This window comes from Helianthus annuus, chromosome 15 (genome assembly GCF_002127325.2).
Source record: "Helianthus annuus cultivar XRQ/B chromosome 15, HanXRQr2.0-SUNRISE, whole genome shotgun sequence".
Taxonomy (NCBI): domain Eukaryota; kingdom Viridiplantae; phylum Streptophyta; class Magnoliopsida; order Asterales; family Asteraceae; genus Helianthus; species Helianthus annuus.
This window is the reverse complement of record NC_035447.2, coordinates 49,616,493-49,678,877: the sequence shown is the minus strand read 5'-3', so window position 1 is coordinate 49,678,877 and position 62,385 is coordinate 49,616,493. Positions and strand designations below refer to the sequence as shown.

General features: G+C 35.7%; 1 protein-coding gene across 1 annotated transcript; it reads right to left on the bottom strand.

Moving 5' to 3' along the window:
• Positions 1 to 4,169: 4,169 nt before the first annotated feature.
• LOC110911588 lies at positions 4,170 to 13,567 on the bottom strand. The gene is made up of 9 exons (XM_022156207.2): positions 13,474 to 13,567; positions 13,321 to 13,386; positions 8,304 to 10,561; positions 7,717 to 8,202; positions 7,571 to 7,597; positions 6,869 to 7,423; positions 5,964 to 6,641; positions 4,901 to 5,608; positions 4,170 to 4,696 (listed from the first exon to the last, which is right to left on the bottom strand). Exons 1-9 carry the CDS (start codon positions 13,496 to 13,498, stop codon positions 4,682 to 4,684), a joined length of 4,818 nt encoding a protein of 1,605 aa, XP_022011899.2. The 5' UTR covers positions 13,499 to 13,567; the 3' UTR covers positions 4,170 to 4,681.
• Between the last annotated feature and the right edge of the window lie 48,818 nt (positions 13,568 to 62,385).

The window sequence follows — 62,385 nt, the reverse complement described above, 5'->3', positions numbered from 1 at the left end:
TGATCTATGAAGCTTATCTCTATTTCACTCCCCGCCCCTAACGCCATCCAATTCGACTGTTAAATCCTGGTTACATGCCCCTCACATGAGGGGCATTTTAGTCTTTTCCCATCAAACTTATTAATTTCCCTATTTAATTTTCACTCACCTTCTCTCTCTACTACACTCCCCTACATATAACTTCAATTTAGGGTTTCTTCACAGATTGCCATTCATCTGATTCAAACAATGCCGAAAAACAAATCATTCCACTTCTGTTACTCCACCGTCAAAATCCCCCAATTCCTCCCTATACACCGCCACTCCATCTCTTCAGCAATCAACAATTCCAAACACTCACTCACTCAATTCAGATCCTCCATCAACACTCACCACTCATCAACAAACTAATTACACCTAAATTATCACACACTTTTCACACTCTTCACTCTAGAAAACAAGTGTCGCTGCTATGCTCAGCTTCATTGGCGTTGACGAAGGCTGATGAGGAGGGCGGCGAGTTGACTCAGTCGAGTAAGAGTCACTCAGTGAGTCGGAATGATGATGAGTGTGTGCTGATTAGTGAGGTGTTGGTGAGGAATAAGGACAGTGAGGAGCTTGAACGGAAGGATCTAGAAGAAGAAGCGATTGCGGCATTGAAATGATGTCGTCCGAATTCAGCTTTGACTGTGCGTGAAGTGCAGGAAGATCCGAAGATGTGCATCGGATTATTGGAAGCTGTTATTGCATCGCCGTACAGTGCAAGAACAAAGTCAAAGGTTGGAGTTTAACCGAAATTGTTGAACGAGAAGGATGAAGTCAAAGGTTGGAGTTTAACCGAAATTGTTGAACGAGAAGGATGAATTGGAGGTTGCGATTAGGGTTTGAATCATTGTTTGAAGATGTGCATTGACGGTGGAGACTGCGAGGTTTCAGATCTGTGGGAAGGTTTCATGGGTTGAAGACTTCCGGTCAAAAATGTGAGGGTGGTTCCGGTGTCGGTGGTCGGAGCGGTGGTGGTGAGGCGTTTGGGTGGTTGCCGGAGTGGTGGTAGTGAGGGAGAGAGAGGGGGATTAACATCAGGTCACAGGTCACAGTGGTGAGGTATTAGGGCACAATGGATTTAGAGAGAGAACGTTGAGGATAGTGTTCAGAGAGACAAAGAAATTATATGGGATGGGAAAAGACTAAAATGCCCCTCATGTGAAGGGCATGTGACCAGGATTTAACAGTTGAATTGGATGGCGTTAGGGACAGGGAGTGAAATAGAGATAACCTTCATAGATCAGGGAGTAAAATGGCTATTTTGAAAGGTTTGGGGCAAAATCGTTAAAGTGACTAAACCACAGGGAGCAAAATGGAAGTTTACTCTTTTTTTAAATCACCTAAAACAAACATATGGTATAACACCCCATTCATACAAAAGATACTAATTTATAGTATATAAATATAATTAATTAATTAATTAACTTAATTTATACTATATAATAAAAGAAACTATAAGAGGAACACATGACATTCTATGGAATGATCTCAATTATTTTTTTCCGTCTAAAAAATAAATATTGTGACTATTAATTAATTTAAAGTTATCCATAAGTTAGTTACACAAATTTTTAGAGATAAAACGACCCATTGTATTATTTTAATCACATAATTTTTATCTTTTTATCTTTTACCCTTTTGTTTTTTATATTTATCTATAATATATATATATATATATATATATATATATATGGTAGGGTTCTAGAGTAAACAACCTTACAAGAGTGAACTGTGTGAACTCATCTGGATCCTTGATTTCCTTTTTAGTTGTTAAGGGTAGGATTGTAATTTTATAAAAAAAATAGATTTAAATCATTATCTTAATAATTGAAATCAGTTACATATTTCCTATTTTAATTTCTTATCCATAGTATTTTTCCTATTTTAAATTCATTATCCATAATATCTTTTATTTCAATTTTATTTTTCAGATTTCATCACCAGAATTCAAATTTTGATTTTTAAGGTCCATGTAACCTTCATATTTCAATGGTATACACATGTGTACTTGGATATAAATAGAACAGTACGTATGTGTACTCAGCATCGTACATATGTGTATAGTAATTCACAAGTGTACATCAAACATTCAATACAAAAAAAATCAGAGATATCACAAAAACAGACGATATACACATGTGTACATCGCATTAAAAACAGGGCAAAATCAGAATACACATGTGTACATCGCATTTAAACAGAGCAAGGATAATGAATTTAAAATAGAAAAGATATTATGGATAAGGAATTAAAATGGGAAATATGTAACTGATTTCAATTATTAAGATAACGGTTTAAATCTAATTTTTTTATAAAATTACTTTCCTATTTAATTTATGAGAGAGAACATGATTTATGCAATCAATTTAAGATGAAAATTACACATATACCCTTTTTGTATTTAAATAAATGAAAAAAATTAGCCGCATAATTACCATCATGCCACTTATCTAAATCTTAAAATCATAAAAATCAAGGGCCAAGATGAGTTCACACAGTTCACAACTGAGGGGATGTTCACTCTTATATATATATATTCAATATGTAAAATAGTGGGTGAAGTTTGTATCTTTTTTCTCTTCATATATTTGTATTTTTCGGTTGAATTTGTTTTTAGGGGATGTTTAATTGTTTTTTTTTTTTTTCTTGATTTTATGTATTTTTAATAAGGAATAATGTATTTTAATAATCCAAACTATTAGCCGTTGGCCGGCAATGGTCTCAACTTAAAAAATAACCAGTGGTGGTCCCAACTTTTCACATATTGTAAACTAATGTACCTTTGCTAACAGAAGTTTAATTTCTTTTTCTCCCCTTATCCTTTTCCGTTTAATAAAGATTCATTGGTTTAAAATATATGAAAAGTTGATACCACCACTGGTTAATTTTTAAGTTAGGACCATTACTGGCTAAAACTAATAATTAGGATTATTAAAATTCATTATTCCTTTTAGTAAATATAAGTGAATAATAACCTATAACAAAATAATTTATGTTAATACTATAACAATCTATATACTGTAATATTTTATAATAAAGGGTTGAGTACATTTAAGAAGTTTAAATAATTGTAAAACTTTCAGAACCCAATGGCATTGATTGAAAAAAGAACTATCGTTTGGTTTGAAAATTTTATTTAACAATTTAACATAATAATAAATAAAAAAAACCAAATAAAATGTTCTAATAAGTAAATAGTACATCAAAGTTTATTTTTTTAAATACATATCTTGACGACTGTACGTGTTAATTGATTATATTATATTTAACCCGTGCAATATACATGTCTTAAATATATAATTGTTTTCTTATTTACTTAATATATAAAATTATACGTATTCAAAATTATATAGTATGCATTTAATTTACAACATTTATGTACAAATAATTATATGGTAGTTATAATTAAATTTTCATGGGGGTAAGTTCAACATATGTTCATTTTATTATCACATGTGACATCTTTTATATAATGGAAGTCACGTGTTAGCTTTGTAAGCCATCTAAAATTTGATTTTACCGTCTCTTTCGGATATTAAATATTCGATGTCACATGTTAACTTATAATGAACAATAGATTTCAAGAATTATATGACATATTATTAAAAATTAATATTTTTAAATAAAAATTATTTAACTTGTGTAACACACAAATCTGTAATCTAGTAATATATGAAGTAATTTATTGATTTAGAGAATCAACAACAATAAAAAAGAGCACACGCGGAGTCCTCAACTGAGGGTTAACGATCGGCAAACGGGGAGGTGCCGTCAGCCGTTTGTGTTGTTTAGTTGTGAAGGGGATGAAAAAAATATATCCCATTTATTCCGTCTCGATTGCACAGATATACTATAATCGAACTTCTACAAGTAATTTATATTAAAAAAAATGTCTACATGATGTGGATTGCTAACTGAATTGAACTAATTTGAAGTGCTTTCTTTTCTTTTTATTTGGGTCATGGACCCTTTGACTTTTGTAGTCAAACAGTAGGGAATATTGGAATACTTGGTGATTTATGACCTGATAACATATGTTCTATTGAATTTCTAATTTCCATGCTCATTGGTGATCATCAATTCATCATGGATATTGCAAATCTGAGGGTGATAAAGAGAATAATAAGTTGGATAGCCAGTACACATTATCTTCCAAAAAAAGGGATTATAATGTCTTTGTCAGATGGTCAACTTGTGAAATATGAATTGATAAGTATTTCTTTGACATTTGACGTACAATTATGTAAAACCCAATACCATGTACAAGACACGGGAAGTTGTTGGTGCTAAAGTTCTAACAAATTATTGGGAGGAATTTTGTGTTTAAACAATACCTTGTTTGACGTCAAAAGTCAAAGTGTAGCAGTTCCACCTCTTCATAATATTTATTAGGTTCCTTGTTTAGTCTATTTAGTCCCTTCCATCCTAGAAACATAAAGATATTCAACTAATAAAAGTTGAACATAAGTCAATTTGTTGTTTACTTTCATACAGGACTGCTACATTTATGTTAATTCTGATCCAAAACATTACTAATAATCTGTGCACAACTATATATCCAGTGTAACAGACATTAGAATACATCTAGACAGTTATAATGTTACTTATAAAAAAACGTACCTTATAGAACCTTGCAGAGAAAACATATGATCTTGTTCTAGAATTCACACCCCTGCAGAATGTTAATGAAAAGAAAATATTCATCAACTTTGGCTTATTATTGAATTTGAGGTAAAATTCTTTGAACTTTTCCTAGCTGCCTACATTAATTTTGTTCTGAAGTTGCTAAAATTGAAATTTTGTGCATTCAAGAAGATAAATATTAATGTGCCTATTTTAAGACTCGTTAAAGAAAGGAATAAATGTACATAGGTACCTCCTCTTGTTTGGTCTTTATAAAGGAGTTGATGTTTGTCTTTACACAACAAATCATATAATTTGTATGTATTACTTTTAGCTCAGGGGTAGACACGTGTCCCTTGGTGAAATATGTAATTGATGGACATCTATTGATTTCTAAAGTATCCAGAGCTGGCAATGAGAAAGCGGCCTTCCCTAGGCAAAATCCCTTGAGACTTTGAAGGCCAACTAGTTTTAAGGAGTTTAGACGAGGTAACATGACATCACATTCTTCTTCTTCTTTCTTGACAATCACTTCTATATTTCTACAAAAACTGATTTGTAGGTCTTGTAGTTGCACTAGACTACCAACCATGGAACATGTAAAAACATGTTTTAACTTTTCACACCTTATTATGTGTACAGTTGTTAGGTTTGGAAACTGCAGGACCATCCATTTGTTGCTCTTCCATAAATACTTGACATTCTTTAGCATCTCTAACTTCACTTGTGTTAGGTTTGGAATTTGGACAACAGTTTGTGATGCATTGAAACCACCATTGTTTGTCTTTTCCGATGCTACTACTTCAAATACCTCATTTACCAAATGACATTCAACTAAATTAATATGTTCAAGCTTTTGTAATTGTTGCAACGCATGTGATGGAATAATCTTTTTAACATCCCTGTTATTTATAGATAACTCTACCAAACTATGAAAATCGAAAGAAGTTGGGATTGTCGTCTGCAAAAAAAAAAAAGAAAAAAAAGAAAGATAAGGCATTTCTTTGAGGTTATATCCATACAATAATGAGGCTGGAACATAAGAATATGATTGTTTTAGAAAATTTATTACTATGGAAAGACAATTTTCTATGAAAGATGAGAGTCAATGAACACATTATAGCTAATAATTTGTACACATATTTAGCAGCTTGTTTCAACCCATTTTTCTTTTCAAAAACAAATTATTCAATTTAGATTTTTTACTATACCAGCATACTATGTTCATGAAAACCTAAACTTTGTTATAAAATGGATCTAATAACAAATGTTCATATAGTAGATGATGCATAGTAGTTTAGTAAAAGAAAGTGCACCTGACGAATAGTTCCATGAAGGTTTAGGTCACATTCAAGACTATATTTGCCAAAACTTGTATGTATGTATTTGAGCTTTGGAGTTGTTGACTGACCATATGTAAACATCATCAATTGAGGGCAATGATTGATATATAAATCATTCAATGAGGGCCATTGGAACTCATTCACCCCCGAGAAGAAACCCTTGAGGTTTGGTAGATGACCAAGTTCAAGTGTCTCCAGACGAGGGAACACTACAACTTTTGATGACGTTTCATTTTCTTCTTTTACAATCACTTGCATTGCCTTGCATCCACTTACCATTAATTGTTTCAGTTGCTTGAGGCTTTCAAGAGTAGCGAATGGGAATAGATGTGGCAGACAATGACAATCACTAATAGACACACTTGTTAAGTTGGAGAGTTGAGGGACAACTACAATAGTAACATTTCTTAGTGGTGGACTTGCTAATGTAGGACCAACAACACTACATGTACCTCCATCAACATGATTGATTGATTCACTTTCAAATACCTCCATCATTGTTTCACAAGACATTATTTCCAGTTCCTGAAGCTTGTTCATTTGTCCTACTGCATACCATGGAATTAGAATTAACAATGCAGCACACCTTATTATGGATATCTTTGTGGGGTATTGGCACAATGACCAACAAGCACCGTTTACTTGACCACTCTGCAATCAATCACAAATCAATAATTAATATCTTTGTGGATTGATTTGCACTGTTTTACCAATCCATGACCTTTTTACGTTGTATATCATATTTGTATATTGTTAATTATTACTAAACTTTATGAGTTATATGTTTCATTTGAGAAAAGTATATATATTAAGGTTATATATGGTGTATGGTGTAAGTGGTATTAGATGGTCATTTTAAAATAATCATAATATCATACCTGGGTTTGACCATCAACACTCTTTAGAGATGGCAGAGATGCAAGCTGGAGAGTCTCTAAATGAGGAAAGAATGTGGTGTCTTGATAAGAAGATGTGGATGTAGTATTTTCATCATCTCTGCTAGAAATAACTTCTTCAATACCATAGCAATCATTTATACTGACAATCTTTAAGTTGGATAAATATTTTGCCATAAGAGGTGAAAACAAGTACTCTAACTTGTGACAAGAATGCAAAAATATGTCTGTGAGGCTTTGGAATGGAAATTGTAAAGGTTGATGTTGAGGAATTAAGAATTTATTCCAATTGCACTTCCACACATGACTTGTCTCCTTCAAATTGTATAGATCTATACTTTGAAGGTAGGGGAGTAGTAGTGGCGGTTGAATTGTTGCTAATTGCCTACTACTTTGACTATCCATATCAAACAACACCCCCGACACTCTTTCATCACTACATAATCGAAGACGTTGAAGGTGATGACAGGTGGGCAGAAGATAAGAGAGGTATGTAACATTCGAAATATCGTCATCCACCTCTGATATTACATTAATCTGCATGTAACATTAATGTAATTAACACATCAAATATAATATAACATTATCAAGAAAAAAATGGAAACGGTGGTTAAAGCTCCCAATTTAAACATGTTCAACTGAATGATTTGTAAAGCACAAATGATAACAAATTTTACATAATACCATGGGTGTGGAATTGGGAAGGCCAACCTGAAAACAAATATATATAACACAAAATTTTAGTTACGTGAAATAACTTGAAAGTAACAAAAGAAACAAATAGTAATACATTATTTAGTAACATTTGACAGTCAGATGAGATGAAATACCCCTTCAACGATGTAGTCGGTAAGTGCACTGAGATCAAAATTGGCTGTGACAGGTGTGAATGTACTTTCAAACCTCTTGCAACCACTTATATTAATGCTTTGTACAGCTTGAAAGCCATTGATGAGGATGTTAGAGTTATTTACACCTCTTATCCTCCACAACTCTTTAAGCATCACTAACCCTTCGACTCTAATGCTTCTTAATCTGCTAATGTATCCCTCCATTTCACTAACATTTTCAAAGTCGATGTTGAATATTACTTCAATGGAACAACCACAATTTGAAACCTCAAACTCTTCTAAATTGTTTAGCATTGGCAATGGATTGTTTGGAAAAATATTGATAAGGCTATCACACATGTACACGTTGATCATTCTCAACATGTTTACATTATTTTTCTCAGCAGTAGACATTTGAGACGGCCATATCTGCTTCAAGTTCTCCATATAAAAAATATCTAATTTCTCCAACTTAGGTATCACAACCTACACAATAATTAAGCCCTATAAGATTCGTAAACTACATATGACTTGCAATTACAAGCGATTTATAGCTTTAGATATAAAGATAACCATAATGTATGTACCTTTTTGTTCAATAAGGATTGTATAGCACATGGATTACCGTTGTCTGGATAAATGCTCGTGAAGTTAGGAAGAGTACCAAGTTTCAACTCTACCATTTCTGGTAACTCAATCATCGTAACGGATAAACTTACCATGTTTGGCAGTTCCTCTAAATACATATATTTTAAATACGGGAAGATAATCACCCCAACTCCACAATCCTCACCAACCAGTGTTCTCAAAACAGGGCAATTGGAAATTTCAAGTTGCTCCAATTTCTTCAAACCACTTACCATGGCAACCGTAAAGAGGTATGTCAACTCTTTACACCCAAAAACATGAAGGATCCGTAAATTGGAAAATGAGTGATGCATTGAAACATTCTCAAGATGATGCATATCATCTACTTGAAGATGAAGTTCCTCTGTTTCCTCAAATAGGTCACTAATACTGCATTCTAGAAGCTTGTTGCACTCACCAACAAACTGAATTGTGTTTCTGAATGAATATTTTCCGTCATATCTCAATAATGACAGTTGACAACCAATAGATATTCTGAACCTTTCAAGGTTTTCAAAAGACACTTTTTTCGGTTGGGCCTTATTCTCATAGAACTCCAACTCTAATGAAAATAGCCTCCGTGAAAGTATCTCCAACTCGTCGCAATTGGCATCTGTGAATTTTATTGGACTACCTGTATGAGCTCTCATATACAGTTCTTCAAGGCTATCCAAGTTTTGAAAGACACCATCGTCAATACGTAGGTCAACACATCCAGTCAAATCAAGTAACTTCAGTTTTTTCAACTTTCCTATCATCGATGGTAACCTTCTTATTCGACAATCTACAAAGCTCAATGTTTCCAAGTTGCTTAGATGTCCAAGAAAAGATATATCATCAATCAATGAGCATGAACGAAGACATAAGGTTCGAAGTTTGGTTGAGTTTTCGAACATTACCGGAAGCAATGGAATACCCATTTTCTCATAACACACAACCTCAAGATTTTCTATTTTTTTATAAATATCTTGCGGAAACTTAAGGAGGTTATATTCATCCATTACAATCAAGAGTGAGAGATTTGGGTAATTGAAGTCGAATGGAAATTTATTAATACCTTTGCTCTTTAACAAAATTCTATCATAGGATTCGTTAGCATCTTCTATAAGCCATTGGTCTAACATATTATCATGGTAGATTATTGAAGCTTGTTTCACTTTTGTAAAATTACTTAAAGCATAAACACGCACCAGATCATGCATCTTTACGCATCCCATGCATTTACTTTGTGTCAACAAGTTCACATGTATGAGGTTGTTAACACAAACGATTGTTCGCCTTCTAGCTTCTGCTAAAGTATACACGTTAGTAAACAACTTCAGTCCCCATGCGTACCTCATCAAGTCCTCAATAGGAATATCAAAGTCATCCGGAAATAAGCCACTTAGAAGAAAAATAGATTTATCATCTTCATTTTCAAGATTGTTGTAGCTCATTCCAAAAACTTTATGCACGATGTCTTTAAGGACATTTTGTTGTAAACTAGAAAGTGTTTCTTTCCATGCCTCATTTTTCTTACCAATAAGACTTTTGGCAACGGTATTCAAGGCAATGGGCAAGCCCCCACATTTATTCACAATATCTTCTCCTATCTTATGGAGCTCAGGATCATCATGATCAGACATAGATATTCCCACAATTCCAAAAAATAAAGCTTTTGCTTCTGCTACATCTAAGACGCGCAATTTGAAAACTGAGTCAGTTTTAACACCCATCTGAGTGCAAACATATTCAGACCGTGACGTGAATAACAACTTGAACCCAGTTGGAAAAGGCCTTAGTCCAACATCATTGAGGTCGACCTCACTCCAAATATCATCCATTATTACTAAAGTTTTCTTTCCCTGTTTTGACATCCCCTCAAATATTTTTCGAAGACGATCAGCCCTTGCATCTATAGCTTCTTCTTTTATATCCTCAAGATTAATGCATTTTGCCGTAGCTCGTTGAAGAGCAACTAGGTCAGTGTTTTCACCAAGAACCACCTTCACAACTTTATCAAAAAAATTTGAAGCCTCCACTTCCTTCTTTAGTTGTTCCATCATTGTGGTCTTGCCGATACCACCCATCCCACATAGAGCTATCATCTTTCGAGACTCATTATTTGGTTGTAGGGATTTTAAAGCCGCCTCGTATATCAAATCTCTAGACTTGAAAATGTTTTGGGTACCATCAGGGGTACAGATGGATGACCTTGTAATAGTATCCATTTTTTTAGCTGCAAAATTAATACAAACAATAAAAAATAATTAATAAGATGGTGAAGAAATCGTAATTACCAAAGAGATACTCACGTAGTCATTAATTTACAAAACTATTTACGTAGTATCTTAAAAACACACACATACACACACCCTTGTTTCACCAAACATATCCAAATAGAAGGGTTGTTACACTTGCCAAGATCAATTCAGGCAATATTTCGAGATTCTAACATGTAATGAAAAGGAGAATAGATGCTTTCTTCGCTTATGATCTTCTTTTCTGTATAATTATGAGTTGTGAAGAGAATACATGCTTTCTTCGCTTACAATAACCTATTCCTATTTCTAATCTACTTCATTGTAGGAGTGTTCATCGAATCGAATATCGAATTTTCGAATTATTCGAATCGAATTGTTCGAATAATTTTTATTTTTCCTTGAATTCGTATTCGATTCGATTAAAACCTTTCGAATTCGATTCAAATTCGTATTCGAATAAAAAACCTAATTCATATTCGATTCGTATTCGATTAAAATTTCGAATTCGTATCGAATTCGAATAAATTCGATTTAATTAAGATTCTTTAAAACATGTAAAAAACAATCAAAATGAAACATAAATTTTAAAGCAGCCATAAAGCACGATATCACATTAAAAAGTTTCAAATAAAGTACCACAAGTCTAAAATTCAAAACGAGAAGTCGGGAATAATCACTCCACATTACAAGTTAATATGTGTATGGTTAGAAATCTATTGATAGATTTGTTACCTATGTTTTACTTATGGGTCATGTAGTGGGTTTGGTAATGGGTAATTTTAATACTTGGAAAAATTTTTGAAAATAATTTATAGTATATAGCATAAAAAAAGTTATATATGTATTATATATAAAAATAATAAATAAAAATGTATAATTTTTATTCGAATTTCGAATCGAATCGAATTTGAAATTATAAATTCGTATTCAATTCGTATTCGATTCGTATTCGATTTACTTGACTCGAATTGAATCGAATTCGAATTCGAATTCTTATAATTGTAACGAATTCTTGATAATCGAATCGAATTTAAACGAATTTCGAATTTTTCGAATTCGAAACGGATCCTGAACACCCCTACTTCATTGTTTCTCGTGTACTCGAACATTCAATCTCATAGGACACTATTTTATATAGCATGATACTCTTAGACCAAAGACCCTTTGATCATAAGAATTAGATGCATCCTAGTAGTATTTTTTTTATCTTTTTATGTGTGTTTTTTTCTTAACTAGACCCAAGCCAAAATAAACATAGAGCTGCCCATGGTTGGTGCTTCAGACTATCTTGGACACGAATGAGCAACCTAGACAAGTTTAAAATACACCCATATTTATCAGATTTCAAATATTTGGGGGTTGATTCACATAAAAATAATATTTTTAAAAGGTAGTAGATGTTTAATGTATGTAAAACATATGCGCCCCAAGTATGAGTTTTATGAGCCTTCGAGGATGATTTTTAAGTGAAAAGTAAAGAATATGAGTTTTAATATGTTAACTAAGACCATTTCTCAAAGGCTAAGGAAATTATCCGTGGGATTGTGTTGGTGTCTTGTTGGTGCTTATGGAAAGCTAGGAATTTGAAAATCTTCTCTAACGATAGAGGCGATGTTGCTGATATCGTTGGGGAGGTGAAAGCTCTTAGTTTCTTTTGGCTTAAAAGTAGGTCCAAACAATGTAACTTAGTTTGGAGTGAGTGGTGTAAGTCCCCTTTGTACATGTTGTAATCGGGTTTGGGTATGGTCCTGCACTTTTTTTGTCAAGCCGGCCGGTTTTTAATGAAGTTTACCTTTAAAAAAAAACTAAGACCATTTCTTACAATAAGGAACTTTAAAAACACTTTAAAAACTAAGACCATTTACAATAAGGAACTTTAAAAACACTTAAAAACGTGCCACATCAGCTGCCAAATCATTCAAACACCATTTTATAAAACACCAAAAACATGTCCAATAACAAAATCTAAAAACACTTAAAACCATTATCACCTCATCACCATTTTATATAGAGAGAGAGAAAGAAAGAGAAAGGGATAAAAGGGTTTTTTATTATAATAATCATTGGGTTCCACCACTTGAGCATTCTTTCTAGTCCTTAGGGAAATACAAGTTGCAAAATTAAAAGAAAGGACACCCTTCACATGAAGCAAGGGAAAATGATGAGGTGACAAAAACTAGTAAATATACCCCCCAAAAACATGTTATTGTGCTATTGATATATTGTGATCTTTGTATTAATTTTTGAAAAGTGTGTTTAAACTTTTTCTTAAAAATTATTTTATAAAAATAAGGATTACTCACTAATTTTTGTTGATCTAAAATTATTTTCTAACATAATACTGATACACAAGTTTAAGGATTTGAAGTTGAAGACACATAGGATGTGCCTTAGTAATAAAACAAATTGTTGTTCATAAATTATATCTTATGGATTTTTGTTTGAATATTTCTATGATTATTTGTGATAATTTAGAAAGGGTGTGCTTTAAATATTAAAACTATTATTAGTTGTCATGAGCTATGGACCAAGTGATTTGGTTGAGCTTTCTATGCAAGATTAATCATATGTTTGTGATTTGAATGGGAGAACGGGATATGATTTGGGTGTGTGGCAGATACACAATTTTTTTGTGGGATGGGCCCGGCATGGGTTGGCTTAAAATAGATCACAAGAAAAAAACGATGATAAAAAAACATAGTGCATGAAATAATTAAACATAATAACGACATACCTCGATTACTAGATGGAATTTCACTTGAACATGGTTCTTTTCTTTTTAAGAAATTGTTTAGAGTTCCTACATAAAGAAACGTATATAAATTAACAAAAAAACTACCCTTAAGTCTCTGAATATATAAGACCATAAAAGCGTATAAAAAGGCACCTTGTTTCAGGTTATGCGAAGACATCACCAAAATAGGTTAAGCAACTTCGATCGTCGACTTAGTTCAACAACTTTTTGTCTAGGAAATATAAAAACCCTGGAACATAAATTTAATTTTTTTAAAAACTCTAAAAAACAAAGAGGCAATCACAAAATATAAAAACACACGTTTAGATTCAAGGAGATGAGAGCAAATCTTGGTCAATCACAAAGTTCAATCATTCAATTAGAAAAACCTTTGTTTGTCGTGTGTTCATCTACTTGTCGATCACAATTCATAAGATAGTTTTTATTTATTTTGTTTTTGCTTTGTTCATCTGATCTAGGGATCGGGTATTTTCCGTAATTGGTTATGAGTAATTGGGTGTAAATTGTTAAATGGGAGGTGGGCTAAGGCATCTAAAATATGGGTATTAAATTATTGCTTATTGGGCATCTCATCAATAGGACCATTTTATATATATTTTATATAATATTGTTTTCGAATAAAGTGATTTTAAATTTACAATAATAAATAGTCTTTTTTATATTTTTTATTTTTAAATATTATATATATATATATATATATATATATTGTTTTCGAAGTGATTTTAAATTTACGATAATATATAGTTTTTTATATTATATTTAATTTTACCTTTTAATATTTTTTTCTTTTTTAAATATATACTTCCTTATAATTTATTTTCTGTTTTTTTAATAATTTTTGTCTTTTATTAAATCATTCATATATATTTTTATGTTTTTAAATAATTTTGTCTTTTATTAAATCATATTTTCTTTATAAATTAATTTAATATTTTTTAATAGCTTACATTAGTTAAGTTTTTTTCTCGCGATATTCTATTATAAGTTTTGTTAAAAATGAAGTTGTATTCAAAATAGAGTATTTAGTTGGTTTGGTTTTATGGTACAATGATAAACTGAACCAATTCTAATAGTTTGATTTTCTAAACAACATGCTTCATTTTCAAATAACGTTTGTTTTACATTATCATTTGCAATGTTTCGCCGCAACGCGCGACGACGACAAAGCTAGTTCATATTAAAAAGACTTAAGATACTCTCGCATAAGGATGATCACGGTACCTGTTTGGTATCGAAAGGACTGATACTGAAAAACGAGAAAAATAGGTACCGATACCGGTACTGAATATATCGGTTCGGTACCGTACCGGTATCGAAAGACGAGAAAAATGGGAACCGCTACCGGTACCGAATATATCCGGTACGATTCGATACCGGTACACGATACTAAATGTTCATCCATACACTAGCAAAACAAAAATACATTGTGGTTTGGGCTGGACAGTGGGCCTGTGCCAACCCTCCCATACAATTGAATCTGCCTCGGGGTAGTGGTGCACAAATCGGGTTTTCTGAATACCCGGTTCCGGGTATGGAACCGGGTTCGGGTACGATCGGGTTCTACAAAATCGGGTATTGACAATACCCGGGTCGGGTCCGGGTTTTATATAAAAATGTAGACCCCATATACCCGGGTTCGGGTTGGGTTTTCTAATACCCGGGTATTATAATATCATATTTTTGGGTTCGGGTAGGGTCGGGTATGGATCAGGTTGGGTTCGGGTATGCCTCGGGTATTCATTTTTTTTGGATAAATCATAGAAATATAAAATGCAAAACATTTTTATTTCATAAAACATAGAAATACATGACACCTAAATAATCATTGAACGGGATCGAATAAGATGATGAACATATATAGCTTCGAATAACTTGATCGTCTTCGTTTATTATTCGTCATCAAAGACCCCTTTTATAGGGTATAGAGATACAATGTAAACCAAACAAATGATCATAATACACTTTCTAACGGCTACAGGGGCGGACCTAGTGTAGGTCCAGGCGTAGCCCGGGCTACGGCTCAACTTTTTTCCGGTAGTGTAAAAAAAAATTCGATTTTTTTACATATGACACCCCTGAACAACTACGAGGACACCCCTCAAATTTTTTTTACAAACCAATAATAAACCCACTTGGTGATGATGAATACAAACCAATAATAAGCCCAATAAGAAACTAAATAATAAGCATAAATAACTAAATAATAGCACATTAGATAAACCCAAATAACTAAATAATAGCCCAAGATTGAATCAAATGGGCGGCAGTTTAATCAGGGATATCAAACGTCGATAGAGTCAGACATCGCTGATGATCATCTTCGAACACAGAGGCAGAGACAGAATAGAATAAAGTATCAACAGATCAGCTTTGGTCGCTGATTGTTTTATTATTTTCATTGGCAGCAGCAGCAGCAGCAGCAGAAATACAGGTTTGATTGTTATTTGTTTGATAATTGTTTGATTGTTATTTGATTGATAATTGTTTGAACCGGTTGTTAGTTTGATACTTTGATTGTTCGAAAATAACATATGAATAGTCAGAATAGACAATGTTCGAAATTGTTTGATTGATAATTGTTCAAATAGGTTGTTAGTTTGATTGTTATTTATTTAATAATTGTTTGATTAGGCAATCATATCGCACAGAAGATCATCTTCGAAGTTCGAACGGAACTGGCAGCAACACATCGAGTCATCGAACAGAGTCGCAGACGAATAGACGATCATATCGAACAGAAGATTGGCTGATTATTGGTTAGTATGATTAGTTTTATTAGTTTTATTCTTGTTACTTGTTGTTATTGGTTGATTATTGGTTGTTAATTGATTGTTTGAATTCTTTGAAGTGATGACGAAACCAAAATCCAAAAAAACAAGCTTTAATTGATCACTGCTGATTGCTGAAATAGTTTAGAACAATAATCATCGAACAGGCTAATTGGCTGAAGTCGCTGCTGTTGTGCTGATTGTGAGTTGTGAGTATTCTTTATTTCTTTTCTTCTTAAGTTTTTGAATTGTTTAATTTCGATCTAAAAATTAAAAATAAACCTAGCCCAATCTAAAACCGAAAAACTTATTGACAATATTAATTCATAAACCCTAGCCAAATGTGATATGCTCAATATTGATTCGTTAACCTAAATACTAATAACTTAAAAAAACTAGTTTATAAAATTTAATTCAGTAAGGCCTAAGGGCCTTTTTTTGGCTCGCCCAGGGCACTTGAATTTTCAGGATCGGCCCTGCCCCGTAATGTAGGTAAAAAAATTTCCGTTCTATAAATGTACCGTAAAAAATTGGGACACCCCTAAATATTTCTTCTAGTTCCGCCACTGAACGGCCGTTACCAAGGTACAAAACTCGAAAACACACAAAAAAACGAAAAAACCTGAACAGGGTATTGGGAAACCCGGACCGGGTATTGAAAAAACTCGGTTCCGGGTGCAGGTTGAAACCGGCTACTCGTAAAACCCGGGTTGAAAACGGGTATAAAAAAACCCGGTTTCGGGTTCGGGTTTTATAACATAAATGCATACCCAACCCCTACCCTATGGGTAGGGTCGGGTTAAGGCTCGGGTTCGGTTATAAAAAACCCGGGCTTTATAATACCTGGTTCCGGGTTTTATTTTCGGGTCTGAGTCCGGGTTCAGGTTTTTTGTGCCCCACTATCTCCGGGTGAGGGATTATATTATATGACCTTAGTTTTTATGTATGTTAAAGTTGGTATGTTTGCCATGACTACGGAAGGGTAAAGTGGTTAATATTTTTGGGTTAATCACAAAGGTTGTGAAAAGAGAGTTATATATACATTTTTAATATTATTAAAAAAGTGATTTATAAAGTGTGTTCTAGAATGGTAAAAGAATTACGAGTTTTCCATTATGAGATTAGTAAGGGTTTTTAGACACGGTTTGGTTCAAGTGGTAATTAAATGTGTGCCTATAGGCAATGTTGCAGAAATCGGTCTAGGCGGCCGATTAATCGGCGCCTAGACGCTAGGCGGTGAGTTACTGACTAATTTTTAGCTAGTCGGTCCAATTAGGCGGATATGGTCAAAATCAGTCTTAGGCGGTCAAAATTGGTCCCAGGCGGTCAAAATCGGACTAATCGGTCCATGTTTTACAGCCCATTAAACACAAAATTTGACCCATTTTTGAATCTGGCCCATTGTTTTACAGCCCAAATATTACTTATAAACCTATTTTAACATTTAATTTTAGGTATTTTAACATTTAACCCCCTCTATCTTTCACTAATTTACATATGGTTCCTAAACTTTTAAATTTATTAATAAAAAGTATAAAGTTATCTCCTAAACTTGTAAATTTATTAATAAAAAGTATAAAGTTATCTATATATATAAAAAAAATTGTAAAATTATACTTAAAAAGTCCAATCCGATTAATCCCTATTAATCCCGATTAACCCCTAGGTGGTACCTCACCGCCCGACTAGCGCCTAGCGCCTTCTACAACATTGCCTATAGGGATGGTAATGGGTCAGGTATGACTAATTCTATATTCATATTCGGTGTAAAATCTTGTCATATACCGGCCCATTACCCGTCAGGTATTTAACGAGTATTTACCCGTCGGGTATACGGCATACCGACGAGTATCGGGTATACCCGTTGGATTTTCTGTATATATATTTTTTACTTTTCTTTATTGTTTTATGTTTTAAAAATCTATATAATATATTCAGCTGTGATAAATAACATATATATCAACATCACCATAATAATAATTGATATATTTAAAAATATTATAATATTAATCTCAAAAAATAATTTTGTATATCATAGCATATAAATATGAACAATTTCATCAAAATATATAGTTAAAATGAAAAGTTTTTTTTTCAAATAATAAAACTACAATAATATAAAGAATTACTAAACTATAGTTAAAGGAAAATAAATATAAGACTTAAAAGTTTTCGGGTATATATTTCGAGTAAACGATATATAATTCAGGTAATCGGATCGGGTATCATCTAATCTTATATCCGTCTCATACCCGTGATTTTTATTTTCATATTTATACCTAGCTCAATACTCGTCGAATATCGAGTACTCATCATAAATGCTTCGGGTTTTGAACATACCCGTTAGACTTGAGTATTTTTTTGTCATCCTAACATGCCTAAGACCACTCGTAGTGGGGCGTTTTTTTTTAAAAAAATTCAAAAAAAAAAACGCCCGGAAACGCCCCCCACCCCATTACGGTAGGCGTTATTTTTAAAAAAATTCAGAAATTGAACTTTGGCGTTATTATTAAAACGCTGCAATGAAAAGGAAGTGGCCAATGGGAGAGTGTGCTTTTTCTTTTGCATGTGTCAGCTTATTTATTTTACCAGCCAATTAGAGTGTTTGCTTTTTTAATTTTTTTTTTTTTTTTGTTTAATGATTGGAAGGGGCATTATTTGGGCATTATCCTCACTACACCACTTTATGCTATAATACCCCATGCTAACTGGATTGCCACGTATCGAATAAATAATGCCCCATAATAAAAGCATTATAATAAGTTACCACTACACATATGTTATAAGAATAATGAGTCATGGTCATGCCTTGGTTGAGTTAAAAAAGTCATGTGAAGTGAAAGAGTTAAAAGTCCACTTTGTTGGTAGGTCCATGTGAGGTGACAGATTTAAAAGTCCACTTTGGTTGGTAGTGAGTATGCCTCACGTTGATAAAGAGTTTGGGCACCACCAAACCCAAGCCTATTCAGAAGTCAACGCATAAATAACTAGTTCAAAGGATGTTTATACATAGAGGTTAAAGGATGTTTATGGAGTATAAATTGCCAAAATCGTCCCTGAGGCCATATTGCCCTTTATGTTTGACATTTTTTGCCGTTTTTATTCAAATCTCTAACTGGGTTTGTTTTTTCTGTTAAGATGAGAAGCATAATTTTATTTTGAACTGGGGCAAAAACGTAAATTTGAACTTAGAGCGAAACCGTAATAAATCAGGTCAAATCAATTCGGGGAAAAATCGTAATTTTAAGCTAGGGGCAAAAACAAAAGTTTATTTTGAATTGGGGGCAAAAATGTAATTTTGAACTGAGGACGAAAGCGTAATTTTAAATTGAGGATAAAAATCGTAAATTGGTTGGACAAATGGGGAAGTGCCAGACAAACTGTCTGACGCTATTCCCCCAACTTCTTTTTGCCGCCCTTCTCCACCGGTAATAAGCAATCACTATTCCCGGACTTTGTTTTTGTCAATATAGGTAAAGGTCATGTTTGCGTGACCTATGTGATGTGTTGAAACATGTCGAGTAAATTTGTGGTAGTTTTGAAAGTTGACATCAATAAGAAACATTTATAAAAGAGTTTATGGAAAGTATAAATGTTCTTTTTCATAAACTTATAGGTTTTTAATGTTTTAATTATGGATTCACCGGCGAAAGTTAACGTATATTGATACTTGTTTCAGGGTGAGTCTTAACTAGCCTGCAGTGATATTATCTACGAAAAGAATGAAGTTTTAGGGCATACACAGTTGTAAATATCATCGTTTGTAAAGGTTTAAATTTGTTTTAAAATTATACAATGCATGTATATATTCGTTACATAAAACAGTAAAACGAGCATCATTTTTTTAAACTTATATATAGACTATACGAATTTATATGCAATTTATGTACGTAGCAGTAGCACACACTATACAAGTTGATCACTACAATACCGATATGTATAATTCATATACGTAAGCTAAAACAAAAACCAAGATGCATGAAATCATAATAAGTAGATGAAAGATTGAAAATACCTGCTTGCGTGTGTGTTACAACCTTCTCTCCGATCTTCTATGTTTTTGTAAAGGAAAGGATTATGAGCTGTGAAGAAGAAGAAGAAGAAATGGGAATAACAGATTCAAGTTATATAACACTATTTAATTAAAAATGTCATTATCTAATTGTAAATGGTATTAGTTTTGCTCGAATCTCATAGCTGCCTAGAAGCGAAACTTATGGATCAACCCTTTACTTAAATATATAATTACTATATTATATTTCTGAAAAACCACGACTTTGCTAGTTACATATTGCAAATATTTCTATTAAAAACAATAAAAAATTCTTATAAAGCAAAATCGATCAATAACTTTGATGCCCGTGGGAAATTTGATTACTCTTTCAGAAATTTAAAAATACGAACTCATTGTTAGTAAAGCTGAACACGTGCCCTCAAGGTATATGGTGTGGTCGTAAGGTATCTCCCTTGTATTATAGAGGTGGATGGTTCAAATCCTGAAAAGATAAGTATGGGAGCAAGCTAGTTTGCAGTGAATTTTTTTTTTTTTTTTTTTTTTGGAAAACACGTAAACTAAATAATTTAGATGCATAAAAATATGTGTTTGATCACTTAAGTTGAAGGTTTGGATAAAAACATAGGTTGTGACTTGTGACCCTCTACTGATCATGCCGAAACAATTAGAAAACCCAAACAAAACGAGGCACTACTAGTTTACTAAATAGAAAACACACTCATTTATTCTCCTAAGTGTATGAATGTGATTGTAACCCATGAGGGTGTACTGATTTTCAACAAACGTAAATGTAACTAAAGAGTCTGCTTCGGCAGATTTGTGGGTGAAGAAGGGGTTCCGACTTCCGATGACTAGGGTCGCTGAAGAGGGAGGGAATAGAAAATGTAACAACCCTCGGTAAAAATCAACACCCTCATAATATTTTCGACACCCTAGTATATCTTAAAATGTCCCGATATGTCTTTATATAAACCCCATATAAGAAAACCGAGCCCGAAATATATAAAATAGTATTTAAAATAAATAAAAGTTTTAATCTAGGGCTGAGGCAGGCCGCGTAGACCCACCTCAACCTTCACGCTGCCGGTATCAAGGCTCAAAACTGACCTCGTTGATTTTTAAGTAAAGGCGGGCCGCGTAAGACCTCGTTTAAGCTAACGCGGGCCGCGTAAGATCAACAACGCAGCGACACCAGAGGCCGACACGTGTCGACATCGTGGCTAAGCTAGGCGATGACCCGGATCACCTAAACCCTACCCGGGCTAGTACGCGGGCCGCGTGAGAGTCCAGTTCAGCAAGTATAAATAGGAGGCATCGGATTTCATTTCGAATTCGCTCACAACGTTTCTGTATCTCAAAATTCTGAAATATTAGGCATAGAAAGCTGGTATTATACCCCCTAATTAGCGAGGTTCTGCTCCGTTGTAAGTATTATAACCCCAGTTTCGTATTAGATACGCTGCTCGATTGATTTAGGGTTCCATAACAACTGTCGTGGTTCTGCCCGACGTAGTTGTTGGAATACCGTCTCGGGGAGGGTATCATTAATATTTTAAAGGGTTATAATACTAACCTACATATATTTGTATAAATTATAGATTATTCCCAGGAAACCCTTACGCGAAGTCTAAGATAGCAATGTGAGTTTATCCTCTTTTTGTTAACCTTTTTGGAATATTTTACAAAACCTTAATTATTTTACAATGTGATTAAGCGGTGATTGAGTCTTTGTAGTTCTTCAATTACTGCCGGTATGTTGGGGTTTTGAATACAAAATTTACTACTGCGAGTAGTAAGTCGGGGATGACAATACGTTACCATTGGACAATGAGTTAGCCAATGTGTAATATGACCCACAAGTCAGGATTGATAGTACTGAATGAGTAATTGTGTAGAAATAAACAGTGTGATCGCTCTCAATACTGTTTTAATTAATAAAATGTTTCTTGATTAAACTGGGATTCACTCACCAGTATTTCCCACTGACAAATGTTTTTAAAACGCGTTTCAGGTAACACAATGTGACAGCCAATTAGTAAAAAGCCAGCCGGAGAGCACTGAAGGCTTGGGAAAAATGTGGCTATAAAAGTTACCTAATAAATAATGTTTTAAATTCAATAAAATAGGGCTTACCCCTATAAATGTATTGTACTAAAAAACTTGGGTTTTACCCATGTGACTATTAATATTAAATATGGTGGTTTTACTCTGATAAACATTTCCTAACTACGATCCCGATGTAATTTCCGCTGCAATTTAACAAGCTGATACCACCAAAACTCTGAGTTCGCGTCCGCCCGTTCCCAGAATAGACAAGGGATCGGGGGTTGCGACAGAAGGTGGTATCAGAGCCTAGCCACTGGTCTGAGCCAAAGAAGTGTTCTGTTGACACTTAAATTCTAAATTTTGTGTTAGGAAATAAATTATGGAAATACGTGCATAACTGTATTTATTTGTTATGTGTTATTTGACTATTTGTTAGTTTACAGTATGAGTGATCAAGAACCCTTAGACATGAGTCGTCAATTGTCTGATTCACCTAGGAGTGAAGGTACCTCTTCACAGACTGCCCTTTTTGGGTATTCTGCTGATCAGGAACAAGGAATGTTTGCTTTTAAAGCCCAGTCAGAAGAGCCATTCCCTCATAAGAAAAGAGGATGGTTCAGTAAGGAAGCCTTTGCACGTAGAAAAAGAATGCGAAAGTTGCAACAGCAAAGAGTTTTAGCAGCCGCTAAGCGAGAGTCAGATGCCCATACACAGGATATGCTTAATAGAAGCCTAGCCAATTTCCATATCCTAGCTACCACTGCTGCTGACCCAAGTCTGGAACAACTAGTAGCCCCACAACCACAAAACCCAAACCAACCCATGGAGATAGAAAATAAAGTGGAGATGCATGATTTCAACCCAGAATAAATACCTAGGATACCTAATCCCTTAGACCCAAATTACGACCCCTAGTGGGACGATAATAGGGACTTTGTACAACGTTACCCGATACAGGAAGACACACCCATACAGAACATAGGAGTCTATCCAGGTATGGACCCTTTAGATCCCTATTACCATAATGAATATATTAGGGAAATCTTAGAAGATCCTTACAAATTTGAGGCACTTTCACCCCCATATCAGGAACCCGCGCGCCAGATTCTGAACCCAGTCCTAGAACCTGCACCCCCAATGAGTGCAGAAAACGTCCAAGAACTTAGGACATTTGGTGAGGAAATTTTAAAAAGCAGTGAGAGAATGCGTCAGGTGGGAGAGCGTCTCGTATGGAAATACGATGAACGCAATATGGATTTTTGGATAAATCCATATCCGTGATGTGATGGAGGAAACGATAATAGTAATAATAATATAATATAATAAAATTAAAATATATGTGTACGGATGCATATTACTATTAGTGTGATTCTATTTCTGTTGGTATTGTAATTTTTATTTCAGTACTAGTGTGTAATAGATGCATAATAGTATATGGAAATAGAGTAAAAGTCGCAATGATCGACGTTTTTGGCTAAATTGCGTGTTATGTGATTAACTATATTATTATCTTGTGATATTAATATGGGATAAATGTTTAAAATTCAGATGGCCGATGAAGGAAATCAAGGAAATTTGAATAATGATAACCAGAGTAACATTAACGTGGTTAATAAGAATCCAAGCATCAATAACAATGGAAACCAAATGGATAATAGTGCCATTCAACATATTGTGCCACAAGGAATCATAGATGCAATGCCATATTATTCAAACTATTAGGGAAGCCGATAACAAGAGTAAGCATAGCAGTAAGCGACCAATTGAACCTGAAAATAGCGTGAACAATGGATCTCTACTTCAAGTGCCCATTCCCAAAAGAAGAAGAACCATGACTTATGGTTGTTCCTATAAAGAATTCTGGTCTTGTAAACCAATGGAATTCTCAGGCAACGAAGGGGCCATTGCAACCCTACGTTGGATATAGAAGACTGAGGCAGTCTTAAGAATAAGCAAGTGTGCTGAAGAAGATAAGATATTGTTTGCTTCTAATCTATTTAAGAATTCAGCACTAGAATGGTGGAACACTATCCTCCAATCAAGAGGAAGTGATAGAACCTACAATATGGAATGGGAAGAATTTAAGAATAAGGTAGAAAGGAAATTCTACCCACCTAATGAGAAGGAATAAATAGCAAACAAATTATTAAATTTTAGGATGACTGGTGTGGATAGTAAGGGATACACTAAAATATTCTTCGAATATGCTAGAATAGTGCCAACTTTTGCTTCACCAGAACTAGTGTTGATCTCCCGTTATATCTGGGGTTTAATTAGGGAGATAAGACATGTAGTCAAGGCAGCTAGACCACAAACCATAGAAGAAGCTGTAGAACTAGCAAATACCTTGACAGATGAATTAGTCTGTACCCGAGAAGAAGATCAAAGAAGGAACCTAACCCAGAAGCTTGCTCAAGAATTCTGTTCTGGGAATTCCAACCGTAGAAATGTAGGTTCTACATCTGCAACTTATTGCAAGTATTGCAAAAGGAAGCATTCTGGAAAATGCTCCATATATTGCAATTTTTGCAAAATATCAGGTCACAAGGAAGAAGACTGCAGGAGGAAAGCCAACAATCGGATATGCTTCAACTGTGGAGAAAAAGGTCACATCAAGCCAAACTGTCTGAAATTGGCTCCAGCTGAAAACAACAAGAACACTAAAAATGCTAGAGCATTTGTTCTAACTGCAGATGAAGCCAAAATGATTCCATATGTTATAGTCGGTACGTTTTTAGTTAATGATATTTTTGCTAAAGTATTATTTGACTCTTGTGCTAACCAAAGTTTTATTAATACATCATTTTGCAAATTCCTAAATCAATCATTAACTAAACTACCACAAGAATGCTTAGTAGAAACAGCTAATGGAGAAACTGTTAGAATTTTTGAACTCTTGCAGGGAGCAAGCATAGAAATTTTAAATCAGAAATTTATTGCAAACATTTATCCCATGAATCTGGCAGGATTCGATGTTGTTTTAGGAATGGATTGGTTAATAGCCAATAAAGCCAGTATTTTATGTGATCAAAAGTCAATTCAAATAAATTCACCAAAAAGTAAAATGATCACAATTAAAGGAGATAAACCATCTAGATTTATTAGTGTATTTGATTTCCATAATCACTAACACTAAAGGAAAGGATTTAAAAGATATTCCAGTAGTGTCTCAATTTTCAGATGTATTTCCAGAAGAATTGCCAGGGCAACCTCCAGATAGGGAAGTCGAATTTAGAATTCATTTAATACCAAGAACATCACCAATTGCCAAAGCACCCTATCGTTTGGCACCCACTGAAATGCAGGAACTGATGAAACAGTTAGATGAATTGTTAGAAAAAGGATTTATACAGCCAAGCTCATCGCCATGGGGAGCACCGATTTTATTTGTCAAAAAGAAGGACGGATCAATGCATATGTGCATTGACTACTGTGAATTGAACAAAGTCACGATTAAGAATCGGTACCCATTACCAAGAATCGATGATCTGTTCGATCAACTACAAGGAGCTCGATTTTTCTCAAAAATCGATTTAAGGTCAGGATATCATCAATTAAAGGTACAGGAAGAGGACATTCCTAAGACCGCATTCAGAACAAGGTATGGCCATTATGAATTTACTGTCATGCCATATGGTTTAACCAATGCCCCAGCTGCATTTATGGACATGATGAACCGAATATGTAAGCCATATTTGGATAAATTCATAATGGTTTTCATAGATGATATTCTAATTTACTCTAAAAGTAAAGAAGAACATGCAAAGCACTTGCACTTACTTTTAAGTCTATTGAGAAAGGAAAAGCTTTACGCTAAGTTTTCCAAGTGCGAGTTTTGGTTAGAACAGGTACAATTTCTTGGACATTTAGTTAACCATGAAGGAATTCATGTGGATCCAACAAAGATCGAGGCGATTACCAAATGGAAACCCCCTGAGTCACCAACCGAGGTCAGAAGTTTCTTAGGATTGGCCGGTTATTATAGAAGATTTATTCAAGATTTTTCTAGAATAGCCATTCCCTTAACCAAGTTAACCTGTAAATCCATTAAGTTTGAATGGAGACCAAAACAAGAAGAAGCCTTTAGAATCCTTAAGCAAAGATTATCCCGTGCACCCATACTAGCGTTACCAGAAGGAACTGAAAACTTTGTAGTCTATTGTGACGCTTCTAAGTTTGTTTATGGATGCGTGTTGATGCAACGTCAAAAGGTTATAGCTTACGCATCTAGACAGCTTAAGACTCATGAAGAGAATTATTCAACCCATGATCTAGAATTAGGAGCTATAATTTTTGCCCTTAAAATTTGGAGACATTATCTTTATGGTAGTAAGTTTACCGTATTCACTGATCATAAGAGTTTAAGGTATGTTTTTGGGCAAAAGGAATTGAATATCAGACAAAGACGTTGGATGGGATTTCTTAGTGATTATGATTGTGATATTCAGTATCATACAGGAAAAGCAAATGTAGTTGCTGATGCTTTAAGCCGAAAGTATCACGAAAAAACAAAAAGGGTACGATCTTTTAAATTAAATCTACAAGTAGATTTAAATGATCAGATAAGAGAAGCGCAAGAATCAGTAATCAAGGAAGATACTGAAAAATTAAAAGGTATGCTAAAAGAGTTAGAACAAGGAACAGATGGAATTTGGAGATTCCATAAGAAAAGAATATGGGTACCTAAATTAGGAAACCTACGTCATTGTATATTAGAAGAAGCCCATAAGTCTAAGTATACGCTACATCCAGGAAGTGATTAAATGTACCAGGATTTAAGGAAAGATTTCTGGTGGATAGGAATGAAAAAGGACATAGCAACCTATGTTTCTAAATGTTTAACCTGTTCACAAGTCAAAGCTGAACATCAGAAACCTTCAGGTTTATTGCAACAGTTAGAAATGCCTGTTTGGAAATGGGAATTAATAACAATGGATTTTGTTACTAAATTAACCAAAAACAAAGAAAGGTAATGATACAATCTGGGTGATTGTAGATAGGCTAACCAAGTCAGCTCATTTCCTACCAATAAAAGAAACTTTTAGCATGGAACAATTAGCTAAATTGTATGTAAATGAAATAGTTTCTTTACATGGAATTCCTCTATCAATTGTTTCTGACAGAGATAGCCGATTTACCTCTCATTTTTGGTCAAGTTTCCAAAAAGCAATGGGAACCAAGCTGAATCTAAGCACCGCTTATCATCCTCAAACAGACGGACAAAGCGAAAGGACAATTCGGACAATGGAGGACATGCTTAGAGCTTGTGTAATTGATTTTGGAGGTAATTGGGACGATCACTTACCTTTAATAGAATTTTCCTATAATAACAGTTATCACACAAGTATCAATGTTGCACCTTTCGAAGCACTTTATAGACGTAAGTGTCGAACCCCAGTTTGTTGGGCAGAAATTGGGGAAAAGCACCTATCTGGACCTGAGATAGTATAAGAAACAACCGACAAGATTATGCAAGTCAAGGAACAACTGAAAGCAGCACGTGACCGACAGAAGAGCTATGCCGAAATCGACGCAAACCCTTAGAATTTCAAGTAGGAGATAAAGTATTATTAAAGGTCTCTCCTTGGAAAGGAGTGGTAAGATTCATCAAACGAGGAAAGCTAAGTCCCAGGTATATTGGACCTTTTAAGATTATTAAAAGAATAGGACCTGTAGCCTATCAGCTACAACTGCCAGAGGAAATGGCAGGTATACATGATGTATTTCATGTATCTAATCTAAAAAAGTGCTTAGCTGATGAATCGCTAATAGTACATCTTAAGGATATAGAGGTAAATGAACAACTCAAGTTTGTAGAAAGGCCTCTACAGATTGAAGATAGAAAGGTTAAGAATCTCAAGCACAAGAAATTAGTTCTTGTCAAAGTGAAGTGAGACTCCAAAAGAGGACCTGAGTGCACATGGGAGCTTGAATCTGAAATGCAAAGGAAATATCCGCATTTGTTCCAGTAGATCTCGAGGACGAGCTCTAAAACAAGGTGGGGAGAATGTAACAACCCTCGGTAAAAATCAACATCCTCATAATATTTCCGACACCCTAGTATATCTTAAAATGTCCCAATATGTCTTTATATACACCCCATATAAGAAAACCGAGCCCGAAATATTTAAAATAGTATTTAAAATAAATAAAAGTTTTAATCTAGGGCTGAGGCGGGCCGCGTAGACCCACCTCAACCTTCACGCGGGCGGTATCAAGGCTCAGAATTGACTTCGTTGATTTTTAAGTTAAGGCGGGCCGCGTAAGACCTCGTTTAAGCTAACGCGGGCCGCGTAAGATCAACAACGCAGTGACACCAGAGGCCGACACGTGTCGACATCGTGGCTAAGCTAGGCAATGACCCGGATCACCTAAACCCTACCCGGGCTAGTACGCGGGCCGCGTGAGAGTCCAGTTCAGCAAGTATAAATAGGAGGCATCGGATTTCATTTCGAATTCGCTCACAACGTTTCTGTATCTCAAAATTCTGAAATATTAGGCATAGAAAGCTGGTATTATACCCCCTAATTAGCGAGGTTCTGCTCCGTTGTAAGTATTATAACCCCAGTTTCGTATTAGATACGCTGCCCGATTGATTTAGGGTTCCGTAACAACTGTCGTGGTTCTGCCCGACGTAGTTGTTGGAATACCGTCTCGGGGAGGGTATCGTTAATATTTTTTAAAGGGTTATAATACTAACCTACCTATATTTGTATAAATTATAGATTATTCCCAGGAAACCCTTACGGGAAGTCTAAGATAGCAATGTGAGTTTATCCTCTTTTTGTTAACCTTTTTGGAATGTTTTACAAAACCTTAATTATTTTACAATATGATTAAGTGGTGATTGAGTCTTTGTAGTTCTTCAATTACTGCCGGTATGTTGGGGATGACAATACGTTACCATTGGACAATGAGTTAGCCAATGTGTAATATGACCCACAAGTCAGGATTGACAGTACTGAATGAGTAATTGTGTAGAAATAAACAATGTGATCGCTCTCAATATTGTTTTAATTAATAAAATGTTTCTTGATTAAACTGGGATTCACTCACCAGTATTTCCCACTGACAAATGTTTTTTAAACGGGTTTCAGGTAACACAATGTGACAACCAATTAGTAAAAAGCCAGCTGGAGAGCACTGAAGGCTTGGGAAAAATGTGGCTATAAAAGTTACCTAATAAACAATGTTTTAAATTCAATAAAATAGGGTTTATCCCTATAAATGTATTGTAATAAGAAACTTGGGTTTTGGCCATGTGACTATTAATATTAAATATGGTGGTTTCACTCTGATAAACATTTCCTAACTACGATCCTGATGTAATTTCCGCTGCCAATTTAACAAGCTGATATCACCAAAACTCTGAGTTCGCGTCCGCCCGTTCCCGGAATAGATAAGGGATCGGGGGTTGCGACGGAAAAGTTGGAGTGCAAGTGAGTACATGTAGATTTATTTTACCAAATGCCAATAATCATGCCCAATGCTCATCATTTAAAGATTTAAAGGTCACGAGTTTTAGATACATAATTAGTTATCTTTCTTGTAGAACGAATAAAATCCCGTCTAACAGGGGTAAACCAATGGTAAAAGGTGATCTCACACGCCCATGATTGTAGACAGTCCTAGGTAGCCAAGCCTACCATCTCTAGTTGCTGGAAAATCCGCCGCCCGAAGGCCCACTACGGTAAAACCCGATTGAGATCGGATTCGAACTTGAGACATGCATGTGGCCTTCAACCCCTAATTTTCACTTCCCCTCCACCCACCGTCACCGTCACCTATCGACGCCAACCCTGACCACCGTTGCCGACACCTGTCGCCGCCACCACCACCCACCGCCTTTACCACCCTCTTCCACCGACCACCGCCACCACCAACGACGACTACCACTATCACCGATTTTATTTTCTCATCTTTTGCTGCCTACCAAATAACGCAATGTAATGATTCATTTCATTCCTACATGGTAACTAAACAAGACTATAGAATGGTAATGATCCATTTCATTTATTTCCATTCCATTAACTCGTCAATTCCATTCCCTTGTCCATTACATTACCACTTTTCCAAGCCTTCAGTGCTCTCCAGCTGCCTTCTAATTGGCTTTCATATTTTGTTACCTGAAACGCGTTTAAAAACATTTTATCAGCAAGAAATACTGGCGAGTGAATCCCAGTTTAATCAAGAAAAGTTTTATCATTTACAGCATTGAGGGCAATCCAGCAATTACATTTGTTTACATCTACTTTAATTACCACCCACGATACTGTCAATCCTGACTGGTGGTAATGTTACTACTCACAGTGTAGTAACAAATTTTGTATACAAAACCCCAACATACCGACAATAATTGTAGAATTACAAATACTCAATCACTGTGAAATATAATTTAAACATTTGAGGTTTTGTAAAAACAGTTTGTGAAAAAAGGAATTACTCACATTGCTAATTTAGGTATTTACTTGTGATTTCCTGGTTATAATCTAATAAATTAAACAATGCACACGCGTTAGTATAATAACCCAATTTGCATTACTTATACCCTCCCCGAGACAGAACTCCAACGACTGAGTCAGGCAGAGCCTTGACATGCGTTACGGAGCACTTGATCGATCGGGCAGCGTATCTAATACGTAACTGGGTGTTATAATACTTACATCGAGGCAGAGCTTCGCTATTTTAGTGGGTATAATACCCGAGTATTACTTTAGCTTTAGAGAATTTAGAGAGATCAAGAAAATGAACGATTGAAACTGAATGCTCGAACTCCTCATTTATAGGGCCGATACGCCCCTTTCTCGCGCCCCGCGACGGAAACAAGAGGGGCCGTCGCGCCCCGCTAGAGCCTGTAGACTAGGCCCTAGCCTTGCTGACTTGGGGGTAGCTTCGACACGATGCTGACACGTGGCGGCCTAGGGGCTCGCCTGATGGCCAAGGGGTCGCGGTCCGTGACTGAGTTAACCAAGGAGGTCGCGCCCTGCGAGCGCCCCTATTTCTTATTTTTATTTGTTTTTTGTTCAATTAAATGTATTTCGGGACCGGTTTTCATATACGGGGTGTATTTTAGGGCGTATAGGGGTGTTATAAGTATTTTTAGGAGGGTCGTTATATCCTCCCCACCTTGTTTTAGAACTTGTCCTCGAGGTCTACTGGAACAGGTGTGGAAATTTCCTCTGCATCTCTAATTCAAGCTCCAAAGTGTAATCGGGTCCTCTCTTAGAATCCCATCTTATTTTGACTAGAACTAATCTCTTGTGCTTGAGATTCTTGATTTTTCTGTCTTCAATTTGTAGGGGTCTCTCTATAAACTTAAGTTTCTCATTTACCTCTATATCCTTAAGAGGTACCACTAATGACTCATCTGCTAAGCACTTTTTGAGATTACATACATGAAATACATCATGTATTCCTGCCATTTCCTCTGGTAGTTGTAGCTGGTAAGCTACTGGTCCTATTCTTCTAATAATCTCAAAGGGTCCAACATACCTGGGGCTTAGCTTTCCCCTTTTGATGAATCTAACTATTCCTTTCCATGGCAAAACCTTTAATAATACCTTATCTCCTACTTGAAACTCCAATGGCTTTCGCCTGTTATCAGCATAACTCTTTTGTCGATCACGTGCTGCTTTTAATCTTTCCATAACTGGAATAATCTTGTCCGTTGTTTCTTGTACTATCTCTGGTCCAGACAGTTGCTGTTCTCCAATTTCTGCCCAACAGACCGGAGTTCGGCACTTTCGTCCATAAAGTGTTCCGAATGGTGCAGCATTGATACTGTAAGATAGTTGTTATTATAGGAAAATTCTATTAATGGTAAATGATCATCCCAATTTCCTCTGAAATCAATTACACAAGCTCTAAGCATATCTTCCATTATCTGAATTGTCCTTTCGCTTTGTCCATCCGTTTGAGGATGATAAGCGGTGCTTAGATTTAACTTGGTTCCCATTGCTTTTTGAAAACTTGTCCAAAAATGAGAAGTAAAACGGCTATCTTTATCAGAAACAATAGATAAAGGAATTCCATGTAATGAAACTATTTCATTTACATACAACTTGGCTAACTGTTCCATACTAAAAGTTTCCTTCATTGGTAAGAAATGAGCTGACATGGTTAATTTATCTACAATCACCCAGGTTGTATCATTACCTTTTCGTGTCTTGGGTAATTTGGTAACAAAGTCCATTGTTATCAATTCCCATTTTGATATCGGCATTTCCAATTGCTGCAATAAACCTGAGGGTTTCTAATGTTCATCTTTGACCTGTGAACAGGTTAGACACTTGGCAACATAAGCTGCTATATCCTTTTACATTCCTATCCACCAGAAATTCTTTCTTAAGTCTTGATACATTTTATCACTTCCAGGTTGTATAGTATACTTAGACTTATGGGCTTCTTCTAATATTCGGTGGCGTAGGCTTCCTTGTTTGGGTATCCAAATCCTTTTCTTATGGAATCTCCAAATTCTATCTGTTCCTTGTTCTAATTCCTTAATCATTCCTTTTAATTTTTTAGTATCGTCCTTGATTACTGATTCTTGTACGGCTCTAATTTGTTCATTTAAATCTATCTGCAGATTTAATATAAGAGAACGTACTTTTCTGGGGTTTTCATGATACTTTCGACTTAAAGCATCAGCTACTACATTAGCCCTTCCTACATGATACTGGATACTACAATCATAATCACTGAGAATTTCCATCCAGCGTCTTTGTCTCATATTTAACTCCTTTTGCCCAAAAACATATCTTAAACTTTTATGATCAGTGAAAATGGTAAACTTACTACCATAAAGGTAATGTCTCCAAATTTTAAGGGCAAAAGTTATGGCTCCTAGCTCTAGATCATGGGTTGTATTCTCTTCATGATTCTTAAGTTGTCTAGAGGCATAGGCTATAACTGTAACATCCGTCAAAATAGATTCCCGAAATCCAACCCGTTTTGAATCCGAATCCTAACCTTTGAAACCTCAGCATTTTTCGCGAAATGAATAACCATTTAAAGGATTTTTCTTTAATTGATTTAGTCTTTTATTTATGGGTTTAATGGATCAAATTAATATTTTACTTAATATATATATAGTCATTTATATTAATCACAATTTAAACTAATAATTTACAATTTAAAAGTCTTATTCTTTTTATATTTTTTATATAAAAAAATAACATAGTTAGTTTTGGTTAAATAACAAGTAACCAAGTTAATTAAAGTTAACTAGATTATATTAGTTAAAATATGAACCCATCTTATTGACAATAAGTTTACTTTTATATCAAAAGTCTATCTATAAAATAGTAGAAGGTTTGTTATGAAATTCCATGAAAGGGGTTGTTTGTGCATACACTTAAAACTTGACAACAGGGACTATTTGTGCATGGAAACTCTTAAAAATGAAAGACCAAATTGCCATAACTTTGAACTTATAGACAGGGGCGGACTTATGTAGAAAGTACGGGTTCCTGGGAACCCAGTCGGTTTTTAATTTTTAGTGTAAATATATATAAGAAACTGAAAAGGAACCCATAAGTAAATTATAAAGGGAACCCATAAACAAAAGAAACCTTGGTTCCACTGGTTATGTTCGCGCTTTTCTTCCTAACTCACCCGAGTTCGAATCCCGTATCAACTCGTTTTTGTTCCCTTTTTTTATTTCTCTTTTTTTTTCTTTAATGACCCATTTAGGGTTATATCACAAAACATATGCCGCACAAGCCACAGAACAAGTAACGAACAGTCGAACAGAGTGAAACAAGTCGGACAACATCAGCAGCTCCACCTCTCCGCCGACTCGCCGATTGTTGTCGTCTGCCGCCGCGACGTCCATCCTCTCCACTGCTCGGCTGCTCCGCCTCCGCCGATTGCTTCCGACACTTTGTTTTTCTTATACGAATCAGTCGATTAAGGTTAGAATTTTGATTACATCAGTGATTTATGATTACAGTTTGTTATACACTTATACATCTGTTTGTTTTAAGTTAATATTGGTGCTGAAAGTTTCAGTTTGTTATACATCCGAATTTGTCAATTTGGTAGTTAATTTTGGTAGTTAAACTTGAATTGGGGTTTTTAAACTTGAATTGGGGTTTTTAAACCTGAATTTGTCAGTTTGTTATACACTTATACATCTGTTTGTTTTATTTAAGTTAATATTGCTGCTGAAATTGGGTTTTTGAGTTGAGAATAAACAGGTTTTGATGTATGTTTTAAACTTGAATTTGTATTTTATTTGTAAAGACTATCGTATTTTATATTATGTGTTTTTAAAGTTCTAATGACGATTTTCTTTTCATCATTGTATCTTACTTTTATTATGTGGTGAACCTTACCTGATCCGAACTATCGAACCGACCCGAAATTCTTTATGTTCAGTCACATGAAATTGGAGTATCTAAAAAAGTGAACCCAGAGAAAAATATTCCTAGATCCGCCACTGCTTGTAGACATTTAAAAATTGAAATATCCATATTTTTCTTTTACTCAAACACTAACGAACTATTATCGATAACTATTATATTTTTTTAGAGCTGTTAAAGCTTAATCAAATTACTGTTTTTTTTATAAACTTTTACCGCCCAAAATGACAACTCAAAGACAGCCTGTTCTTCCCCATCAATCTCGCAAATCTTTACACATGATCCTCGAAATCGAGTTTCCTTTGATTTCTTTCCTTGATTTGTCGATGTATTAACGTGAATGAAGTTTCCTTTTCGATGTATTAACAAGTCATCAATCAAACCGTTACCAAGATTACGAGTCCTTCGAATACTATATAAACGAAACCTTCTGATCGACTCCCTCACACCTTCACAACATCACAACACCTCTCACTCTCTCTGTTTCTTGTTAACAAACTCGCCGGATTCGCGAAACGTCGCCGGAGCCTATGGAGTCGCCGGAGACCGAAGAGGACGATCGGAGAACAGACCGGAAACGCACAAACTTCGTTCGGTATGCTATTTATCTCCATTTACTTCGTTTTGCATTCCGTAATATATATCCAAGAAGAACTGTGGGTTATGATAATCAAACTTGAAGTTGAAATCTTTTGTTTCATGTTCTTTGTTTGGTTCACATGAAGAAGATGAACTTGAACATTAAAAAACAAATACTTATTTTATGAAGTAGTCTATGAACTTGAACATATATTCAGTTGTCGATTTATGTTACAAAAAGGGAAAAGAAAAACTTATTTTATTTAAGTAATCTATGAAGTAGCAACTGGTTAATTATTTAATAAATATGAATATTATAGCTAGATCAGAATTATTATTAGTATATTAAGCTAACATCATTTATGTAAATTAATCCCTGGATTTGCACAACAAATATGCTCTTTCTCTTTTATAGTAAAACTCTAAAATTAATTACCCTTTTTAATTATTATTTTTTTTATAATAATTTTTTTTCAATATTATTTACCCAAATAACTAGATATTTATTTTAATTTTCTTTATTTTATGTCATTTATAACTTTATAACGATAAAATTAATAACGACTTAAATTATAAATAACTATTACGCAAATATTAGGATTACTTATTCAATCCATAAATAATAACGCATTCATTATGTGATATTCTAAATATTTAGGATAATCGCTTTGCTCGTACTCTTGGATTTTCCAATCTTACTCGTTCGTTCTTACAAGAAAGTGCAAAGCAATCAATGTGAGTATACATGACCCATTTTCTATTTTAACACTTTTGGGTGCAATATGTATTCTATATCAATCACATTATTCACTTCAAACAGCTTTATGCACACTCAATCCAAATTGCACGTGATACATTTGATTCATGTTATACATGTTATGCTATTGTAAACTCTCATGACTATGTGTTCATTAACTTTGCAAGTCTCCCCTAACAATGGTAGCGCTATAGGTTGAGAAACGCCCCTCCCGTTATTCTCGCGGGTATTGTTAGGTTAATCTATGTTAAAACCTTCCGTTTAAACTTTGGGATAGGCACGTTAATTGCGTTAAACTTTGGTTTGGACACATAGAGTAACATCGTTTCGAGTATACTGTTAATATGATATCATGTTATTCACATTGGATATGAGCAAACTTTTAAACTTGCATTATGCTATGTATCAAACTTGTATACTCGCCAACATGCTTTTGTTGATTTTATTTTAATACATATTGCAGGTTGACTATTCAAGAATCAAGAAACAAGCTAGGATGGCATTAGAAACCCATTTTAGCATTTTAGTTAATGTTGAATTTATGTTTGTTTATTTGAGACAATGTACCTTACTTTAGAATTTAATAAAATGATTTAATTTATATTGTGACATTTAGTGTTATGTTGTTTTGAGCAATTTGTTCGTCTCATCCCGATGTTTCCGCCATCGGTTGGGGTGTGACAATAACCTTTTGACGTTGCATCAATACACATTCATAACCTAATTTAGAAGCGTCACAATAGACTACAAAGTCTTCAGTTCCTTCTGGTAATACTAGTATGGGTGCGCTGGTTAATCTTTGCTTAAGAATTCTAAAGGCTTCTTCCTGTTTTGGTCCCCATTCAAACTTAACAGATTTACAGGTCAGTTCTATTAAGGGAAAGGCTATTCTTGAAAAATCTCAGGTAAACCGTCTATAATAACCTGCCAGTCCGAGAAAACTTCTCACCTCCGTTGGTGATTCAGGGACTTTCCATTTAGTAATCGCCTCGATCTTTGTGAGATCCACATGGATTCCTTCATGATTAACTAAATGTCCAAGGGATTGTACTTCTTCTAACCAAAATTCACATTTCGAAAATTTAGCATAAAACTTTTCTTTTCTCAGCAAATTTAGGAGTACATGCAGATGCGCTGCATGTTCCTCTTTACTCTTAGAGTAAATGAGTATATCATCTATAAAGACAATTATGAATTTATCCATATATGGTTTACATATTATGTTCATTATTTCCATAAATGCGGCTGGGGCATTGGTTAAACCAAATGGCATGACTGTAAATTCATAATGGCCATACCGTCGCGTCCCACCAGAGCCTTTAGACTAGGCCCTAGCCTTGCTGACTTGGGGAGTAGCTTCGACACGATGCTGACACGTGGCGGCCTAGGGGCTCGCCTGATGGCCAAGGGGTAGCGGCCCGCGACTGAGTTAACCAAGGGGGTCGTGCCCCGCGAGCGCCCCTATTTCTTATTTTTATTTGATTTTTGTTAAATTAAATTCCGGACCGGTTTTCGTATACGGGGTGTATTTTAGGACGTATAGGGGCGTTATAAGTATTTTTAGGAGGGTTATTATAAGTATTTTACTCGTTACTATATAAAGTATATCCTTGAGATATAGATAATTTCATAATTTTTTTTAAAACGTCTGTTACAATGATGGAAGTATAAGCTACAAGTGTTTTATATAATAGTTCCTAGTTATAAAAAAACCAAAAAAAACTATTATCTTATTTGTAATACTTTAAACTAATAATTAAATTTACATTTACTATTTATAATTTTGTAACTAAATACGATCTAAGTTAAATATTAAGTATCAAATTACTAAAGATTTACATAATAATAATAATAATAATAATAATAATAATAATAAAACTTTATATTAAGATTTAAATTTACATTTGTTATTTATAATTTTATAACTAAATACTATTTACATTAAATTTTTATCTTATTTAAATACGTAAATATTTAAATACAAAAGATTTACATGGTAATAATAATAATAATAATAATAATAATAATAATGCCCAAATATAATCAACGTATAAAATAGGTCGGGTTCATTTGTGGTCTTCAAAAAGGCTTAGTGACATCCATCGTATTGCGTGGGCCAACCCACTATTACTATATAAAGGATCTTTTTATCCTCCATTGTAATTTCACAAAATCAATTACATCAGTTAACACAAATTTTAATGTGTAAAGTACAATTTATCAATGTATGAAAATGATTTGTTCCCATTTAACTATTATTAATAGTATGTAGAGCGTATTAATTTCACTCATTTATAGCATGTATTTTACCTATTAAATAAAGGCCTAAGTAAAAAAGAAATCAAATCAGGAGGATTTAATTTGTATTTTAACTATTAATAAAAGTGTCTACGTGAAAAAAAAAAAATCCACCACGGGATTGGTGATGGTTTTCTAGGATGGGTAAATTTGATTTTAACAAAATAAGACGTATGCAAAGCACGTGTTACGTTTTGTTTTTTCTTATATAAAGTTTCATTGAGAATTGCTTTTAGCAAATATAAACGCTACGTAGCGTGCGTGTTATGTTTTCGTTGAGAAGTGTTTTTTTCTATCTACGTTTTATTTTAATTTTGTTGAAATCATTAAGGGGCTGTTTGGCAACATCTAAATGGTTAAGTGCTGAACCAGTAAGATGTCTGAACCATTAAGAGCCTGTATAATGTTTAACCGTTCAGAGGCAAATGTCTGTCCAATTCAGATTTGAGGTCTTAACCATTTAGACTCTGTATAAATCTTAGCCATTCGGAGGCAAATGTCTGAACCATTCAGACATCTGCTCGTGAAACAAACAGTCTGAACCATTAAGTGTTGAATTAGTAAGAGGTCTGAACCATTAAGAGCCTATTAAGAGGTAAACAAACAGGCCCTAAGTCCCTCATTGCGAAGCGCGGGTTCTCCTGCTACTATATCTAATGAAAACAATTATCTTAGCATATGGTTGCGTGTGATCTTAATGGACACTTCGCCATTAAAAGCTAAATATCACTCGGATAGGCACATATATAATTGGTGTTCCGACCACCATAAACGAAACCCATCTCCATTTCTTCATGCAAATAACACGGTTATCCAATCCCATTTGGGGCAATATTCTTGTTTGATGGCCACTCACAAATTAAGGGGCCATGTCCGATTTTGAAGATACGTGGATTGTACGCTTCAGTCAGTCGTGGGTCCGACTTGACCCTGATGTTCAATGGTGATTTAGAGTTTCAAGTGGTGAGTTTAATGGGAGTTACATAAGTGTGGTTTGTAGGGATGCATTGGTGTTGGTTAAGGAGATGCTAGTCTTGGTGGTAGAGGCATGTTCAGGATAGCAAAAGGGTTTGTTTTGAATAATGTGGTTTATTTTTATACCACCGTTGGTAGAAGCAAGTTCAGGATGGCAAAGGGGTTTTTTTTTTTTTTTTTTTTGAATAATGTGGTTTATTTTTATACTACAAATGGTGATGTCATTCTTGAAGGGCATGTCACCATTTGTAATCTATAGATACAAAGTTGGGAAAAAACTTCAAGTACGTTGTAAACGATACTATGTTTGGGAATATAAATAAAAGCACTCAAATGTTTTTTTGTTTAACGGGTTTAGTTGTTCCTATGCTTTTAGTGATCCTTGCGTGTTTCAAATATCCTTGTCATGACTAAAAATGGCTTTGGAGACAGGGTCTCACTGGAAACAGTATTTCAATCTTCTGTTATAAGGATACAGTTTGCGTAAATCCCACCTTCATTAGACCCAACCAATAGCTTTACTATGGGTGAGATATTATTGGGTTTTCTCGTTGTGGTTGTTGTAGTTGCTTTTATAAATGAACGAAAAAACATGAAATTAAATGATTTTTCTTGTGAAGTTTTTTTTTTTTTTTTTTTTTTTTTTTTTTTTTTTTTTGTGATGTTTTCAAAAGAGAACAGATATATCCAACTGTCTGATCTGCTCGTTCAACCAGTTAAATTAGCTTAAAAACTAGATGAGATCATTATTAATTTAAAATTTTAAGAAAAAAAATAAAAAAAAAATAGAAAGTTTCATATGGTAGTAATTAATAAACATGTTAATTTCCTTGCAATTAGTTGAACAGGCTTTTCAGAATTAGCTCAAATAGTTGAACGACCCAAAAGTTAAATGACTTGGACATTTTTATCTATTCAAATAAGCTTAGCCTTGGGCCATTTTTGACCCATGAAGTTTTACGCCAATTTAGCAAAATACTTGGGCTCCAGCGTAGACCACTTACATTTTGTCAACTCTTTTTTTCTTTTTTTTTTTGTAAATATAAAACAAAAATTAATATCAATCAATACATTACATCCAATACGCTTGATAATCTAAAGTTTAAATCTTACAAATTGTTTTTAAACTGTTTTCAATGTTGAAAAGAATATCTATAGAAAAAGGTCGAAAAGGTCTTGTTATCTTTCTTAAAGTTATATTTCCAATAAAAAATCACAACATCACAACAATTTTATGGTTGACGATGCATAATGAACAGTAATTTTATTTTTATAATATATAGTTTTTTATTATTTTACTATTTAATATATTATAATAGTTTATTATTGTATTTACATTTAGTAGCCTTTTTTTTTAACATATATTCCCTTTACCTTTTTTTAATAATTGTTTTTTTTTCTTTTTTTAAACATATATTAATTTATCGATTAATTTGATATTTCTTTAATAATTTACTTTTGTAACTTTTTTTCTAAAACTTAAGTACGTGGTTGTGCTTGATTTCTTTATCTGAAATTCCGTTATAAGTTTTGTTAAAAATGAAGTTGTACTCAAAATAAAGTATTTATTTGTTATCATAAAACGGTGCGATGATAAATTAAATCGTTCTAATGGTTTGTCTTTCTAAACAATATGCTTTATTTTCAAATCACGTTTGTTTTACATTATCATTTGCTTGATTCCGCCGTAACGCGCAACATAAAAAATAGTAACTATTATTCAGTAAAATCTTACAAACATATCAGAAACTTTGTATATCTATATTTATGAGATACGTAAATAACATTATCTCCTTTATGTCGTGTATCATTGAAATTGCTATATATTGCTATATATTACTAAACAAATTGAAATGAAGAGTGATTTTAATATTGTAATAATATAGAGTTTTTTTAATACTTTTATTATTTTCGTATTATAATAATGGTTATTTTCTTTACTTTTTAACTTTAATCATTTTTTAATATCAGGGGTTGGGATAAGTTTGGTGTCAACCGGATCGAACCAGTACTGGTATTGAAAATACCGGTACGGTCCTGTTCGGTATCAGTACATGAAGGTAAAAAACGACATTAATACAGAAAACGCTAAAAGTTGGTGCCGAATTAATATTGGAAATCTTTTGATTCGGGAAACTCAGTGCTGCTACCCGGTACCATTTGTTCATCCCTCATCATGGTTACCGTACGAACAACGGTATCGTACAACTTTTTTTTGTTGATTTTCTTCAACTTTAATTTTTTTCTTTTTTTAGTTTCGGGGGTAGGGATGAGCTCGGTGCCATCCGATACAGAATCGGTACTGATACCGAAAATACCGGTTACGGTACCGGTATATGAAGGTAAAAAACGGTAGTGAACCGGTACCAGGAACGCCAAAAGTCGGTACCTAATTGGTACTTAATATCTTTCGGTTCGGCAAATTTGGTACCAGTACCCAGAACAATTTGCTCATCTATGACCACGGGTTTTATACGAACAACATCGTTATCATACAACTTTTTTGGTTGATTTTCTTTCTGTTATCTTTTAGTGTTTTTTTCTACATTTTTTTTTGTCAGCAGTTATGTTCGCAACACGCTCGTAGTGATTTCAAAACACATGTAAACACAGACTAAATAACAAAAGAAATTCGCCGTAACGTGACGAACTTCTTTAAACCTAGTTCCATATAATAAACAAATCTCACTTTTAATATTATAAAACAAATATGTGAAATTGATATGGATAAATAAAAGGTAGAGTCTAGAAAACAGTATATATATCAAATAACAAGAATGGTTTGCGTCAATATACTTTTTGGTTCTTACATGTTAACAACTAATGTTTGTGTTTTCTCTCTTGCGCCACCGCCTCGCTCCTATCCTATTTTATCTTTATTTCTTGAAAATCTACCTACTGCTAGAGAGAAAAAATAGAGAGAGAAGAGAAAGAGGGGGGGGGGGGGGGGGGGGTTGGGAAGTGAGGCAAAAAGTGGCTTGTTAATAAACAAACGACATCATATAATATCTTATTTTCGAAGGAGATCCGGCAGTGCACTAGATAAAATTTTGTGAGCATACTCACTATATATAAATTTTGTAAAAAAAAAATAATAACTATTTGTATTAGTTTAAGATTCCCTATAACTACTTACTAAGAAAGACAAGCTTATATAGTCCCAACTTCACGATTCAAATACATGTATGGGTACTAATGCGGTGGTGGTCTATTGACAAATACAAAACATTTAAACACATTGGAAGAGGGAGATCTTGGGTTCACGTCCCACAAACAACAAGAATAAAAGAAAGGTTCATTCTATACGCACCCCCCCTCTTTCCTGATTATACCCCCCCTTGTGAGAGGAAAACTGTCGGTCCCACGCAGGCCCCACCTGTAAGTATGTGAGAGGAGGGAGGTGAAAAAAGTAAATAGGGGGTGTAGAAAATAGCACCCTAAAAGAAATTTGTCATTCAAGAAAAAAATACATGTATGGGTATTTTTACATTCTTATACTTTTGTGTCAGGCGCATATACTTTTGTATCAAGTGCATGTTCTATCAAAATCTATTAAATCCACAAGTTGTTTTTGGCACAAACTACAAGTTGCATTCAACAGATCCGGAAAACTTACATACCCCGTAAAAACATATTTTTTTTCAACCAAATAACAAGGCTGCGCCAATATATTTTTTGGTTCTTACATATTAACCACTAATGTTTGTGTTTTCTCTCTTACATCACCACCTGGCTCCTCTCCTTTTTTATCTTTATTTCTTGAAAATTTACCTACTATTAGAGAGTGAGAGAGTGAGGCGGAGAGTGGCTTGTTAATAAACAAACGCCATCAATTAATATTTTATTTTCGAAGGTGAAACATCCCATTGTTAATAACCAAACACCACCATTCCCAATTCGGTTTACAGCTTCTATAATTCGGCCGTGTTCATGTCTTAAACAGGTCGTGTTCGTGTCTTAACAGGTCATGTTCGTGTCTTAACCAGGTCGTATGATACGTTGGTAATTTTTCGTGTCTTAACGGGTCGTTTCGTGTAACCTGTTTATTAACAGGTTCGTGTTTCAAAAATCTTACACAATAAGATTCCGTGTCGTATTCGTGTTTATGTGTTTCGGGTTCGTGTCTTATCGTGTTCGTATCTTAACAGATCGGTTAACCCATTATACCAGCCTTATTGAATTGCAAGCAACCCCAACATAAAACCTAAGGGTCTGTTTGGTATGGAGTAATGGAATAGATGAGAGAATGGAATGGACGAGGTAATGGAATAGACAACGGAATGAAATGGATCATTCCATTCCATTGTGATGTTTGGTTACTCATATGTGAATAGAATGAATCATTACTTTGTACAATTTGATAAACAAAAAAAAAGAGAGGACCGAAATACGACTGTATTAAAAACGACAAAAATATAATTGTCTCAATAATAATAATAATAATAATAATAATAATAATAATAATAATAATAATAATAATAATAATAATATATTAATGATAAAAAAAATTAATAATAGATTTTTGATATATATTAATATTAGTATGAATATTAATAAATATAAATATAAATACAAATAAAAATAAAAGTATAAGTATAAATATAATAATAATAATAATAATAATAATAATAATAATAATAACACATTTCTTTCCATTCCTTGAAGGAATGAAAAAAAAACACCTACATACCAAGGAATGAAAATTATTATATTTGGAAGGAGTTACATTCCTTTGGAATGCTCCATTCTATTACCACATTATAACCAAACATGTTTATTTTCATTTCATTAGAATGATCAATTCCATTTCACCTTCCATTCCTTCATACCAAACGCTACCTAAGTTGTATTCCACATGCTATATTATATTAACCACTCAATCTGGCCCAGCACACCATCTGACGGTCAAACGTTAATCACGCAACTCTTTTTATCATGATATATCATCTAACTTTGAAAAGTGACCTATAAGTTGAGAATGTAGGAAATTAAAATGTCCATTTCACTTGATTTATCAACTGTATTTCATATGTAATATTCGTTATTCTTCCTAGCTATCCGGACACCTCCGTTTACTTTATTTGTTTTATCATATGATATCCGTTTACTTTATCATAGGGCCGGGTGTATATTTGACGTGAATATCTTTATACTTAATAAATAAGTACATGTGATGTCATGTGGCATAATGCCAGAATCCTAACTTTTTTTTCGTTTTTCTATTACGTTAGTCTGATTCATGACTCGTTGCCCATTTCTTTTTAAATTCCCTAGTTGTTTTCTTATTTTCCTATGCGATCAAATCATTCTTTAAACTCATGTAATAGAGAGGTTTCTAACTTTGTGTGTACTCTAAATATTATGATAATTGTGAGAACTCCAAGGGCAGAGTTTTATTGGGTCCAAAGGGTGCCCCGTGTCCTCTGCTGATTTTTCGCTCGTATTCATTTTACTGAAATATTATTTTTGTTGTGTATTATATTGGGAGTTTAAGAGTCCGGCCCCGCTGATTCAGATTTTGAGAGTCCGGCCCCCACATACTTTTCCTTCAAGCTCCGCCACTGGTCAGAACTCTATTTTACACATATTTAGACATGGTGAGATAAATTAATAAAAGATAGGAGTTTTTATTTGATATGTCTACTATATATACTCACATGAACTCCAAATACATGTCAAAACAATGGAAACAATTGTGTTTGCATGTTTTCTAGTGATCTTAACCACAACCTCACTAGCAAAAGCTAAATATTATTCCAACAGCCACACAATTGATGTTCCGACCACCATAAAGGAAACCCATCTCCATTTCTACTTGCACGACACCATATCCGGCGACAACCCTACCGCGGTCCTTGTAGCAAAACCAAACAACACAGTGGTCCAAGAAGGCAACCCCATCCCATTCGGGGCAGTCTACGTGTTTGATGATCCACTCACGTAGGGACCTGACCCAAACTTGACTGTTATTGGTAACGCACGTGGATTGTACGCTTCAATCAGTCGTGGGTCGGACTTGACCATACTATTTAATGGTGATTTAGAGTTTACGAGTGGCGAGTTTAATGGGAGTTCCATAAGTGTGGCTACTAGAGATCCGTTGGTGTTGTTGAAAGAGATGGCGATTGTTGGTGGTAGAGGTAAGTTTAGGATGGCAAAAGGGTTTATTTTCAATACACTCAATTTCTTGAATCTTACAACTGGTGATGCTATTCTTGAATGGAATGTGACCATTTTTCATCAATGAAACAAAGGATATAGGGTTGTGGGACAGTGGAAGACCATAGTCATGTTTGTCAAATGTTTTTGTTGATGATTTTTATTGTGAATCATGTATTTTTTTTTTCTTCTTTATAAAAAGTTTATATAATTATGTCTCTAAATAATAAACTATAAACGCTAAATTTTGAACATTCGTTGCGGTAATAACTGAAAGATCATCGACAACAAAACAATAAACCTAGAAATGAAATTTTCAGAGTCCATCAGCTATCGATTAATACTTTTAGACGGATCACCGACAACAAAACAATAAACCTAGAAAAAGTTGAATTTTGAAGGACTTGTTGATAGAAAAACATTATCGTTGGTGATTCGTCAGTAAAGTAAAGAGATCTTGGTGATCCATTGGTAACTGTGGTCGTTGATCCGTTGGTAAAGTATTTACCCACGTACTTGTCACACCCCAACCAATGGCGGAAACATCGGGATGAGACGAAGTGTGAAGATTGCTCGAGACATCATAACGCTATTTGTGACAATAATTTAATAATCCAAATTTCATTTCCAAACTTCAAGTAGTCATCAATACAAGATCCCAAATAACAACAAGTTTAATCAAAATAACAAACCAACATAACCAAAATTCGATACAACATATTTAAACCTAACGTCTAAAGTGTGTATCTAGGCATCGTGCTACCTCTTTCATTTCATCATCATCAACCTGTAACATGTTTAAAATACAATTCAATGCAAAAGCAAAGGCGAGTATACAAGTTTGGTACATACATAGCATAAGATAAAAGTGTGAACAATTCCTCATAGCAAGCATGCGATTCAAGATAAACATTAAATATGGCATGTGTCTAACATATCAAACCAAGAAAACGCAACTTGCTCATGACATAACCAAAGTTTCAGTAGAGGCGGGTCGTTAATCCTATAGCGCTACATATGTCAAGGTTTGGCTCGTACGAAGTTAATGATAAGTTCAACACATAAGAATCACCCAAATTTAAAGTATCAAGCCATCACATATACAAGCATGTTATAGGAATGTTCATGTGTTTAGACAAAAGTTCATGTGTAAGTTTCAATAGGTAAACATGTTACACCCCAAAAGTGGTAAAAGTAAAAAGGGGAAAAGTACGAGTATACTCACGGTTTACAAGTGGTGACTTGAAATTCCGAGAGCAAGTTTGTAGATGAATTAGTTCGGAGCACCTTGTCCTTCTACACAAGGAAACGTAGGTGTGTGAGTTTGGCGTATAACGGAAGATTATAGATTCGGAGTTTTTTAAAATATATAGAAAGTAACATAGGTGAAAATAATCATCTTGTACACATAACTCTTGTTCTTGACACTATTAAACTCAAAGGAGTTGGTATGATTTCATGGATTCTAAGATCCATTAGAGTCGTAACAAGGGCATGGTCATAGATGATGTAACGTCCACGTAACAAATAACTATTAAGTCATCATCAAGTCTTAGTTACTTAGATGTATACATATAGAATAACTTAGATATTATATAGTTTACAAGTCTTATGATTCAAGCATGAGGTAGGAGATTAATGTCTCCATTTAGGTACCTCTTTGTGTCATAGAATACATACATGAGGTAGGAAGAACAAGCTTCCATTTAGGCACCTCTATTGTTCACCACTACACTTGTTGTTATAAACAACAAGGAGGGTCATGAACATACAAGTATCAAGGTATTAACAACAACTAATCTATAGCAAAACATCAAGTAATGAGTGGATTCTTATGAAGGATAGCCCAAGCTAATCCAACCATCACACACACATCAAGTTTCACACTTGAACACTACTTGTGGGTAAAACCCTAATTAAAAACAGAAAGTTTATGAGGTTTTAACCTCTGATTTAGATGTCTCAACCATGTTTTTAAGCCTAACCAACCATAAGAGGGGTTGTAAGCATTAGGACATTGGTTTGAGATGTGTTTCACACAAGTTAGATGAAGTTTGCATAAGTTTGAAACAAAACAGAAAGTTTTTGGTCAATTTCGGAGCAATTCCAGGTCTGATTTCTCCAAGGAGAAGTCAAGGAATCAAACTACACGATTAACCAAGCAAGTAGGAAAAAGAATCAAGCAATTTCGTTAAGAAATGAGCAAGTTATACCACTTTTAGTGTAGGTGTATCAATCTGCCCGAAAATGCAGCTTTGTGCTTGAATTTGGGAGTGTTTTAGTGAAGTTTGAGAGTGGTGAAAGTGTCCAAGTGCTTGGGGGAGCTTGGGTACTTATAGGGGAGTGATTAGGGTTGATTAGAGGTGATTACAAGAGCCAAAACTCGGTTTAAACTCAAGAATCCCGCCCAAAAACGAAGCTGGTCGCGACCTTTCAAGAGTCTGCTGAACATGGACCTCACGCGGCCCGCCTGGGATATCCAGGTAAGTTCACGCGGGGCGTGAGCCCTTTGGGGTTTGGAAACAAGTTTGATTTTTGACATATTTGGCCCCTATAGTTGTTATTTGATGCAATTAAGGTGTTTTAAGGACCATTTTCGCCACAAAAGCATAGATTAGGTTATGATTAAGCACGAGGAGTATAAACCAAGTATAATCAAACATATAAGTATCAAATCAAGTGTCATTCTCGATCAAAAACACGTTCCATGCATAAGTTTAGTTTAATTACAAGTTTCGCACATAGTTTCCAAGAATCACGATTAAACATAGTTTGATTCACCAAATCGAACATACGAGTATACATAGAATGCGTTTAACATAGATGTAACAAAATATAAGCTTCATTAATGATCCAAGTCTCGATTTGATAAAGATTACAAGGGAAGAAACGATTACAAGAATACAAAGTTTCCAAAAATAGAATTACGAATCAAACTTGCTATAAATGGAAAGTACAAAAGAGCCGGGCGTTACAGTCTCCCCTCCTTTAGGAAATTTCGTCCCGAAATTTAGGAAGACGTAGGGAAAAGATGAGGTCTCGTCAAGGATAATCGAATATAATGCGTTTGTGAGTTGTCTAAGGTTGTAACAGGTCTAAATGGTCTGTAAAACACTGAATTTCTCATGGCACGTTTTACGAGAGTTTGGTACATGGTGAAAACACTTATATATAGGAAGTACCAGCGGCGTATCCACCATGTTTTGACCATGTGACGTCCGTTTCGTATCCGGTGTCATGTTACGTTCCGTGTCTTACCATACACAATAGTACACTCTATGGTTCTCATACGACTATCACTATAATCCCGTGTGCACCCGCGATTACATTGATCGTCACATGATCCGCATAACTTGTACTAGTTGCATATGAATTAAGGTATAAATAAATTCTAAAAATAAGATTGCGTGCATAGAGGCATAGCATATAAGCATGCTTGTGTTCCAAATAGTATAACAACGTAAGCGAATCTCTCGGGTTTCGCCCGCGTATAGTGCGAAAGTATAAATTTTGTGTAAAAAGCATGAGTCTAGGATAAGTTTAAATACGAACACGCACGAGAGCATAAACACAAAACGCATGCCAGGAGTATGAGTAAAAATACGAGTATATATATGTGAGTACAATTTTGAGCATAAACGAATGAGCGTGAGCATAAACGTAAATCGTATAAATGAGAGTATATGTATAAGTATGAGTCTATCATAAATTGTATAAATGCGAGTATAACTATGAATTTACGTATAAACATAATTGTATTGGTATGAGGAAAATATATGGATGTGAATATAAGTTTAAGCATAGTTGTATAGGTACAGGTACAAGTAGGATATATGAGTATAAACACGAATATGAATATTAGTGTAGACGTAATTGTATAAATGTGAGTGTAAGTATAATCGTATTAATATGAATATAAACTTGGACATAAGTATGATGTAAATGTATAATTTGGGAACACGAGTATAATATAAAATGTATGAATATAGATATGATTATGAAAATTAACATAAATGTGTAAATATAAATATAGGTGTAGACATAAGATGTAGAAATACGAATATGGATATGAGTGTAATACGTAATGATTTTGTTTATGATATGAATCGTAATATACGAATTTAAACATGAAAAGAAAGGCCAAGAAGTTTTGAGTATGAAGGTAAAAATGAGGGTATAAGTGTAATTGTCACGAGATATAAACTAAAGCACATAAAATGATATACATATATAGTTGTTTTGAGCAAAACGTGACGTTTAATTAAAAATCAGAATAGATCGAGTTGACATGAAATATAGAGTCTAAATGTAAAGAGAGCATAAAATATTTATTGGTTATGCGTGTTATACTTTGTGAAAGAAAGGAAATGCTACTCTTGTTTAAAAAAAAAAAAGAAAATTTACATACGTTGAAGTTGGTTGATTCCCAATTGAAAATAGAAAATCTCTAGTTTAAGGACATAAAATGAGCCCCTTTTTTTTTCAATAGTTACGTTGAATACAAAATTTCGTGGGCAATGGATTTATTAAACCAACTAGGTTGATAAGTAGCATTTCGTAAATTTTGAAAATCGAGGAATGAGCGTTTATGGTATAGGTTAAGAATTTTGTGTGTATGAGCTATATAAAAATAGATTGTAGAATAAGAAATTCGTTCATATAAACAATGCATGTTGAAATAAATAGGGATTTGGCTAATGGTAAAAGATTTAGATATAAACGTGATCATGTTTACGTAATATAGTCTATTAAGGAAAATATTGGTAACGATCACCTAAGTAAGGGAATCACCCCTAATACGTTGGCGAGGCCATTGTAAGATGAGGAAAGAAACGGAGTTAGTCGTCAAGGTAAGGAAATCACTCCCATCTTGATGATATGTCTCCATTTATTGTTACAAGGGGTATAAATAAGATTATGTGAAATCATGCATGTAAATAATGTATAAATGTATGATAAAGTATTTATACGATATATGCGTAGAAAATGAAATTTCAAAAAAAAATAATTCGAATTTGGAAAGAGGGAGTAGATGAGACTTGGTCATAATGTTTGTTTAAGAAAACGAAATTGATCACATAGCATAAAGAGTCACATAGCGTAAAGATTCAAGTTGATTTGCATAGTATAAAAGTTTAAACGTCTCATATAGCATAATCATGAATTCCCACATAGCATAACATGAATAAATGAAAGCATTGTAAATTTAGTTTGTTCACGAGAATTATTATTGTTTATGATTGCGGTAACGTGCGAAATGATTAAAACGACATTTCGAAATGAAAGAACGTTCAAGTATAAAATCACATATAAATTGAGTTACATAAAAGAGAGGCTCAATAAAACATAGGAATGTTTCGGGTAGAGAAACGTCGACAATTCCAAAGTGGGTCGAAAGTCCTTTCGGTTTAGAGATATCGTGCTTTGGCCCATAAGTAAGATACTCTCGTCGAGAAGCGATTAACGGTATCTTACCCTTCCGGTTACTACACATCTCTAAATGATTGGAACATTCGAGACTTTGGCGAGAATAAAAATCAAGGAATTGGGCTTAATCGACAAGATGCGGGTTTCACCCCTAACTTGACGATTTCATACCCTGAATGTGGTTGGTACTTGTCGGCCAAAATAAAATTTTGACACTTTGACAAGGGTCCACTAGAGTTGAAATGGAAATTACCATTAAGTTGTGGATGTCACTCCTAGCTTAATGGTGAAATTTCGTGCAAAAATAGATTAAAGGTAGAGTGAGAGTCGTTTACCAAATTGTGGGTTTCACGCCTATTTTGGTAAAGTTGTCTCGTCAATGTTACAAGAGTATGAAATAACATAAGTGTATTCGTGTTAGCCTTAGGAAAGGCGCATAAGTTTTAATAACAAGAAGTGTAGCTAGGAAGCATGCATGGTAGAGTACAAAAGTTTTAAACAACAAATAAGAGACAAAGTTCCTAAAACTATAGACTAGGGCAAAAGCATAGCAATTTTCCTAATTCCCTATAGTTATGGCTCTGATACCAATCTGTCACACCCCAACCAATGGCGGAAACATCGGGATGAGACGAAGTGTGAAGATTGCTCGAGACATCATAACGCTATTTGTGACAATAATTTAATAATCCAAATTTCATTTCCAAACTTCAAGTAGTCATCAATACAAGATCCCAAATAACAACAAGTTTAATCAAAATAACAAACCAACATAACCAAAATTCGATACAACATATTTAAACCTAACGTCTAAAGTGTGTATCTAGGCATCGTGCTACCTCTTTCATTTCATCATCATCAACCTGTAACATGTTTAAAATACAATTCAATGCAAAAGCAAAGGCGAGTATACAAGTTTGGTACATACATAGCATAAGATAAAAGTGTGAACAATTCCTCATAGCAAGCATGCGATTCAAGATAAACATTAAATATGGCATGTGTCTAACATATCAAACCAAGAAAATGCAACTTGCTCATGACATAACCAAAGTTTCAGTAGAGGCTGGTCGTTAATCCTATAGCGCTACATATGTCAAGGTTTGGCTCGTACGAAGTTAATGATAAGTTCAACACATAAGAATCACCCAAATTTAAAGTATCAAGCCATCACATATACAAGCATGTTATAGGAATGTTCATGTGTTTAGACAAAAGTTCATGTGTAAGTTTCAATAGGTAAACATGTTACACCCCAAAAGTGGTAAAAGTAAAAAGGGGAAAAGTACGAGTATACTCACGGTTTACAAGTGGTGACTTGAAATTCCGAGAGCAAGTTTGTAGATGAATTAGTTCGGAGCACCTTGTCCTTCTACACAAGGAAACGTAGGTGTGTGAGTTTGGCGTATAACGGAAGATTATAGATTCGGAGTTTTTTAAAATATATAGAAAGTAACATAGGTGAAAATAATCATCTTGTACACATAACTCTTGTTCTTGACACTATTAAACTCAAAGGAGTTGGTATGATTTCATGGATTCTAAGATCCATTAGAGTCGTAACAAGGGCATGGTCATAGATGATGTAACGTCCACGTAACAAATAACTATTAAGTCATCATCAAGTCTTAGTTACTTAGATGTATACATATAGAATAACTTAGATATTATATAGTTTACAAGTCTTATGATTCAAGCATGAGGTAGGAGATTAATGTCTCCATTTAGGTACCTCTTTGTGTCATAGAATACATACATGAGGTAGGAAGAACAAGCTTCCATTTAGGCACCTCTATTGTTCACCACTACACTTGTTGTTATAAACAACAAGGAGGGTCATGAACATACAAGTATCAAGGTATTAACAACAACTAATCTATAGCAAAAAATCAAGTAATGAGTGGATTCTTATGAAGGATAGCCCAAGCTAATCCAACCATCACACACACATCAAGTTTCACACTTGAACACTACTTGTGGGTAAAACCCTAATTAAAAACAGAAAGTTTATGAGGTTTTAACCTCTGATTTAGATGTCTCAACCATGTTTTTAAGCCTAACCAACCATAAGAGGGGTTGTAAGCATTAGGACATTGGTTTGAGATGTGTTTCACACAAGTTAGATGAAGTTTGCATAAGTTTGAAACAAAACAGAAAGTTTTTGGTCAATTTCGGAGCAATTCCAGGTCTGATTTCTCCAAGGAGAAGTCAAGGAATCAAACTACACGATTAACCAAGCAAGTAGGAAAAAGAATCAAGCAATTTCGTTAAGAAATGAGCAAGTTATACCACTTTTAGTGTAGGTGTATCAATCTGCCCGAAAATGCAGCTTTGTGCTTGAATTTGGGAGTGTTTTAGTGAAGTTTGAGAGTGGTGAAAGTGTCCAAGTTCTTGGGGGAGCTTGGGTACTTATAGGGGAGTGATTAGGGTTGATTAGAGGTGATTACAAGAGCCAAAACTCGGTTTAAACTCAAGAATCCCGCCCAAAAACGAAGCTGGTCGCGACCTTTCAAGAGTCTGCTGAACATGGACCTCACGCGGCCCGCCTGGGATATCCAGGTAAGTTCACGCGGGGCGTGAGCCCTCTGGGGTTTGGAAACAAGTTTGATTTTTGACATATTTGGCCCCTATAGTTGTTATTTGATGCAATTAAGGTGTTTTAAGGACCATTTTCGCCACAAAAGCATAGATTAGGTTATGATTAAGCACGAGGAGTATAAACCAAGTATAATCAAACGTATAAGTATCAAATCAAGTGTCATTCTCGATCAAAAACACGTTCCATGCATAAGTTTAGTTTAATTACAAGTTTCGCACATAGTTTCCAAGAATCACGATTAAACATAGTTTGATTCACCAAATCGAACATACGAGTATACATAGAATGCGTTTAACATAGATGTAACGAAATATAAGCTTCATTAATGATCCAAGTCTCGATTTGATAAAGATTACAAGGGAAGAAACGATTACAAGAATACAAAGTTTCCAAAAATAGAATTACGAATCAAACTTGCTATAAATGGAAAGTACAAAAGAGCCGGGCGTTACAGTACTTCACTGACTGATTACCAACCAGGCCACTCTTCACTAAATTTTGAACATTCGTTGCGGTAATAACTGTAGTGTGCATGTTGGAAAGTGATGACGGGGGTAGCCCAAGATTAAATAAAGTGACTAGATATGCAAATGCTTAAATGGTTAAATGGTTCACTGGTTGAAAAGCTGTAAAATGGGAAAAGCGAGGAGTAAACAGTAATCAATCACATCCAGAGCTCGCTTCACCAACCCACGCCCGCAAAAGCAAAGCAGGTCTGCACAATACACGTTATTACCCAGGGGTCAAAAGCCTTCAACCCCAAAAGGGGAAACCCTCCACTGCAAGCAAGATTACTAGTCTTGTACATGCCACTTTGGGAGATGTCTTCCCTTATAAAAAGACATCTCATTTACTCCAAAAAACATCCGGATCAGTTGAGATTCTCTCATCTCTGGTCATTCGTGGAGTACTTGCTCACGTCCAAGTCACTCCTTATCACATCCACCACACACATTCTGTTTGCTCTCACTTCTGGATTCGAGTACGTCTCGGAGAAAGAACCTTCAGCAAACAATAATTACAAACTAGTAAACCTCCTTCCACGTCTTGCAAACGTGGGGGGACCCCGCGACCTGCGTTAGGCAAGGTTGAACCCTTCAACCTTTTTGCCTAACCAACTCAGCTACTATCTTTGGTCTCGTGTTTGTTGCATCAACAAGTTGGCGCCCACCGTGGGGCTACGCCGCTATTTCTTCTCAAAAAAGACCTAGTAGTGTAGCTCTCTTCACTTAAAGTCACCATGTCTGAAAGTGGATCTCCGGGAGAAGTAAATCAGATTCCAAACACTTCCACCCCGGGTAGTGGCCAAGCTCATGTGGCTATACCAACATCTTTCTCGACTCCGGGGAGCACACCCGAGTTCCTTACCTTCAACACACCAACTCCATCCAGATCTGGGGCTCCATCTCCCAATGTCGGTGTATCTGACACCCCAGCACGTGTTGAACTTACCCCCGAGGGGGTCGCAAATAATTTCCTTGAGTTAAGGTCACTTCTTAACCAGCATGTGAGTAAAGAAAGGGAAAAGGGTATAAGGATTCGTTTAGATTATGACGAACCTGAGCCAACGCTGTCTCCCGGACCACCCCTACTTCCTTTTTACCACAAGAAGTGAGGCTGGTCCCAGCAACCCTCCAAACCCTCACCCTTATCTGTCCACTATGACAAATCCTACGGTACATCCTATCCTCTCTTCCCAACCAATTACTAGTGGTGCTCCTCTGGGACACGAGCTAACGCTTGACCAGCTCCTACAGTCCCCAGTGACAAGCTATCCAGCTTCTGTAACAACCACATGGGAGCAAGCTCTGTCCGTGCTCCCTTTAGCACGAAGTGCTGTTACTAGCACCCCTCTTGGAATAAACTGCTCGGTTGGTCCAGGAAGCCTTTAAGGCTTCAACCTCATACCCAATATGATGACCCAGATGATGGCCAACTTCCCGTGGCAACACTTCATTAATCAAGTGCTAGCCACTCAGGGGAATCACGGCAATAGTCACAATATAGATACAAGGCCTGAAGAGGACTTGGCTAAACCCTATAAGCCAAGCAACCTTTCATGCTTCTCAAGGCAGATAGCCGATTATGATTTTCAATCAAAGATCAAGATGCCAACCCACATCAGAACGTATGATGGGACTGAAGATCCTGAGGATCATCTCCAGATCTTCACTGGTGCAGCTCGAATAGAAAAATGGTCAAACGCTGAATGTTGCCTAATGTTCATGCAAACTCTTGTTGGATCCGCTAGAATCTGGTTCAACGACCTACCTGCTCAAAGCATTCAAAGCTTTGACGATCTCAGCAGGGGTTTTCTGGCAAACTTCTCCCAACAAAGGCGATATGTCAAAGACGCAACAGTAATCTTCCAGATAAAAGAACGTGATGATGAAAGTCTTCGGGCATTCATTGAACGATACAAAAAGGAAGGTCTGACCTATGTAGGGGCAGACGAGAAAATGAGAGTGGCCGGCTTTATGAACGCCATAACCTCTAAATACCTCACACGAGATTTCAACAAGTCTCTGCCCAAAACCTTGGAAGAAGCCCTTGAAAGGGCCGAAGCTCACATTCGGGGAGAGGAAGCTGTAGACATCAAGGAACAAAGGAAAAGAGGGTCCGGCTGGCGAAGCAATAGCCCAGCTAGAAAGAGGGGAAACTTCAACTCCTATGACAGGCGCCCAAAGGGTTCAGACTCTCGAAGGTCTGAAGGTCGGAACCCTTCAAGCAGAGAAAAAGGCATAAGTTTCACTCCCCTCACAAAAACCCCTCAAGAAATCCTAGCAACAGAAGAAGTTAAACAAAACTTTAGACCTCCCAGGCCTCTCCCCAAAAGCAGAAAAAATGAGAACTCCACGCAATTCTGCGAGTTTCATGAAGAAAAGGGACACCACACCAACGATTGCTTCCAACTAAAAAAGAGAATTGAAGAGGCTGTTAAGTCAGGAGAACTCGCCCATTTGGTAAAAGGAGTTCGAGACAAGATGGCTGAAGGCAAGGGAAAGGAAGTCAATATGGTATACTCTGATGAAAAGGTTCCTCACAAGAGGCAGCGGTTGGAAGCCTGGGAGCTTCAGTGTGTCTGCTTCCTCCCTACGAAGAAGGACCCACTTCCCAGTCCTCTTGTGGTAGAAGCCACCGTGGGAACACTGCAAACATGTAAAGCATACATAGATACTGGGGCAGCCACTGAAATCATGTTCGAAAAGTTCTTCAACCGTTTAAGCAATGAAGAACGTTCAAGGCTTCAACCTTCTGTAACCTCTATAAAAGGTATCGCCGACATACCCCTCAAGCCTTTGGGGCAGCTAACCCTTGATGTTCGTTTCAGTGAAGGATTAAAAGAGAGAACCCAATCATTAATCTTTGTGGTTATCAACATCCCCTCAAGTTATGACGTGATCATAGGGAGGCCCGGACAATGTGCATTTTACATGGCAGTGTCTGTTGGCCATGGCACGGTCAAATTCCCCACTGAAAGGGGGATAGCAACCCTTCAACCCTCGCAGGAAGCTTACATGATTGAGGGTGAAAGCTCAAACAGTGAAGAAGACAGGCAAGGGTTGGTCATAAACCCTAAATACCCTGAGCAACGGATAAGAGTCAACCCAAACCTTTCTCAGGAGACCCTTTCATACCTTGAAAAGCTGCTAGCACATTACAATGATGTATTCGCTTGGTGTCCAGAAGATATGACCGGGATCCCTCGGAACATTGCCGAGCACGAATTAAGAATACCACCGGATGTCAAACCGGTGGTTCAAAAGAAAAGAAGCCTGGCACCCGAGAGAAGCCTAGCAGCTTGCCAAGAGGTTGAAAAACTTGTGTCGGCCGGCATTCTCCGAGAAGTCAAGTACCAATCATGGGTTGCAAACCCGGTTATGGTCAAGAAACCCGACAACTCTTGGAGAATGTGCATAGATTTTAAAGATCTTAACAAAGCTTGTCCCAAAGATTGTTACCCACTACCGGAAATTGATCTCAAGGTCGATTCCCTCACAGGATATTCGTTTAAATGCTTTCTTGATGCATACAAAGGCTATCACCAAATCCTCATGAAGAAGGAGGATGAAGAAAAAACAGCCTTTCACACGGACAAAGGGATCTTTTGTTATCAAAAGATGCCTTTTGGCCTCAAAAATGCAGGAGCCACCTATCAACGACTCGTCGACAAGGCCTTCGAAAACCAAATTGGCAAAAACATGGAGGCATACGTTGATGACTTGGTGATTAAAAGCAAGACGGAACACCAAATGCTTGACGATATTCAAGAAACTTTCAAGAACCTCAGAAAGGTCAACATGAAGCTTAATCCGGAAAAATGCTCATTTGGATTCGAGGAGGGAAAATTCTTGGGTCACATTGTCGGAAAGCAAAGCATCAAGGCCAACCCTAACAAAGTAAAAGTCGTCCTCGAAGCTAAACCACCAAGAACCAAGAAGGAGGTTGAAAGCTTAAATGGGAAGCTTGCAGCCATGAAGCGTTTTACCTCAAAACTGGCCGAAAGATCTCTGCCCTTCTACAAAACGCTCAAGAACTGCTCAGACAAGAAGGATTTCAAATGGACTGACGAAGCTGAAGAAGCTTTCAATCAAATGAAGCAACACTTAGCTTCCCTACCAGATATTGCAGCACCAGAAACTGGGGAGGTAATATCGGTGTACCTTTCAATCGCTGACGAAGCCATCAGTGCAGTCCTCACCATTGAGCGAGACAAGGCCCAGGTACCCGTTTATTTTTTCAGCAAAACTCTAAAATTAGCTGAAACCAAATATCCTCCCCTCGAAAAACTTGCCCTAGCTCTGGTTCAAACAGCTAGAAGGCTTAGGAGGTACTTCCAAGCACATCCTATACAAGTGGTCACTGACCAACCTGTCAAGAATGTGCTTGAAAAAACTGAAAACTCTGGAAGGCTAGCAAAATGGGCATTGGAACTGGGTGAGCACAACATCACCTATGTCCCACGAAAAGCCATTAAAGCTCAAGTTCTGGCCGACTTCCTGGTGGAAGTCCCAAGCCAAACAATTGACGAAGTAAACACCACAACCACTAAACCCTCCAACCCTGAAGCCTGGAAATTATTTACTGATGGGGCTTCAAGCGTTGAAGGGTCAGGAGCTGGTTTAGTTCTAATCAACCCTGAAGGGTTAGAATTCACATATGCTCTCCGTTTTAATTTTCAGACCACCAATAACGAGGCTGAATACGAGGCATTGATCGCTGGTTTAAGACTGGCCAAAGAAATGAAAGTTCAGAAGCTTGAAGTGTTCACAGATTCATTGCTAGTCTCAAGCCAAGTTAACGACAGCTACATTGCTAAAGAACCCAACATGAGAAGATACAAAGAGAAGTCCAAAGAATTGATGAACACCTTCCAAACATGCAGCATCAAGCAAATTCCAAGGTCCCAAAACAAAAAGGCCGATGCCTTGAGTAAATTAGCATCCCTCACCTTTGCCCACCTCACTAAAAAGGTGTTGGTGGAAGTGTTGAAGGCCCTATCGATTGATGAATTGGAAGTCCAAGATGTAGTCATTGAGGAAGATCCAAATTGGATGACTCCCATCAAAAAATTCCTTCAAAGTGATGAACTACCCAATGATCAAATAGAAGCCGAAAGGGTTAAAATTAAAGCAAGACAATATGTGTTGCAAGGAGAAACCCTCTACAAAAAAGGTTACCTTGCCCCCTTGCTAAGATGTGTTGGTCCTGGACAAAGCAAGTATTTGATCAAGGAAATACACGAAGGAGTATGCGGAGCTCATTTTGGAGCTAGGTCGGTGGTTGCAAAGCTCATGAACCTTGTATATTTCTGGCCGTCGATGCATCGTGACACCATTGAGCAATTGAAGAAATGTGATGCCTGTCAAATCCATGCCCCAATCCCAAGAAGTCCCAAACATGATCTTGTTCCAATAACCTCGGCATGGCCATTCCATTAGTGGGGAATGGACATTGTTGGGCCATTCCCTCCGAGCAAAGGGGGAGTAAAATTCTTGTTAGTAGCAATTGACTATTTTAGCAAGTGGCCAGAGGTTAAACCCCTTGCCAAGATCACAGGAAAACAAGTCATAGACTTCGTTTGGGAAAACATCATCTGCCGCTATGGGTTGCCGGGAGTAATTGTCACCGACAATGGAAAGCAGTTTGCTGAGAAACCTTTCAGCCTTTGGTGCAAGGAATACAGGATCAACCAGATCTTTAGCTCAGTGGCTTACCCGCAATCAAACAGCCAGGTTGAAAGGGCCAACCGAAGCATAGTGGAAGGCATCAAGACGAGATTAGGAAGATATGAAAGCAATTGGCTCGAAGAATTGCCTAGTGTTCTATGGGCAATTAGAACAACCAAAAAAACAAGTCACAAGAAAACACCTTATAGCTTGGTATTTGGATCCGAGGCCGTAATCCCTGCTGAAATAGGAGTTGTAACCCAACGAGTTGTCAACATGGATCCCGAAACAAATCAACAAGAGACCATGTTGAATTTACAACTCCTAGAGGAAGCCTGAGATCAAGCGGCAATACAAGAAGCCAAGTACAAACAGAAGATGGAAGCCTACTACAACAAGAAGGTTAAGAATGAACGATTCAAACCAGGGGATCTAGTCCTCAGAAACAACGAAGCTAGCAAAAAGGAAAATCAAGGGAAGCTGGGCCCAAAATGGGAAGGTCCATATACTATCCTCGAAGCACACAAGGGCGGATCCTACAAGCTAGCAGACTCAGAAGGCAAAAGGCTTCCAAGACATTGGAACGGAAAAACCCTGAGAAAATTCTATGTTTAGACAGAAAAGTTTGGTTTGTATCAAAATGAAAACCTTTTGTAAAAAGCAGGTACTGCTTGAATGAATGAAGTTGATTTATCAAACTTGTCTTTCTATCCTAATATCAGGTTGAGAACCTAGCAAAATACTCCATGGCAAGGGCCATGTAAGGGGATGAGCTCCCAGGCCATATCGCTCAATAGGTTCAAGGGTTGAATGAACCTATATAAGGGGTGAGTTCCTAAATCAATACAACTCCATGAGACTTATTAAGCAAAAACAATAATGTCTCATAGACATGTTTGAACAACCTACACCAATCGTTCCTTAAGCCTTAGAAATATAACCAACAAATAGGCTTACGAAATCGAATAAATTACAAAGAAATGATAAAGAGGATAGATACTACGTCTTCTTGTTCATAAACACTAAGGCTAAGTGTTTGCAGCACTGAACCCTTTAAAGTGTAAAAAACATAAAGACAAAGTAAACTCAACAAAGACAAAGCTAAAAAAGAATGACAATTGCCAAAGGAAAAATAAGCAAACCCATCAATAAAACATACAAACCAAATCAGAGACTATCAAGGCTTCAAACCACCAGGGTAATAAGCTTGAAATGTTGAAGGCTTCAACCCAAAAACAGCTAGCCAAAAGGCTTGAAGGGTTAACAGCCTACTAAACAAGCTAAGCAAAGCAAGCATAAAAACATAACACAAGTAACATAATAACCATCATACCATAACAAAGGAAGTCATAAAAGACTTTCAGACAAGAGTTAAAGCAAGTTCTAGTAACCTGCAAGATAAACTATTGTTCAAATGGCCATATAGGCCCAACACACCACCAACAGGAACCTTAAGGATTCCTGGAAACCTAATATTGTTTAAAATATTACAGACCATAAAGTGTTTTGCTAAGAAAGCTACGAATAAACATCAGATGGCAGAAGGCTTGGAACCTTCAGCTTTGGACTTCTTGGCTTTCTTAGACTTCTTGGCCTTAGCACCATCATCATCACCAACTGCTGAGGCCTCTAAACCAACATCCTTTGAAGCATCCTGCAGACTCGAGAGAGTATCATCACTATCTCCGGAATAAGATCTCTTCCTTGAAAGGGAGCCCAAAACCTCAGTGCAAACCTTTTCGTTCAGACCTTCAGGTTTCAAATCCTGTAAAACAGATAAAGGCTTACCAAAGGAAGAGGAAACCTGATGAACATAAGGATAGGTTAGCCTTTCCATTTGTTCAACCGAGCTTTTGAACACATCAGGAGCATCGGGGCGAAATAAGGGAGACTTTTCCAGAGCATGCCCAGCTTCACGAAGTTTGTAACCAGCAACGAGACCTTGGTGTTTTCCAAAGTTTAGCAACTTTGTATACACATCACCAAGAGCAGAATTAAACTCAGTAGAGTGAAGCAGGTAAGTGACAACCTGTTGAAAGCCCTGCTCAATCAACCACTGGTTATCGCTAGTTGCACGAGATACTGAAGCCTTCAAACTCTCTTTCTCTTCATCGAAGGCTTTCTGGGCAACAGACAAAGCCTCCCTGTCCGCCTTTAGCTTCAACCGATCAGCCTCGAAGCTCTTCTTAAAATCAGTCATTTCAATCTCATGCTGTCTGGACAAGCTTTCAACCTTCTTAGACCAAGCTTCCTCCTTCTCAGCAAAGCTGCTTATCTCCTTTCTCATTGACGCCATCGAAGACTTCATCTTATCTTTCTTTTTGGAAAAGTCTTCATACTCTCGCATCCTTTGGCGAAAACGAGCAACCCCCTGAGGAAGCATAGCTGCAAGGTTGCAAGTACTAAGAATCATCCGGGACAGCATCACATCATCATCCATCTCGGAGATAGTCTTGTGAACCGAAGGAGGAGCAATATGACTTAGGGCCTCTTCACAGACAGCAGCATCCTTAAAGCTATCATCAACCTTTACCGACCAGCTTGGCACATAAACTGCATCAGGATTCAACCCTTCAACGTCCATACTCGAAGAACCTTGAACAGGTGTAGCAACAACCTTTCTGGCTGAATCCTTTTTGCCACGAACAACTAACTTCCCCTCCCTTTCAGAACCCGCCTCAACACCTTGGTCCTCAGACTCTTCAACATCATCACTCAACTCCACCGGTTCAGTAGAGGTGGATTGAGGAGCAGCTTTCAAACGACGAGTAGACCGCCGAGTGGAAGTCTTGAGAGCAAGAGGCTTAGAGAAACCTTTAACATTCGACACACTAACATACCCACCACCTTCAAACCTTTGCTCGGTACCTTTAACCACAACATTTTCAT

What these genes read in the sequence shown, in the direction of transcription:
- LOC110911588 (XM_022156207.2), bottom strand. Translation starts at nt 13,498, where the DNA reads ATGTCTTCGCATAACCTGAAACAAG. An exon ending in TTCGCATAACCTGAAACAAG is followed by an intron (nt 13,387 to 13,473) that starts GTGCCTTTTTAT and finishes TTCTTTATGTAG; the next exon opens with GAACTCTAAACAATTTCTTA. An exon ending in TTCCCAATTCCACACCCATG is followed by an intron (nt 7,424 to 7,570) that starts GTATTATGTAAA and finishes TGTTACATGCAG; the next exon opens with ATTAATGTAATATCAGAGGT.